The following is a 72089-nucleotide window of genomic DNA, read 5'->3' as shown; positions in this document are numbered from 1 at the left end:
ATAAGAAGCTTAAAATAGAAAATTGAAATATAATTGCTCTCTCTCCCTCCACAGAGTCTCTCTCTCTATGTATATATATATATCTGCACAAAGCTGGTAGCACCACCTCTACTTTAGGTTTCCTAACACTTTTCATTATAAGCCCCTGTTTTCAGTTGTTTATAACTTTGAACGTTTGAGCTGAAATTTCCCATGCTGGGTGTCTGCCTCGGGATGACAGGTTTTTTTGTTTTTTTTTAAAGTTTCAGCAAAAAGGGTCCAGCCATTTCTGAGACCAGAATTAAAGAAAAACACATTATTTTACTCATGTTAAAATTCTTGCAACTATGGTGTTTTGTTGAGAAGTTCTAGTAGCTCTGTGCTCTGGACAAGGGATTTGAAATTTGACATGCAAAATCACCCTGATTCATAGAATATCAGAGTTGGAAGGGACTTCAGGAGGTCATCTAGTCCAGTCCCCTGCTTGGAAGGGACCTCAGGAGGTCATCTAGTCCAACCCCCTACTCAAAGAAGGACCAATCCCCAATTTTGCCCCAGAACCCTAAATGGCCCCCTCAAGGACTGAACTCATAACCCTAGGTTTAGCAGGCCAATGCTCAAACAGGGATGTACCTGATGGAATCCAGGGGATAGGAGCCCCACTGGGTGCTGGATAGGAGCAGAGTGGGAGGACAGGCGGGGCGGGGGCGGAGAGAGGAGTAGGGATGGTGGATAGATAGGAGGAGAAAGGGACAGTGACAGGCTGAGAAACACTGATCTAGATGAATCCCCTGGATTCAGAGTAATGTTGATTATGGGAATTTAGAACATTATAATTAAAACCAGTAATAAAAATATGCTGTAAATATACAGTGTTTTTCTGCTATTAAAACTTGATGCGTTTTTCTTCAGCAGAAAATGCATGCTTTTTTAGCTCTCTCCCTAGTAAACAATTTAACAACCTATTGCTACATTTTAACAAATATCCACATTGCACAAGTGGAAATGACTGCAAACCTCTAATGGGGAAAAGGAGGATGGTCTATCTTTAAAATTAATCTAATAAATAATTAGGTAGCAGTATAAAACACAGTAAATAGAAAGGTTCCTGAGGGTAGAAAAATAACAGAGATATTGGTGAACAAGCAAGTGTAGCTAACAAGAGGAACTCTTATTCCAGCTCTCCTACTTCAAATAGCAAAATACTCAACTCTGTGGTGTTCTCATTTATACAAAGACCCCTTTACTCTATGATGGCAGTGTAAAGGACCCTTACATAGGTATAAATGTAAAATGCACTGTTGTAGCCATGTTGGTCCCAGGATATTAGAGACATAAGGTGGGTGAAGTAAAATCTTTTATTGGACCAACTTCTGTTGTTGAGAGAGAAACAAGCTTTCAAGCCGCATACAGCTCTTCTCAGCGCTGAGTAATTTACCGGACCTGTACGTTACAGGTGATTATACCCAGACTGTTGACTGGGTTTTTATACTTGGCCAGAGGACCAGGCTTAGGAACGTCTCCCCTTTCCCACATCTATCATCGGGGTCTTATTTCCCCAAAAGAAAACTGACAAATGGATAAGGTAACAAACCAAGAACAGGTTTATTGGGCAGACAAGAGTTAACATGGATAAAGGTAACTCAGGTAAGTAACAGGTAGGTAACTATAAGGACTCCCAAACTATAACCAAAAAACAAGGGAATCAAAATAGAAGGGCACTGGTTGTGATAAGGGCTTAACCCCCCTCCCAAGGCTGACCCCAGGTAGGTTAGATGGAGGACAAATGAAATCTCTACCATATCCTGCATCTTTATTCCTGGTGCTGACATAACAGGACTGGCTCCAGACCTGATCCAGATGGTAAGGCAGGTGGAAGGCAGGACCCCAGGCACAGGCTGATGGAGGCTCTGTCTTGTTCTTCTTGCAGCTCTTCTTCCCTGTGTCATTGTGGGTGAATGTCTGAGGCAGGATCAGAACATCAGACAATGGCTTGTTCTCGCATGCAGGTAAGAAACCCTCTCTTCAACCTATGTGTGGTACTAATGCCTATCCTCCATGCCGAGCAGTAGCACACTGCAGCACTTTGCCTCTCAGATGGGCAACTCTCTCTGACAGACGTGCTGACCCCTTTATAACGTACAGTTGCTGGGCAGATTACAGGTCAGGTGACCTACCCAGTTTCCCACCTTACAACATAAAGGGTTCCAAATGTGAAACGGGATGAGGAAGAAGGGTAACCAATATGGATTCCCTGTTGGTGCTAGAGGAATCCAAGATGGCATAAGGGAGATGATAAAAATAAAAATGTTCTCCCTACAAGACCTGAGGAAGAGCTCTGTGTAGCTTGAAAGCTTTCCTCTCTCACCAAGAGAAGATGGTCCAATAAAAGATATTACCTCACCCACCTTGAGTCTCTATAAATGTAAAATATAATTTATACCTACTTTTACATTGAGAATCAGGCCCAAAGAGTCTACAGCAATGGGAGTCCCCACTGCAGTGAAAATGGTCACTTTGAATTTCATAATCAGCAGTTTTGCTACATTTGTTCTGACGTGACATGATCCATTCATTTGGATTTTATCACTAGTGTCATTATATGAAGTGAATCCTCAGTCATCTTTCTTGAAATAAAAGTGGCTTTGGAACCTGCTTAGTGAGACTGGTGGACAGGTTGTGATTTGGGCAGTAAAATGTCATCTGTTGATGGAATATCTCAGAGTTAGTAAACTCAAACAAGACCTTAGCTGGTTCTGCTCATCTTTATTACAATGTAATATATGCATGTACTTCACAATCTAGCAATGCGTACCATGAGACAAATCTAGACAGTCTTTTAAAAAAAGCCATGAAGTTGGCCTGCAGCCATTACACTTCAGGTGATTTACCTTGACAATCTACTGAAATGGCTCCCATCACTTTATGTGAGCACAGTGGATTTGTCAATACAACACTCATCAGGGGCAGGGAAGTATTATTACCCTTAAATTACAGATGATCTCAGCTCAGAGAGAAAGTGATTTGCCCAAGGTCACAGGAAGTTTGTAACAGAACATGGAATGAAACCCATCTCCTTTAGCCCAGTGCAATGACATTTCCACAAGATCATTCTACCTCACTGATTCTGAAGGATAGCTGATTTGCTTAGTACTTGGAAGGGAGAGCTCCAAATTAACCCAGGTGCTTACGTTGCGGTGTTGGTTCAGAAGGTGGTATCCCTCCTTCTGAGTTAACACTATTCTGTGACACCAGTTCAGTACTAAGAGGCACAGAGCTGCTAGAGGATCTTTCTTCTGGATGATAGTGAAGTGATGCTATTTAATATGTACAGAGCGCTCTTAATCTTCAAAGGTTTCAGAGTAGCAGCTGTGTTAGTCTGTATTCACAAAAAGAAAAGGAGTACTTGTGGCACCTTAGAGACTAACCAATTTATTTGAGCATAAGCTTTTGTGAGCTACAGCTCACTTCATCGGATGCATTCAGTGGAAAATACCTATGAAGTGAGCTGTAGCTCACGAAAGCTTATGCTCAAATAAATTTGTTAGTCTTTAAGGTGCCACAAGTCCTCCTTTCCTTTTTGTGAATACAGACTAACACGGCTGCTACTCTGAAAAAGAATTACAGTAAAGCGTACTCGGAAACCTTTACTGCGTATCAGAGACGTCTAACCAATTAACGCACAATACGTTAGTGTTCTTTAGTAATCACACCTCTGGTAGTCAAGGTCTTAGATACAAGAAACCATTCTGAATGTTTTTCTTGTGTGTGTTGGATAAACACATTTCATTTTCTTTTGTACTGGGGGTGTTTTATCAGTGTATCAGTTAAAACTGAAAATCACAAGCTCTGATTATGTTTCTGTAAAGATGTTGCATAATTTACAGAAAAACTAAAACTGACTCATGGGATCTATAGGTGTGGGACTCTTAATTTAGATTAATAGCAACTGGGAAGCATTGTGCTGGATGTCCCTCTGTTCACTTCTCCTTCTGGCTGCTACTGTTCTGTATCGTGGATAGTGAGGTGTCTGTAGCACAACTCCTATAGATACCTGTAGGGTCATTCCCTGGTTTGGAATTCAGATGATACCTGAGCCCAGTTGCTGCTAGTTTCTGTCTCAACAAGCATGTAGTTGTAAAGTGCCACGTGTAAAAATATAAGGGCGCTGCTCTCTTCTGCAATACAAGTAGAACTAATACTGTCAGCAGTATCGGCAATAGAGTTATGGGAGTAACTTATTTTTTGGTCTGCTATCAATTCTGAAAAGTAAAAAAAAAAAAAGTTTTGGGTTGGCCTGAAAATATTTTTTTTTAAATTCTTGATTAATTGAAAAGTTAAAAAAATCATTTAAGGTCAGATTAAATGTTTTATTTGACCCAAAATGAAACATTTCATTTAGATTTTGAGTGTTACATTTTTTTAAACTAAAATTGAAGGACATTTTGAAATGCAGTCATTGAAAAATCAAAATGTTTTGTTCAGAAAATATCAAAACAAAGTATTTGAACTTTTTTGGATTTTTCTTCGTTTTTTTATTTTTATTTTTTTTTTATTAACACAAAAAATTAGATGAAACCAACACAAATAGTGAAACATTTTGGTGTTGCTGAACCGGCATTTTTCATCAAAAAAATGTTTCAGATGAAAAATTTCTCCTAGCTCTAATATCAGTTTTTTCCTCTATTTACTTCCAAGCACAACCTAAAAGTTTCTAACAGTCAAAGGCAGGGCAGGCACTCAAAGAAAGTTATAGAAAGATCTAGCTTCTCTTGGTGTGAGATGAAATAGCAAGTTTCAAGGACAATTTAGTATATAAATTAACTCTTGGTGTTTATACAGGGTTTGTATGATTAGTTTTGTGACCTTTTGATAATATACTTCAAAAATGATCTGTGATTAATCCAGGAGTAAAATAATCTTCAGGTTTCTATCCAAACTTGCACAGACAGATTTTCTTATGGAAGGGATTGTCAGAGAAAGTTTAAAAGAGGCTATTTAATTTGGCCCCAGTAGGATCTACACAGACCCTTGTGCTTATGTACAGCTTCATTGAAATCAGTGGGGCCCTGCATGAATGCAAGTGTCCAGGGTGTGGATCAGACTGCAGTTCAAAGTCTCAGTTTGCCCTTTGCTAAATTTTATTTTTAATTTAATCTGCCGCTTTGAGTATATCTTTAAAATTTTTTTATTCAATTCCAATTTATCAGAGCAGTCTTTTTTTCCATTTATGGCCACAGTGTGTTTAATCATTCTCAATAACCCCAGGAGAAGCTAATGTCCTTCCCATTTTCTAGCTCATACCGACATCTGGTGGCATCCTGCTCTGAAAAAGAACAAAGTACTCCAGTGAAGTTCAGGGAAGAGACCTAGCCATTCTGTCATCCTGACTCTGCTTCTTTCTTTTGCTTCTCATTGGACTTCGTATTTTGCGTCTTAAACAACTTGACAGAAGAAGGTCAGCACACCATGTATGTAATTAACACTCTCTGGGCCAGATTGTGTCTGGCTTTGTTTGAGAGCACAGAGAGGGGCAGAGGGAACACAAAGTTGCTCCTTTTTGTTACCTGTGCAGTGGACACAGGCACTTTGCTGCGCTGACATTGGCAATGCTGCTAACCTCTTGTGACAGGCCAGCTGCCTCCTGCAAACCCCCTCCCGACCACAGGTCACTTTGTGGCATGCTGCCTTTGTCTCCCCCTGTACAGGGCCCCTTAAGAACTGCACACAGGGTTCTCTCTCAGGCTATGTCTACGCTACACACCTATTGCGGCAGAGTGTAGGGTATGTGTAGCTACATGCCGCAGTGAAAAGCAGGTTGCATCCACATTGCAGTGTGTAGCTATACACGCCAATGACAGAATCAGGCAGTCTCTCTGACTTTCGCCTCCCAGTGGTGGGGAGGCAGCAGGACACAATGCTGCTAAAAATAGAAGTGGGGGGCCCCCCGTAGGGTGCATACTCAGAGTTCAGGTGTGTCTTTACTCGTCTCACCCAAGCAGTGCTTCACCGCCTATACTGCCTTTCATACCCGTGCTAGGGGGCTAGCTGTGTCTGTACTCTCCAGGCTGACAGAAGGGGTGTTCAGTATGGCGGTACCCTGGGCTACCACCACCACTGCTTGGGGCTGGTTTAATAACAGAAACGGTTCACAACAATCAGCAGGGTCCTAAAATAAAATCCCTCACCACAACACAAAAGTTCAGTCTTAGCTCTGGCATCTTCTATCACAACCAGAGCTCTTCTTCTTCTACACGGCCAGTCCTCCCAGCTCTTCCTATCTGGCTCTGGCCTCTAGGTCTAAACCCAGTTATGGCTTCCCACAGGTGTCTCCTGCTCACTGGCTTCTGGCCTCCAATGCCAAGGTCTTCCCTGCAGAAGTGTTTCTCACTCCCTGGCATTTTCCCTCTCTCTGTCAGCCAGTTCTGTGCCCTTCCAGCTCTGCTCTCAATGAAACTCCCTCAAACCCTTTATAGCCCAGGTGCAGCCCCGCTCCCTTAACTGGCCTAGCTCTGGCACAGGAGACCTGGACTTACTTTAATCACAGGAGCCAGCCACCCTGTGACACCTCTCAAAAGATGACAGAGGAGTGGGTAGGTGCAGGGGCCATCACCACAGTCCTCTCTCTACCAGCTTGTAGTGCCAACCCACTGCAGACTAGACACACTGCACCCTGTAGATGCTGGTACTACAATGACTGAAGGCAAATGCAGTGTTCAGTACTAGAGCTAGTCAGGGACTTTTCTTCAAACCCTTTTATTCGTCAAAAAATGTCAAGTCATCAAAACCAAAACTGTTCATGAAACAGGGTTGGATTTGACAAATTTCCAGGCTCAAAAATTTAAGAAAAAAAAGTTTTGAAATTGTTGAAACATCCTGTTTGGACATTTTCAGACTGAAAATTTCAGGGTTTTCTAATCAAAACAACTTTTCATTTTGAAAGTTTTGTAAATTTCAACTTTAAAATAGTTAAGAAGCATAAAAGATTATCATCCAGAAGAAACATCTAAAAATTGTCAGAATGAAACATTTTGAATGATCCAAACTGTCATTGTGTGGGGATTTTCATTCTGAGCACAGAACTGGCTCCCAACACTGGACTGGGTAAAATGTTGAGACTAAACATTGACTACAACACTGGGTTATCCCTTACTCTGGGAGTTACTTGCACTGTGTTAATCAGAGCACTGGCACCTGCAGGATCTAGATGGGGAAAAATGGTTCAAGTGCACTGCCTGAGAATAAACAGGCATCTGGAAAGGAGAGCTGCCATCTCGTGTGGAGAAGTGAGACTGCATCAAAGCAGGCTAAACCGGCAGGATTTTTCCTTACACAGTATCCTATCTACAGAAACCCTTTAGTACAGATAAGCTGTATTTTAATAACTGGCTCAGTTCTCTTTCTTTGACTAAATTTTTTTTTTGTTTTTAACTAATGCAAATGTTTACACGAAGGGCTGTTTAATGTTGCAAAAGAACCATTTTAGCCGGGGTTATCTGTGAGATCTGTTTTTTATTGGTGTTGGTTAAAATTGTCACAGAATCATTGAGGTTAGAAATGGCATACTTGCAATACATAGCATGTACATAGTGCTTTGCCCAGAACACTTTTCAAGCCTTAACTAGTGAATGGATAGGCCTGTTAGGTCATCCTCTGCATGCCGCTGCATGCAGGACCTTTTTTTTTAAAATTAGAGCTCTGTTTATTTTCTTCCTTTGTCTGGTTAATTTGTTCTATTTCAGACAGGGGATTGGAATATCTGACTTCTTACATTCTATGGGCTTTAAGTGTTGTAAGGTCGTTATTGTACGTAAAGGATCAAATATATAGTTTGCGTAAAGTTAGTTCAGAATGGCGCACACAGCTGCGCAGATTAAGGCATACAGATATTTATTTCCTTCCAGTAACTCTCATGAGTGGAATGGACCTATTGGCAAACCTGTCCACTGGGAAATGACTGAGAAAGCTACATTCATTTCATATAACTTACCTTACCATAAATTCATCTGATATTAAATGACACCCTAAATCAGTGGTTTTCAACCTTTTTTGCAGACCCCCTACAAAATTTCAAATGGAGGTGAGGACCTCTTCGGAAATCTTAGACACAGTCTGCGGACGGCCAGAGGTCCATGGACCACAGGTTGAAAACCACTGTTCTTTGGTAATGACAATCTTTTGCGGACACCTTAAACGTAGTCTGGGTCCACAGGCCACAGGCTGAAAACCATTGCCCTAAATAAATACATTGTATAGAGGTATTGCAGGATAGGCTCCTGGAGTCTAGAACATAGCAGAAGTAGTAGTGTGTCAGGAACATCCTACTTGTACTCTGATTTGTTGCTCCTGACTCTGTAGAGATTATAGGAGCAGTATCTATAGTCATGGTTTGTCCATTAATTATAGGTCTGATTCTGTACCATTAAAATCAATTGGCATTTCAGCATTGACTTCAATGGTAGCAGAATCAGGAGCATTGTCTTTTTCAGGACCTGTTTTGTTTGTTTGTGTGGTCCTGGTTGCTAAGGTGGTTGGTAATGGGACAGAAGCCCTTCAGTTTCTGTCACTAGTTCAAAGTGAGTCAAGGTCATCTGACAGTTTGGTAAATTGTACAGAACGCGTTTTATGATCACTGTCCAATTCCCTGTGGACATGTCACTTAGCTGTATGTTAATTAAATGAAGTAATCATTGGAATGCCTTGTTCATGATTAGTACTTTGTTGACTGCTAAACTGTGCTGAGAAAAAAGAAAAGGAGGACTTGTGGCACCTTAGAGACTAACAAATTTATTTGAGCATAAGCTTTCGTGAGCTACAGCTCAAATAAATTTGTTGTGGCACCTTAGAGATTAACAAATTTATTTGAGCTGTAGCTCACGAAAGCTCATGCTCAAATAAATTGGTTAGTCTCTAAGGTGCCACAAGTCCTCCTTTTCTTTTTGCAGATATAGACTAACATGGCAGTTACTCTGAAACCTGTGCTGAGAAAGAAGCCCAGCTGGGGGCAGGGCTTGAAAGGTGCCTCCATACCTAACCTGTTTCTCTTAGTGAAGCCTAACTTCCTTCTGTAAATCCCAATCTGACTGGTAATGGTGCTAGTACCCCTTCAGTTATCTTACCGCTGAATGAACAGCTTGGGGTTCTGTGTATGATAAGCCCCTGAAGGAAATGGCCAGGGGGAACAACTGGGACCACTGGTCTTATCTCATTTCCATTGTCGACAGACTTCTACCTTTCTGCCCTTCCTCTCTGCTGCTGCTAATAGTCAATGAACTAGATAGAAAAGAGGGTTCGTGCTTTCGCCCGCTGAATCTGGCTCTCTCCTGAGATCAGTACTGTATGGCCAATAACAGACAGGCACCTTAAATAAACGAGCCATAGCCATCTGAGAAAAATTAGCTTCCTACAATTGCCTCTGCTAGGAAAGCCATGCAGCAAGGCCCTGATGGTGGGATCTTGCATATGGCTCTCAGCAGATCACTTGCTTTCCTAGCAGAGACAATAGTAGACACTAGAACTATAAAGCAGAGCAGAGTGTTAAAATCTGGCCCAGTAACTCACTGTGCAGACACCTGCATGTTGTAAGTGTACCCAACTGCTGGGTCCACAGGCTTCTAAGCCATCTGGGTATGGATAGCGTTAGTCACTCTTCCTAGCTCTGGGACTGTAGGGCATAGTCAGGCTCAGGCTTCTTATCTGACACTTTTCCATAAGACATGGGGTGTCACCACTCAGCCAGCCAAAATCCCTAAATCAACATCTCCTTGTGCCCCCTATCACTTACACACGCACCTTCACAGTTCCACTAAGGCTGTGGATGCTCTGGGCTTCTAGTTTAACCTCTCTGGGGACAACATGGCAGGAAAACAAGGAATGCAGGCTCAGCAAAAGAATTTCTTAACCCCAGGCACTTTACTTGTAAAAGCACTCAAGAGTTACAGATCTTTGAAAAACGATAAAAGTCCTGAAATTCACCCTCCCCCAGCCTGAGCTCATCCCCTCTGTACGTCCCATGGTTGGCAGCTTTTCAGGCTGGGCAGATTCCCTCCCGTCCTCTCTCTTTCCCTTGCATGTCTTGCTTACCAAGTGGCAATGGTCCTTCAAGAAGGTGTTAAACCCCTATCCTGGGCATGGTGGCTGGCTGGAATGCAGTTCAGTAAACTGCTTTGGGCAAATTTAGACATGTATTCAGCACATAATACCAAATGGAGTTCATAATACAAAATGGAGTTCACAATTTGATACAGATATGTTCTACTCCCACTCCCTGAGACTGGAAGAAAATGAGCGTGGTTACCTATTTCCTCCCTCTCGTTCTTTAGCTGCATGTTCCAGATGATACACATTTCTTTAAATATGTGGATAAAAGAATAAAATATAATCTGGCTACTGATGTATTGAAACAAGATAAATAAATGTTTAACTTTGTACAGCTTTTATCTGTTGTGTTTGCAGAACTGAATTTCTTAAAATGCAAAATATCTTTAAGACATAAGCTGCGATAAATTATCTGGCATGTGGTTATAGAGGAGTATTTGGGGCTAGGGCCAAAAAATAGCTACCTTTCCACTAGGCAACTTTCTTTTCAGTGCCCTATCAGACCCAGGTACTTATCACCGCAAACAGCCACCTACCTCTCAAGCAAGCACAATTTGAACTAACTTTCTGCACTCTCCACCTGGCCAATTCATTAATTGTCTGTGCACACTGCAATGGTTCCATGAACACCCTACTGCTGATACTATAAATGTACAAAGTGTTCACATGTAAAAAGTGTGTATATATTCTGTGCACTGGTTGATCCTAGCTTTAGAAACAGTGATGGTATGAGGAGTAGTAAATCTACTTGGTTAGTGACTAACTGTGACAGGGTTTGACTCACCACTGTGGCACCTCCTGCTGTTTGTCCTGGGAATTAGCTTAGTTCACCAGCGTGCCCTTGTCTGGTAACCCCTCGCTGCCATCACGTCCACTCCAGGAAGTGCGTTATCCCAAAGAACACAGCATCCTCTGCAGGACACAGTCCTCCAGCTGTGTCACACTCTGTTTTCCATCCATCTGGGGAAACTATAGTCCACTGTCCAACCACTTCCTCAGTGGTGAATGGGGGCAGAGGAGGATCCAGGCCCACCCACTACTCCAGGTCCTGGCCCAGGGACCCTGTAGATGACAGCCACGTGCTGCAACCCCTCTAGCCCCACAGTCTATTTCCCTGGGCCACTTCCCCATAGCCCCAGCACCTTGCCCGCCCTTGTCTCAGGGCACCGGCATGTCAGCAGTCAGCCAGGAGCTCGCTCTAGCTGCCCTGATCCTGCCCAGCACTGCTCTGTCCAAGGTACTAGCTGTACTCTGCCTTCAAGGCAGCCAGTCCTTGTCCTTGTCCTCCCTCCCCAAGCTCCAGGGAGTGACTGACCTGCTCTGCCCTGTGGCTCTTCTTATATGGACCTGCCTGGCCCTAATTGGCTGCTCCTTGTAGCCCTCTCCAATTGGCTGCCTGTTGCGCAGCCTCCCTAGGGATCTGTTAACCCTTTATGGGCTAGTGTGGGGCAGACGCCCCATCACACTAACCCATAAACTAGTTCTAGTTCAATTTCACTTGCATATATTAGACCAGATAAGCTATCACACGGATGCTTGAGTTTGAAGTGTCCCAATTTAATATTAAGTGATACCGGAATAGCAGAAGACGGGAGAAGCGAGTGATCGTAGCCTCTGGCAATATACGACCAAAACAATCATTAAGAGAAAATCCTTTCACAAACTGATTAAAAAAAGAAAAAAAAAAAAGACCATGCTTGAACTGAAAAAGAAAGTGATACGCTTTCCATTTTCTCCATTCTTCCCTCCTCTGGCCCCCTCTCTATTTCCAACTGGCTATAGTGAAAAGCATGGAGTGGGCGTACTCATTTCCATGCCCCTGCCCCAAGGTTACAGCACGGCCTGTGCTGACAGGGGACACATTGTCTGCCGGTGGATATTGGCAGAACAACTCCATTGGCTTTCATGGAGCTGTGGCAACAGAAAGTTTGGCCCACAGTGTTCAGTTCCATAAAATATTCTTTGTATCAATAACATTCAAGTACTGACATGCTTAGCAACTACTGTAGACCCACCTGTTGGAAAAATGAGCCTGTCACACTTTCTGCAGTTTAATTCCTCTTCCCTTAGGGATCATGGCACTGCACTGGCAATTAAAATACAATGATAATATTGTGCATCTGGCTGCATTTCAATTTAAAAAACCAAGCAACTAATGAAAAGCCTAACAAAGTGATATTAAATAATAATCAAAGGGAGGAGGAGTTGTTTTCTACCCAGGATCCTTAGATCTCAGTTTTCAAACCTGTATTGCCAAAGTTAGGCTTTAAACACATATTTAGGCAGCCAAATAAAATTGGCCTGATTTTCAGAGGTTGAGCACCCTGGACTTCAGTCTGATTTATGGGTGCTCAGTGCTTCTACTGTAACTCCTTACCCATCATGTGTTCTGCCACCAATGGGCTACTGTGGCATAGCTGCATATACAGTAGCTGCACACTCATAATCTGGGCATTCTCGGGTAGACACAGCACAGTGAGATCATGGAATCTAGAGTGAAGTAAATGGGACACAGAGTTGAAGGTTCCTGGTATATTTCCACTCCTGTAAATCTCTGTGAAAGCTGAATCAAACTTCGTTCACAGCAGTTAATGTTACTCCCATTGTTTAATAGGCATTTCCATTGAGCGAGTTAACTTTATCCACTTCATGCCTTCCCACCGCTCCCAACCATGTGTCCAGCCTGGGTTTTAGGCCTGTTTGGCAGTGAATAGTTCTGTTACTAGGCTATCGAGCTGGCTCTTTCTGAACATGGTTTTGAAAACGTAAATGCAGCAAATCACATTTCCCCTAGGGCTGAAATAATGTGCAATCTTAATTTATTGCATTCAGTAACTAAACAAATAAATTCTTCCTTGCATCCTGGAATTGCCATCCATCAGCTCTATAAAGACTGCCTCTGTAGTACCACTCCAGAAAGATGGAGATAAATCTTTCAGTAATTAGTACACACACTGTTATTACTGCCTATACACTGCTGGCTGCAAAAATAAATCTCCATGTTTCTTTGTTATAATTTCTTGTTTTTACTCTGGCAGCTAATGTACTCAGTGGTCTTGAGGAAAATCAGTGTTGTTGCTGTCATACTTCCAGGGTGAACTGCATTTCAGTTCCTTATGTCCGCCCAAGGTCAGGGCTCATGGATCCAGCTGTCACCTCTCTGTGAGCAATAACCTGCATTTCTCTCCTTCTGGACCAGTTTCAGGGCTGCAGTCCCCTGCAATTCATTGTACTTATCCCTGCAGGGTGGACTTTAGGCCAGTGCCTGAAGTTTTGCTCTCTCCCAAGGGCTATAGACAGTGCTTACCAGTTACCAGAAGCTTTCCCAAAGCACAGTACATTTATTTTGGGAAAAAAGCATTCCAGAGAAATCATATAATAAAACAACAACCAGTCTGCTCGCATGCTACATTTATCAGATGTCATCCATCTTCCACATGGAGACCCTAGCAGGTTCCAAAGTCCTTCAAACTCTTCTAGGGGGGTTTGCCCTCTTGGTTAGAATCTCATGTCAGGTTGTGCATCAGCTGAGGGACCCTGAGTCAGTTCAGGCTGACACTTTATACAGTTTGGGGCTTTTGTCCCCAGGCCTCCTGAAAGAGATAAAAACCAAGCAATGCCCCTTTCCCTAGGGGGTGAAGCTTCAAAGAGTAGGTGTCTGCATAACTGGCATTGGGCCTCTGCAGTAATCATCACCACTCCCAGTGATTTCATATTCCACAGGAAACCCACCCAGTGAGCCAGGAACACAAAGATACACATATCACTTATTGACACAAAAGTCTATGAGTGTCCTACGTGCCCACAGCATCTGGCACAGCTCTGTATAGTAGTCCGTAATGTTTTCTATGTATCTGAGGTATCAGATCTCTGGCTTCTCCCCACTGGAACAGGAAGCAGTTAATGTCTTTGCCCCAATACAGTTGTAAGGAGGGAGGGGGAGAACGAGTCACACATTCTTTCATTAAAATAAATGAGAAGTTTCCCAGTTCCCCACAGTTCCCAACGCTGATGCTGACGTACTGCTCACAGCAAAAGGAGATATCTCATCTATGACACATGGCTGAGCTGTTGTGGTGCCATCGAATAGAGTGGGGAGGTACACATGCATACTACCCCGTTCTTTTTTTCTATCTTGAAAGAATGTGGAATAAGTCCAGGGGATAGTGGAAGAGAGTAGTGAATTTGAGAATCAAAGTAAATCTGGAGCGTTTCTTGTAATGAAAAAGATTTTGGTTACATGGCATATTACCTCTTCTTCCTTTCTCTTGTTCTCTGCTCCAAACTCCCGAAAGCTCTTTCCTATGCCCCAGCTCTCTATGATTTTCCAAGTGTCCTTCAATCATTGAATGCTAATAGGATTGGTCAGTTAACTCTCTAATCACAATCAAATTATTCTGACAACTTGTTATATAAAGAGAATGTCCCAGATTCCTAAATTCCAAGGGCAAAAGGGATCATTGTGACCATCTAGTCTGATTTTATGTAGAACACAGGCCATAGACTTTCCCCAAAATAACTCCTAGAGCAGATCTTTTAGAAAAATTGCCAGTGATGGAGTATCCACCATGACTATTGGTAAATGGTTCCAATTAATTACCCTCACCATTAAAATTCTATGCCTTATTTCCAGTCTGAATTTGTCCAGCTTCAATTTCCAGCCATTGGATTGTTTTATAACTTTGTCTGCTAGCGGGAAGAGCGCACTATCAGACATTTGTTCCGCACGCTACCCTGAAAGCAGTTTCTCTACCGTTGCTTCTCATATAAGAGTGAAAAGAAATGTTTCAGAGCTAGAAACAATGACAAGACTCTACCCAAACCCAAATAGCTTGGAAGGACATAACACCCAGTGATTGGGCTCAAGTGCAACATGCTGGTGCCTGCATAAACCAAATCCTGCTCACTTTATTCATAGAGATATTTGCATTGAAATCTCTTGTAAAAGCGTTTTGTAGAGACACAAAAGTAATTTGCCTGGGACCTAGAAGTGAACAAGTTTGCCACTAGCCTACCTTGAGTAGTATGATTCTTTCCAGCCTCCCTCAGGATTTCCACCCACAGCATTTGCACAGTTCCATATTGAGGAGCCATGCTCTGCCACTCTTGCCTTGAGTAATAAATACCGTCATGGCATGAGTAGTCCCACTGGAAGTAACGGAGCTACTTGTGGAGTAAGGTTCTAGCTGATTTGAGCAAAAGTATCTGAATCTAGCCATAAATAAACAGTTTCTCTTGTCTGGACGTTCTGTATTCCTGGCGGAGGAGCAATCACAGGGTGAAGCATGATGTGTTTGAGATCATATTCAGTACAATTGAGCTCTATTCAGTGCAGCTGAATGAAAACCATCTTTCTCTGCTCTCATATGAAAAACACCTGCAACTGTAGAGAAACTTTCAGGCTAGTGGGGGTGAATTGTTTTTCTTAAACTGTAGAGAAAAAACAGATCTATTCCTGATCTGACTTAAAAGTTGTAATGTGATTTTTTTAATGTGAATTTTAAACAAGACTCATATGACTGAGGCCATCAGGATTTGGCCACCCGTGTATGTAAAGCACCTGTGATCTAGGACTGAATAATAGAGCAGAGGAGTAAATTCTAAAAAATGAATATTCTCACTTAAGTGGGAGAGAGGAAATTTCTGAGGAGAGACGGTAGTAAGTATATCACACAAATCATTATTATTATGAAAGAATATGGTTTATTGGCTAAAAATCTAAGATAGCTATTAAATACATTTGATATCTGTATTTATAGTTACTCTTTTTCATTGGCTTAACTCTATGGCATTCAGTTTGAGTAAAACACCCATCAACTTCAACAGAAATCTTACTCAGACAAAGACGTTTGGCCTGAATACAATCACTCTGCAGTTGCAGGTGTTTCTTATATGGGAATGAAGAAAAGTGATTTCCTTACAGCTACACTGGGTGGACTTCACTTGTATAGAATATAATCTCCCTTTCAGCCTGCTTAACCCTTTGATCACTCCTCCACACGGGTTAGTCACAGTATGTCAGGCAAAGAGGCACTTGTTTTTTTTAAACAAAGGACACTGTTCAAGTGTGATAACTAGGAATCCTGATGGAATGGGAGAAGTTGCAAGTCTGGTGAGCAGCCACGAACATGTTCAGGCCTACTTTCTAAAAAGGATCTTTTGAGTGGATAGAAAAAGGCCATACAATTTTAAATGTAAATAGATAAATTTAAACGCAACACATTCCTTCCTTTCCATGTGTTACCTTTGATCCATACCCCGTAACAGAGGTCCAGTGTGGATGTTTGGTTCTACTATGTATGGTTCAATGAAGGGGCTCTACAGTAGATATGTTTGGTCATTTGAAATATAACTTCTGTTACAGCTTATTTATTAATTTTTCTGCATAGTTTTGTGTTACTGTTCAAACTTAAATCATTTTAGGTTAACACTTCTTCTAAGAGATTGTATAACTTCTTGGAGTATATTTATATATAGTCTGGTGACATATATATATATATATATAGTCTGGTGACATAAGGACCATGGTACACTCAGTAAGAGGCCTAAATACTGTTTTATAGGTAGCGTGACAGTATGTCCCATTTTGGCTGAGACAGTCCCCTTTTTAAGCCCTGGCCTTTTTGGCAAAACTGGGTATTTGCCCCATTTGCTCTGGCCAGATGGTGGGGGGCAGGAGGGAAGCTCAAACTGTCAGCCCCAGGCCTGGGCAGTGGGGCTTGGGCAAGCCCTGTGCCGGGGCGGGGGGAGGTGTTGGGTGATCTCCATGCAGGGGAGGTGGCTCGGGCTGTTAGCCGCAGCCCTGGGTGGCAGGGCTCAGGCAAGCCCTGCATGTGGGGGTGGGACTCAGGCCAGCCCCATTGTGGTGTCCTATTTTCCCTTTGGAAATATTGTCACCCTATTTGCAGCTAGAGACTTCCTCAATGAGAACATATATAATCTGTTTGGATACTTCAGTGAGGAATGTGATATCAATGATAAATAGATGTTTGCGCTGTTGTTGTAGCCATGTTGACCTGAAGGAGACCTCTGTGTAAGCTCGAATACTTGTCCCTTTCACCAACGGAAGTTGGTCCAATAAAAGATATTCCCTCTTGTCTTTTTTGATATATAGATATCCAGGCTTTGAAGGAGGATTCCAGGACAAGAGGCTTTTAGGCACAGATGGGCTGTGACTGTGGGAGCTGTACACAGAACAGGAGAAATTCATAAGACGCGAGAAAGCGAAACCACAGGGGTTGTTTGGCTTTTGGGAATTAGGAGCTGAAATTGAGGTGAAGAGATCAGAGCTAGAACACTAGTCTGCTCTTACTTAGGTCTAACTACGGGAGTTGATTATATATGACCTGAAGTCCTCAGGGCTTAGAGAGAGCTCTCTGAAGTGCTTGGCCTGCAATGAGTAAGGCAAGGAAATGGTTAAACTAGAGAGCAGAAGCGGCGTAGATACCAAGGTGAAACAATTTCTGCTTGACTCCATTTACCAGCTTAGAGGCTAGTCAGGAATACACAGTGGAGCTGCACCCACTTACATGAACCTGGTTCAGTTTCTGTGCACATGAAAAACATGTGAACATCACTTAAGGATTAAGATATGACAGGCAGCACATTTTGGGGCTTTTGCTGCACATCTCGGGTAGCTTTTTATAAGGACAAGGCTGAAAGCCAAGTGACCACAACAACCTGAGAAATACAGTAATCCTCTAGAAATATACAGCTTGGAGTTTTAATGCTAATATGATCTGAAAAATACTGTTCGAGATTTGTTCCTAGAACGAGCCCCATTGATGCAGTCCTTACAGGGGTGAAATTCACTGCCTTTCTCACACTCATGATGTTGTGGAAGCTGAGATCAGCTACGGATCTTTAGCAATCAGACCATATATTTAAATGTGCCCAGGCAGGGCATTCTCAGTGGATGGTACTGCACTCTAAAACTGGCTTCCTCGGGCCTGAAAAAGCCTAATCTTTAGTGCACAGTGCACAATCCATATCTTTTCCCAGGCAGTTATCGTAGCACAGGCTTGAATAGGTGGGGATTGTTTCCTTTTCCTTTTGCGTCTTGATTAGGACAAAAATTGTGGCCAAAATTTGACAGAAATAGGAAAAAAAGTTCAGCACCTAACATAAATGGCCTGGCTTTCAGAAATGCTGAGCACTCAGTGGTAGAGAATGGAGAAAGCTGCAAACAAACGACTGAAAGAAAGTTTCTCCATTCTATTCCATGGGGGGCTGCAATACTGCACTTCTGCCAGCTTGTGGAGCTGTGTGAGGCCATAAGTGGGCGCTTCCAGTTCTAGCCCCAGTTGCAGGCTTGTAAGATGGCTTCCTGCAGCAATTAGATCTGGTTTCTCCAGGTCCTTAGATCCAAAGGAGACCTAGACTATTGAGGAATTGTTCCCCTGAGGTATAAGAGTTCCCCACTCTTTATTTTCTGTAAGATAGGTGGCTGGTCAGTGGAGGAAACTGTCTCTCCAGTGTGCATTTAGCAGCAGAAAGGTCTGCTAACCCTCTCTAGGAGACTCCTAATTAACTCCATGGAAAGAATTTTGCATAAATTAGCACAGCCTTCTGGGTTAATCCTTCAGCTGCTCTTCTGTTTTGGGATTGCCTCTTCCAAAGTGGTGGGGTTCTACATCCCATTGACCTGAAGCCAAAGTTGGGTGGGATGTGGATCTGGGGTTTGGTTCAGGCCCATTTCTAATCATGGGTTTTATTTTTAAATTTCCTCTGACTCATTAAATATTAGACATGGTCAGTGACTAAATGCACCATTGGTTCCAGGTGTCTTGGCTCAAGGCTATGTTCTGCCAATGCATGCATTTAATATGAGCGAAAGGCGACACCCTCTGCCCATCGAGCTAGAGGAGTAGTTTCTGGAGTTGAGGGACAAACTGAATAGTTATTTTACTTGCTTCCCACCTGTGCCTGTGGTGTGCAGCACAAAGACTTATTTAGTGCAGTTCAGACGAGTGGCTCCCTTTCCTGCTCCATTCAGATCAGAAGGGGAAACAGAACCCTTTCCTAGAATGGTGGCGCAATGCTTTCCAACACAAATGGGGGCCACCTTTAAACCTACACAGAGCCCATAGGGAAATGCTCCCTCGGGAATAATTGGAAATTACTACATGCATCATACTGCAGATGTATCTAAGGGGGTTGCTTTTCCACCTCCAGCTGCTCAAGCATGCAACAACATTGCTCCATTTCACCTTTTAAATACCTGGCATCTAAACATGCCTTTGAGATCGCTGATGCATATATATAGCACCATCTGACATCTATCAATTGCAATATTTACAGAGGAACACTGGGCGGCCTGCTCCGCTTCACATCAGCCAGTACGCCTCTCTGTTAACCAGACCAGAAGCTTCTATCTGACCTGATTTTAGTCTGTAAAAGTGCATTTACAGCCAAAATCAGACTCCCCTCTCCTTTCCAAGGGGAGGCAGAGCCAGAATTGTGGTGGTGATGTTGCCTGATGTCATGTCTGATGCTTCTCTTATAAGGGAAAGAATGAAAGTAGCAGGGCCAGGGCTGATTTCTGAGAGCAGCCCTGCTCCAACACAATAGGCTGCATCCTTTTTTCTTTGTTTTCAGACTGCCAGGGTTTGCCTGCCATCAGCCCCTCGCAACTGCCTGTTTGTGCAGGTCTATGACACTGCCAGGACATTTTCATATCCCGCTTCCTTGTCTAGTTCAACACTGTGGCCTCCAGGCGATGAGCAATCCCCGTGAAAATTTCAACCTGCTGTGCTCTGATAAAACAAGCAGGAGAAATGAAATAAATGACTGATGATCATTTCGACAATGAAATTGATATACAACAGCCCCCTTTGTTGAGCTCCTCAGTCATAACAAACTCTGCCCTACAGTATTATGCCCTAAAGCCAGTGAAATATATGCATACAGATGGAAGAGAGTTTCTCTTCCAAGTTTTATTTCATAGTGAAAGATGCTGGAAAAAATTCTGCCTTCAAGACCTTGCAGTGTTTAAAATCAGTGGGATCTTTCCGTTTAAATCGGAGTGAGCCACTAGCCTCTGAGCTGCCATATTGTGCCAGGGAATCCAGCTATTTAGAAATAGCTTCATAGGTCTCATATTCGCAGCATTCCTACAACATTCATTGTACGTCTCTTGAAGAATGCTGGCATTTTCCAGATTACCAGCCAAATAAGTACTTTGCCGTCTATAGCTTCATTTATAGATTGAGATCTTTGCCTCTGAAAGAACCCTGTTTTGTCTGTACAAACCTTAGACTGTACTCCCATTAAATTGGTCCCTCTATCCCCTTCTGTTTTGTACAGAGATGAAACTCATTCGGTGCTCAAAAAAGTGAGGAAGTAGCAAAGAAGACATTGTCTCTAGTAAGGACTGCTCGCTTGATCCTAGGTGCATGAGTAGCAACAAAGAAGACTGTTTGGCCACTCTCCCAGCGGAATCTATATAGATGTTGCAGTTATGGCTAGAGTGGAAGCACAAGTGAACGGGAGGTGGGGTTGGAGAAAGTGGCCTAGAAATTTGGGGAGGGCTCTGAGTTACTACAGAGAATTCTTTTCCAGGTTTCTGGCTGGTGGGTCTTTCTCACATGCTCAGGGTTCTATCAGAGCCATATTTGGGGTTGGGAAGGAATTTCCCCCTGGGTCAGATTGGCAGAGACCTTGGGGTTTTTTCACCTTCCTCTGCAGCATGGGTCACTTGCAGGTTTAAACTAGTGTAAATGGTGGATTCTCTGTAACTTGAAGTCTTGAAACCATGATTTGGGGGCTTCAGTAACTCAGCCAGAAGTAAGGGGTGTATTACAGGCTTGGATGGGTGAGGTTCTGTGTCCTCATACAAGATTATCATGAAGGTCTCTTCTGGCCTTAAACTCTATGAGGTGTAAAAGGGAGAGACCATATTCTGACATGGAGAACATTACTATCATAAAGATGATATGCAAGTCACAGGAAACACTACAGCAAGACTCCATGCATTTGATCACATTTTCACTCCATAGAATTCCTTGACTGGATTGTCCTGTTTAACTTAGAATTCCTTTCCAAGAACAATACTGAATGCTAAGGGTATGAAGTGATCTTGTGAAGGGAGAGAATCAAAAGGAGAAAGGCAGATGCCAAGAAAAATAGATATAAACATTTATTTGGGATGGAATACATAAAAAGTTGGCTATACATATGTCTTATGGAACCTTGTAAAACATGCCTTAAATGTGATACACTCCATAGGCTTAAACCTGTATCTTATATAGTATTTCTCTCTATTTACTTCCATGGCCCTTGTCACTGTAGAATCCGAGTGCCTCAGAATCATGAATGGATTTTATCTTTGCAAAACCGTTTTACATATGGGGATCTGAGTCAGAGGAGAGATTAAGTGACTTGCCCATGGTCAGGTAGAGAGTCTGTGGCCCAGGTGGGAACAGGTCTCCTGTGGTCCAGACTGGTACCTTGTTTACGAGGCCATCCTTACTTGCTTAGATGGCTTGGGCTTCTAAAAACATCAAGGATTAATAGTTAGAGCTGTGTGGAGGATGGAGGTTCTGTTTTGCAAAGGATTTCAAAATTTTGCTTTGTTCTGACTTGGAGAGAACTCAACATTTTGAAATTCTCACACAAAGGAAAACTCCCCCCAAAACGTGGGGCCGATCGAAATGTGTCATTTTGATTTCAGGTTTTTTGTATTATAATATAATCGTAATGTAATACAAAATCAATTTCAAAATGGAAAGTCAGTTTGAAACAAAAATAAATGAGATGTGTCATTCTGAAAATGTCAAAATGGGATTTTTGGGATTGTTGGACCTTTCTTCTGGTTTCCTTCTTAAACAAAATTGTGGTGGAATCCACCTGTTTTTGCAAAGCATATTGATATAAACGGAATTGCATATTCAATGGAATATGGGTCCATCAAAATTTCTTTGCCCATCTCTACTAATTATCCTTTTAGCCATTTGTTCTGCACTATCAGATCTACGTAATCCCTCTACTTGCTGACAATGTACCACTGTGCTGTGCTTTGATTTTGGAGGTCAGAGTATCTCTTGCACTCTGCCGTGCAGCCTCCAAATGACCAAAACTGCTCAGACAAAAGAGGCATTAGCTATGCAAAAGCAGTCTGAAATGCATCATATTTTTGTTTTGAAAAATGTGCGTGTGGTTAAAATAGTTAAAAGGAAATGATTTTAATGGAAATAAATAGCTGCATTTAGATAATCTTGCATGAAGAATAGAGTGGGGGTGTAGAGTCTTATTTTTGGAGTGATGACATTGTTTTTCAAGATAGTTCAAGGTCTGATTGTGAGATGGCCTTGATTAGCTCAGTAGTTCATCTTAGTTAACTTTCCGTGGCAGAAATCAGCCTGTAGATGTCCCCCAACACATGTTGTGCTATGCCTAATAGCTCAGTTCTGCTGAAAGCAACTATCCTCTATAAATTACCAGCAGCTCAAGTTAAAGAGAGCAGGGGAGATGAAAGGCTGCCCAGGAATGGCTATTCTGTGGGAGGATAGTGGAGGGTAATGACAGAGTGAAGAGCATCTTAGACCAAGAGAAATATGAGCTAAACAAAAGCTGATAAGAGAAATAGGAGTGAGAGTCTTAAAGGAGAGTAGTTGGCTCAAGATGTCAGAAAAAGGGAGCCAGAAAGTGACATACGTCATGGTGAATTTTAGATATGGAAATGATAGATTCTCCTCTGACTTAGAGTTGCAGAAGTGACCTTAGCACAGTAGTACAGGATGAAAAGAAAGCAGTGCTGCTTTGGTAAAATGACAAGTTTGTGAATATATGGCTTCCATGATAAACCTCAGCAGTTTAGGGGGCAGGATAATATCTCAGCCACTTGAAATCACATTGAGATGACTCTTGGTGACCTTTGCCTGTCTTTATTGGTATAATTAATTGCTGGAGTAACTCCACTGATGTTAAAGGGCTTGCACCGGGGATGAACTTGGTTCTGTGTTTACTAGTGCCATTTGAAAACTGCAAAATGTTCATAAATGTGTTGGAATTCTATATGGATGTTTGGTTCAACCACTTCAATCCCCAATTGTTCTCTGCTAATAAATGTTCTGGTTTTGGTTCACATAAATGTTTGATACATGGCTGCTGTTCATATAAATATCCATATTCCCATGGAAACAAGTGTATTTGTGCATGATTGAGTATTCACTGGTCACTGATACTTATCAGTCTGGTATTTTTCATTTTGTTGTTCAATTTTTAAAAAGTTGCAATCTGGGAGCAGAAACAATATGAGATGATCTGTCACACATCACAGATAAGTAATAGTCAAAGCAAACAGATTGTGAACAATCCCTGGACTGAAATTTCTTATTCAACACTATTATAATAGTACTTAGCTTTTATTGGTTATACTTAGCACTTAGTGCTTTTTATCTACAGGTCTCAGAGCAGTTTGCAAAGGAGGTATTATCCTCATCTTCCAGATGGGGAAATGGAGGGATGGGGGTGAAATGACTTGCCCAAAGTCACCCAGTAAATACAAAGACATAACTAATATGTGAGTAGGAATCAAGATCACACACAAAAACAAACAGGAAAAAAAGATTCAGTTGAACTGTTCATTGAAGAGGAAACATTTCTAGAATACATTAGATGTATTTGCTTCTAAAAGTCAGTTTGTGATGGGTAAACCACAAAAAGTTATATAAATAAAAATGCCATTTTTATCTCTCTGTTTACATACAGGTTATATGTTTAATTTTTAAACTTAGCTTTTCCATGTTGTTTAAGTAATGGACAGATCAACTCTGCTGAGTGAAACGTTTAGCAAAAAGCATAGTGACCTTTCTTATAGTGTCTTTAGCATTCCCATGGTTTTGCTCCAAGATCTGAAGTAAATTGTTCATTCTGTGGATGCAACGAGGTGAAGAAGCTATTTGTAATCCCACTGTCCTGACCTCTCTGAGAAAGTGTAAATGAGCTCTGTTGCTTGTAGAGTGAACCCCAACCTAAAGGAGTGTTAAAATTTATACTGTGGAGCTCGTGAGAAATTGAACCAGTTGCACGCATGGATCTTAATTGTTGAAAAGTAAGGTGCCAGAATATTCATAACAAGATAAACACATGCAACATGGTCTCATGCTGCAATATGATTGATAGAGTTTTTCGTATTGTTGTGTTTTTTGGTTATCTTTTTCTGACACAAGCCTGTAGCTGGTTTGATTAGGAAATGTGGGCACAGGGAAGAAGACTCAAGCAGCTTGAACTGCTGATTGCTTCAGTGAGACTGAGGGAGAAAAGGGCAGCTCATGTGTAGTTTTAAGTGAACTCTGAAAAAGTGTCTAATGATGTGTCTACACTGCAGCAGCAAAAGACCCAAGGTTGAGACTCTCAGAACCTGGGGCAACTGACAGAGGCTCGCGCTACAGGGCTAAGAATAACAGTGGAGACGTTTAGGCTCTGAAACCCAGCAAGGTGGGTGGGTCTCAGAGCCAGGGTTCTGGCCGAAGGCCAAATGCCTACATTGCTGCTTTTTAGCCCTGTATCATGAGCCCAAGTCAGCTGAGCTCTCGTGTTGTTTTTTTTGCGATGTAGACAGAGACTGGAAGGAGTGGGTGAGCAGTACAGTTATTCAGTAAACATTCTGAATGAAATATTTAACTTGTTTTGACTTATTGATATATTGTTACCCCCAAATAATAATTATTTTATAATGAATGTGTGTTTGTGTGTTTGGGGGGGGGGAGGTGTGACAAAGCCTGATCCTAATGATGAATTCATTTTGGTATTGAGGGATTAGGAGAAGCAGGGTGTGGATACCACATCCCTCCCCATTGAATTGGGTGCAGATTGAGGGAAAGTATTCTGCTGTGGAACAATCTACAGGGCTGAGAAATTTTAGCTTTGATAATCTCCTCTGTGTCATTGGTGATGGCTTGATCCCCCTGATCTCACTAGACCTAAAATACAGTTACTTGTGGTCCCTACCACCACCTGGGCCTACAATATCCTTGGTGTAGGGAAAGGTTTGATTTCAGTGGAGCCAGGATTTCATCCTCCAGGTAAGGAGTAGAAGAAGATGTGACTCTTTACCCTTGCACTGAAAGAGCGGCAGAGTGAAGAGGTCATATGTAGTGGTTTTTACGGAGTTGGAGAGAAGAAGGTTATTCCATATCGGTTTAACTCCCCTTCTTCTGACAAAATTTTGGAACAAGAAGACTTTCTGTCCATTTTTCTCCCTTCTGTAGAGAGAATAACAATCTTCCTAATGAAATCAGATTACACTGTATTGATCTGAATATCCTAAATACTTTGTTAGGAGGAATGTCTCTTTGGCTTATGTGCCTGGTGGACCCAAGTTGTCATAGCTTTAGGTCTAGGTGAATACGTTATATTTCAAAGAGAACTTATTTAATATGAAACATCATCCACGTTATTCAGAAACTAGAAAGTGTCTTTATAGAGTAAACTGGCTGAAACACGTCTTCCTAATGGAGCGGTTTAAATTATACATTTAAAAACATAAAATTGTTATGGAAACTTGAGCCCTGTACTTGGGAACTGTAATGTCTCATTGATGACTAAGCCAACTAAGCAGCATTTTTTTAAACAAAGAATAACACATCTGTATTGTTTGGGCCAGATCCTCAGCTGGTATGAACTGGTGTTGCTCCACTGAAGTCAATGGAGCTGCATGTCTGGCCCCTTGTCTGTATCCTGCACCATCTGAGGGATAGTCTTGAGAATTTCAGCCTGGACCTAGACTGTAGGCACTAGGAAATTCAACTCCAGCAATAGGATTTCCTTGTGGGTTTCTCTCAGAAAAATGCATTTTCCTCTCACTGGGATATTGGTGAAACTTGCACTTGGACGCTACCTTGGTAGACTACGGGAGAAAGTTTTTCTAGATCAGAGCTGGCAAAAGCATTTGAAGTGTTTCATGGGGGGAAGCATGCCATCTTCCTGGAGCATTGTTCTTACCATGCTGCATGCAGTAACAGGCCAGACTGTGATTGGCCCTGGGGGGGGGGGGGGGGATGCACAACAGGAGTAGGCCCCAAGGAGTCCCTTGAATCTTGTGCTTTACACAGAGGCCTGCCACCACATGGCTGAGGAATGCAGAGCCTGCTAGTACCTCCATATATGCTACCTGTCCAAAAGGGGGCAAGAAAAGGCAGGGTGAGGGCAGTATAGCACTCACCACTGGACAAGGTGCAACGTAAGGGGACATGTTTCAACCTCTCCATGCTCCACCAGTGTGCGTCAATGTGCTATCCAGGATACCCCTCTTCTTCCCAAATGCCAAATTCTTTATGGGGACTCTGGCTGTAGCATGACCCCATCCCATCCTCTCCAGCCAGTTTGAGGGTTCGAGAGGGCTAAAATAGTTGAGCTTGAGTGGCTAGCCTCAGTACTGAATCATGTAAAATGTAATACACAATTGATGAGGTTTGCAAACGTGTAACTACATTTCTGGTTACTTGATGAAATCACTGTGATTTCTGTTGTATTCTGTGGTATAGAGGGAAAAACTGCACAAGCCTGGATTCCAGATCACAGCCTTTCTCGCCATTTATCACAATATCAATATTACAGAAGGTTGTAATACTTAACTAAAATGCTTATTGTTCACAATCATCACATTGTATTACATGTTGGCCACCCACTATAAACGTTGCACTACAGATTCTGAAGGGAAGCTAGAAAGTAAACTTTGCTTGTTACATAAACACTCATCACAAATCTTGCTATTTTTTCAAAGTCTCCACACCAGTACTTGACTGAGAACCAAAATTATATGGTTTGATGGCTAGGCTGAACATTTTTCAGTACAGATAAACACTATTCTTTAAAGTAAACACTGCTACACAACATATGCAACCTTAGAAATTTACTATTTTAATGATTACGATTGAATACAATATAGTCCCTGATACGCCTCTGTTTACACTGATGTAACTTCATTAATTTAGGTGGAATTACTCCTGATTCCTACTGGTATAAGAAATAAGAGGGAGAAATTGGGGGCCTGATACTCCTTCAACTATATTTGATTTCTGATTTGGCCTATTATGAAGATAGGGGTTCTAATTGCATGTCTAGATCTTAAACAGCCCCCAAATTTGGGAGTGTTTCTATGTGGGGGTTTGATTTGGGGCTCTCTCTCTATTCGCAGGTATTCTATTTCTTCTTGCACGTGTAGCCATGAAACTGTGATGCCTCCAAATAGGCACAGTAGGCCCGTGCCTGGGGCGCCTGCGTTCTAGGGGAGACTAGAAGTTAAAAGTGGGTTAAAATTTCATTTTTTATGGAAAACATGAAGGCCAGCTGTAGGTGGGGGCTGGGGGGACGCGAAAGATGCTGTGCCTAGGGACGTGTAAGGTGTAAATCCAGCCCTGGATTTCTCTAAAGATTTTCTGAGTGCTGTATCTTTAATAAGGACCATGTTGCAAATGCCTTACTCCCTCGAGTTATCCCATAGCAATTTCTGCTCACCAGTATGAAGAAGGAACCCCCAGTCTGGCCCTAAGCACATTTCTTGTGTGCACAATTCAGCAACTGTTTTGTTCTCAGGGTTCAATTAAAACTTTTGAGAGAAAACACACATTATGTTCTGTCTCATGGAGCCTTTGCTCTTGTATTGTTGTTCTCTTACTCTAACGTATGGTTGCTCTGACTGAAAGTATCTGTGTGCTCTTTGTGTCTGGAAGAACACACTGCTCCTCATCAATTTAAACCAGTGTCACTGGAAATTCTGAAATAAATGGTATCAAGTTTGTCTGTATCCTCCAACCCTGCTCTCCTAAAGTGGCTTCTCATGACAAGTGTTGCAAAGCAGAAGCCAGTGTGGAACACACTTCTCAGAAGAATAACAGTTTGAAATGGAAAGTTACAACAAGAAAACAAAGAGTTCATCTTTGTGGAAAAGACAACTGTGTGAAACCCCCTTTAAATGAGAGGAAAGTGCATTGGTGAGGTTAGGTCAGTGTGCACATGTTTCAAATTAGTGGTTTATAAACAAGGAAGTGACAATTATTTGTTATGATTATTTTTCAAATAATCACATCTGTACATAATTACCACATACGCTCCAGTGTGTGTATTTCTCACTAGGAAGAATTCAACGGGAATAGTTTGGGGTGGTAAATTTTGAGTCCTCACTTTATTGGGCTTACACACGTTCAATACAGTGTAGTGTTAAAAGTTATAGATAAAATTCCTTAGAGCTGGAGTTGAGCCCACTCTTTATCTGTAGTGTTTACAAAGAACGGGAATGCATCTGATACACACTCGTTGTGATGTGGGTTTCTTTCATTCCCGAAGATCGTAACTTCTGATTTTCCAATATTGTCTATTTTTTGTTGTTGTTGCAAAACTAGTTGTTTTATGCAGTAAACCAACTGTACATGGGGCTGTACAACTTGCTAGCATGATGGGGAAAAAGGGGGCTGGCCAGGCCAAACCTCAATGGTGCTGCAACCCCTTGTGCCAGATCACGGTGCCCAGAGTGGGGAACTGGGCCCAGCCCCACAGACAGAGTTGTTGGAGCCTCCATTCCAGGGTGAATTTTTTGTTTTATTTCATGTTATCTTGCATTTGTGAAAAACACAGGGCTGTCATCACAGTAGGGAACAGTGGAAGTCAGCGCCTATGGGTCCACTTACCCAATGCTACCAACACCACCCCTGGGGTGGCAGCCTATTCACCCCTCAGTCAGAAAGTTTGTGCATTACTTGTGTCTTGCCCCAGGTAGGACACTGTGGGCCCAGGCTATGTTTGTGGGCTGCCTTAGTTGGGTTAGACTAAAGACTGCTTGTGCTGTGCCCAGCCCAGAGGGCAAGAGCTCCCCTACAGACTGATAAATTCTGTCTGCCCCAGCCAGAAGGCTGTGGGCTAAAGATTGCTTATGCTCTGCCCTGCGTAGAGGGCGAGAGCCCTAGACTCTTGACTAGTGGGAGCCCTAGCCTGGGGACTCTGGGCTAAAGACTGTTTACTGCTCTGCACTGCTCGAGGGGGCTAGATCGCCACACTGTTAATGGTGGTTTGCCTCTGCCAAGAGGCTGTGAGCTATAGACTGCTTGTTCTCTCCTGATTGGGTGGCTCACCAGGAGGGCAGGGATAGACTTCCAAGCAGTTGTTTCTGCATTGTCTTGGGTGTTTGCAGAGCAGTTGTCATCAAGTTGTCCACCCTTCCTGCGTCCCTGCAGCTATCCCCTCCTTGAATTAACCCCTTGTATACATATAGTAAACCGCACAATAACAATCAAACAGAACATATAACATTCATAAATTATTGCAGAGTAACCACACATCCTTCATACCTCCCCTATTTAAACATGAATGTAACTCAGATACCTAGGAGACTTCACATGCACCCTTCTGGGTCCCCATTACTCTCCAGTCAGCTTTGGGGATTGAAGCTGGGACCTGATCTCGTCACTTCTTCCTCCTATTCATCTAGTAGGGTGTGAGATGGGTGGTGAGCTCTCTTTCATTAAGGTGCCTGCTACCCAGGCTACACCTGTGAGTTTTCCTCTCCTTGAGGTTGTATAGGACTCACTGCTTTGATCAGTCCAGATGGACAGAACTGTCCTCGCTCCCTGCAAAGCTGGCCTTAACCAAGCATTAACCCCTGGTTTATTATGACCTAGTGTCAGGTGGGACAGAGATTTGCACCCCACCCCAACTTTGACATGCCCTCCCAGAGTGTGTCTTCTATGCCTGGGCTATGTGTATCTGAGGAAACCATTTCACTCCTCAGAGGTAAATTCTCAAAGCCAGATTCCTCTCTTTGCCCCACCTCCTTTCCTGTGGCAAAGCCCTGGTTTCCATGATACGGGGAGGCTGTGAACTTGCCTTCTGAGTTTGGACTCTGTGTGCTTGCCCTTGAGCTAGTTGCTTCACTCATGCCAGCATGTACGAAACAAGTGTCCCCTCCCCTATCCCCTGACTCATTTGCATTTTTACTCAGCATGGGATGGTGAGATGCTGGGGGAAAATCAGCCCCATTCTTTGCAGCTGCATTGTCTGTATTTTCACAAGCAATATTCAGCTGTGACAAGATATCAGAGTCTGTCTCCATCTTTCTGCTCCCACCTTCCTTAAATGGGTGGCAGAACCAGAATTGTGATACAAGTTTACTACATAATTTCCTAATCTATCCCAAGGATTAGGGCCCTACCAAATTCACACCATGAAAAATGCATCACGGACCGTGAAATCTGGTCTTCTCCTGTGAAATTGGGTCTTTTGTGAGCTTTTACCCTATACTGTACAGATTTCACAGAGGAGACCAGTGTTTCTCAAACTGGGGGTCCTGACCCAAAAGGGAGTTGCAGGGGGGTCACAAGGTTATTTTGCGGGGGGGGTTGCGGTATTGGCATCCTTACTTCTGCACTGCTGCCTGCAGAGCTGGGCAGCTGGAGAGCGGCGGCTGCTGACCGAGGGCCCAGCTCTGCAGGCAGCAGCGCAGAAGTGAGGGTGGCAAAACCAACCCAGGCCATCCTGACTTCTGCGCGGCTGCTGGCGGCGGCTCTGCCTTCAGAGCTGGGCTCCCGGCCAGCAGCCGCCGCTCTCCAGCTGCCCAGCTCTGAAGGCAGCGCCGCCGCCAGCAGCAGCACAGAAGTCAGGGTAGCGGCACTGCAACCCCCCTACAATAACCCTGTGATCCCCCCCCCACACACAATTCCCTTTTGAGTCAGGACCCCTACAATTACCACACCATGAAATTTCAGATTTAAATAGCTGAAATCATGGATTTTCTGACTTTTTAAATCCTGTGACTGTGAAATTGACCAAAATGGACCGTAAATTTGGTGGGGCCCTGCCAAGGATATATCAAAAAGAATATAAACTATCAATAGGAATGTCCTCCAGTATTCCCACCCCCAATTTCTGGGACCCCTTCTGTTTTTATTAGGAATTTGGGCTATAGGCACAGCAAATGGTTTTGCCATTGGAATCTTCGCCCACATCTCTGCCTGCCAGCCCCGATGAGATTTCACCACATAGGGTTTTACCAGAGAGTGAGCAGTTCCATTGTCCCTCTACCTCAGAAACTTCTCCCCATTAACTTCCACTCCCACTGGGGATCAGGTTGTCTGTATCCATGAGTGTTCAGCAAGATACATGTGCAGATGCCTAGAAGGATTGAATTCACCAGTTTGTATGTTGTATGCCACAGATGAGCTGGCTGTGTAACTTTCTCCCTCCGGGGACCAAATAACACGGTTAGCTCCATATAGGTGAGGTGAAGGGTGCCCCTCTGGCTGGGTTGTCAGTAAGTTACCCACTATGACTTGTTGCCAGCCCCCAGCACCTGAGCAGCCTACCTACTTCTGTCCTGTCTCCTGGCAGTTAAAACACCTCAGATCTGTGGAATCTCTCTTTGGGGGTCAGTTTGGGGCAGCTGCTTCTCCTGGTTTTGGGATTACCCACTTCCCTTTTTTGAGGCATACCCACATTCCCCCTCCTAGTGCTCATGTTTCGGTCAGCCTCCTCTTGGACCCAGACCTGCTATCCTCATACTCACCAGCCAACCGGCCTGCACTACTGAGATATTTTGCTTTCTGATATCTTACCCACATTCTAAAATGATGTGAACACACATCACAAAACTGTTCCAACTGGACCATTTCATGCAGCTTGTTTAAAACAGTGAGTCCTGAGCCTTTGCCATATTTGTGGAGGTAATCCCTCAGCTGATTTGTCACTTCCATATAAGTTATCCCCCTGTGCTTTTGAATCCCCTAAAGATCTTTTCCATAAGCTTTGGGAGTCAGTTCAAATGTAAATTTCTCACTTCCAGGAAAGGGGTGAGAAAACAGACAGTCTTCAGGGCAAGGGCAAGTCATCTATTCGATTTAAGTCACAAGCCTTCCCAAAGGTAGTGAAATCCCTCCCTTTCCCCCGTGAAACTGGGTCAACAATTTATCCGCTGCTTCCTGCTGTGTTGGCATTCCATCTTCTATCCCCCATGTACGTGATTACTAGGTCCCTGGTTTCTCTGTTGTGTGAGGTCCCGATCATGTTGTCACTGTGCCACCTCGTGGTGGTGCTGCTTTGCCTATTCCACAGGTTTGCTCCTTCAGATGCAGTCTTTGAAAGAGAAACTGCAGCTTTTCCCTTTCAAACATCAACATGACCTCAGACATCCATGATCTTTTCAGGGATCCTTCCTGTCCCTGGAAGGAATGAAGGGAGATAGAAGGCAGAAGGTTCTGGGAGTGAACTGCTGGCTAGATAAATGGTTTAGGGTGGAGGGTTTGGGCTTAGTGGTACATTGATCTACTTGCTATGGGGAGAGAGGGCTGTATGTCTGGAGGGCATCCATCTCAGTAGAAGGGAACCAATTTTCTTGGGGGCCAGGTGGCTAAACTAGTCAGGAGAGTGTTAAACTAACAACAAACGGGGAGTATGAAAAGGGGAGGAAATGAACACTTGCTTAGCACAAAATTAAGATTGAGAACAAAATTAATGAAGGCGTCAAAGGATGTGAAGAGAGTGTACATTTTTAAGTGCCTATACACCAGTGTTAGGAGCCTGGGTAATAAGAGGAATTGTAATTACTGATTTGCCCTAGCTGGTGTTACTAAAACCTGGTGGGACCGTTACTGTGATTGGAATGTTAAAATCTATTTAGGAAGGGTAAGTGGTCAAAAGGGAAGGAAGAGTGGCAATCTGTCAAAAATTATATTCCTTGTATTTGAGTCACTGACAGGTCGGAAGTAAATGATCTTGAATGCTTAGGGATTAGTTTTCCAAAAGATAAAGCACAAGATGGGGTAATAGTTGATGTCTGCTACAGACCACTAAATCACATTACATAACAGGATGACTGTCTCCCTGGTATTTATCTATAATACATAGGGGGGAAAAAGCTGAGTTATCATGACTTCAGTCTGAGTGACATATGCTGGAGGTCTGACGCTGTCAATACTAAAACACTCTCAGAATTTCTAATTATTATACTTGAGAATTTCCTACCTCAAAAAGTATTGCATGGAGGAATTCTATATTAGATCCCATCCTGACTGATGAAGAGCAATTGATCACAGAATTAAAAATTAGTGGTAGGTTTGGTGCAAATGACTGATTTGATTATTCATTTTGCATATAACAAATGTAAAGTCCAAACTGATAATATATGTACTTAATGCTTTAAAAGGGACAGTGGATCAAACCGAAAAACAGGGCCCAGGGCACAATATGGACTCAAGTTCCTGACAGACTTAAAAGGAGTTCAGGGAGAAGGTGGTTGTTGGTGAAATATGAAAGCAGTTAAGCAAAAAGTTTTTTGATTCTTGATGAAAATCCCACTCTAGAAAAATTCAGAAGCTTTATTGTCTTTAGGCACTAAAAATGGATGCAACTGATTCTTTAGAAGTCATTGTAATCTACGCCAAAATAGCACAGATTTTCTCAATAGTTAATATTAACAACGTTAATTATATTTATACAAATGTCAACAGTAAAATCAAGAGGAATTTTTACAGCTCTCTGGATGTTGTCTTTACATGAGTGGCATACCATACCCCCACATCCTCTTTATAACTGGAGCAACTATTTAATATTAATGCTTCCTGTGGAGGTTGGCACTCCATGTTTTGTCCCCCACTTACTGGATTATTAGGTCCCTGGTTATTATGAGATCCCAAAGCTGAAAACAATTATTAGACAGATCAGCTGGAAGAGAGAATTTAAACAGAAAAAATGTGAATGAAAATTGGGAACTGTTTAACAACGTTTGCCAGATGCCCAAAAAGCCACAGTTGAGATATCTATATAGATAGATATATAGAAATAGTAGTTGTCAATAATAAAACAGAAAAGACAGAAGCATTCAATAAATTTTTCTGTTATGTATTTGGGAAGAAGCCAGATAACCTATTTGTATGATGTGGTAATGAAATATTTTCCATTCCAACAGTAACAGGATATTAAACAGCAGCTAATAAAGTTAGACTTTTAAAAATCATTATGTTCAGATAACTTGCCTCTAAGAGTTTTAAAGAGGTAGCTGAGGAGCTCCGTGGATCGTTAAAGTTGATTCTGCCCCGCCCCCCTTCAATAAATCTTGAAACACTGAGGAAGTTCCAGACGACTGAAAGAAGGCTAATATTGTTGTGCAAATATTTCAAAAGAGTAAATGGAATGACCTGGGTAACTATAAGCTTGTCAGCCTGACTTCAGTCCAAGGCAAAATAATGCAATAGCTGATAAGGAACTTGATTAATCAAGAATTAAAGGAGGGAAATATAATTAATGCCAGTCAACATGGGTTTATGGAAACTAACTTCATATCTTTTCATAATGTGCTTATGGGTTTGGTTGATGAAGGGAATAGTGATGATGTAATATACTTAGACTTCTGTAAGGTATTGAACTTAGTACCATATGACATTTTGATTAAGGAATTAGAAAGATACAAAATGAACATGGCACATGTTAAATGGATTAAAAAGTAACTGAGAGGTCTCAAAATGTAACTGTAAATGGGGAATCACCATTGAGCAGGTATGTTTCTAGTGGGGTGCTGCAGGGATTTGTTCTTGACCCTGTGCTATATAATGGCTTTTTATCAATGACCTGGGAGAAAATATGAAATCATGACTCATCAGATTTGCAGACGACACAGACTGGGGAAGTGGTAAATAATGATGAAGACAAGTCAATGATACAGAGTGATCTGGATCACTTGGTAAGCTGGGCTCAAGCAAACAATATGCATTTCAACAGAGCCAAATGTAAAGTCATATATCAGGGAATCAAGAATGCAGGATATACTTATGCAGGGACTCTGTCCTGGGAAGAAGTGACTCTGAAAAAGCTTTGGTGGTTGTGGTGGATAATCGGCTGAACATAACTCCCAGTGTGGCCAAAAGAGCGAATGGAATCCTTAGATGTATAAACAATATCCGCTAGGAGTATAGAGGTTATGTTATCTCTGTATTTGTCACTGATGTGAGTGACTGTCCAGTTCTGATGTCTACAATTCAAGAAGAATGTTGAAAAATTTGAGAGGGTTCGGAGGAGATCCATGAGAATGACAGAAGGATTGGAAAAGATGGGTGATTTAATCACAGTCTATAAGTACCTAAATGGGGAACTGAAAGTTGATAACAGAGGGCTCTTAAATCTACCAAAAAAAGAAAAGGTATAAAAAGATCTAATGGCTAGAAGCTGAAGCTAGACAAATTCAGATAGGAAATTAAGGCACAAATATTTCACAGTGAAGATAATTAACCATTGGAATAATTTACCAAAGGTTGTGGTGGATTCTCCACCACTGAATCAAGATTGGATGTTTTTCTAAAAGACATGCTCTAATTCAAACAGTAATTAATTCAGGAAAGTCCTATGACCTATGTTATGCAGGAGCTCAGACCAGATAATCACAGAGGCTATTCTGGCTGTAGAATTTATGAATCTATGTAAGCGATGTTGGAACAAGAGCTGCCTCTTGGGAGGGAAATCAAACATCCTGGATGAACCTGGGTGAACCTTCTTGGTGTTCACTAATCTGACTACCAGGCATTATATGGGTAACACACAGCCCCACAATGTAACTAAGGTACCTATTACAGCAAGAGCGAATTCTTTGTATGATTTGCTCTTGAACCATAGTGTGCCCAAAAGAAAAAGACCTGTAATTTGTTAAATCACTATGGCTAGTTGCTTTTTCCTTAAAGAAGGAATCTGAAATTGATTGTGTACTATGCTTTCTTGTTTCTTTCATACATGTCTCTGTCCAGAGACTATAATAGACTAATCATAATTATTCTAATCATAGAGTACATGATGCATCTTGATTTTTTTTCTTTAGCTGCTATAAATTTGCTCTCATATTGTAAATGACTGGGCATTTAGTTTGTAAAAGATCTCTTGAGTTTCTCTTCGGGTTCACATTGGTAAATGGTGCCTAATATATCCTACTCCATGTTTCCAAAGGAAAATAATTTTGTGTATCTGTTGGCAAATGTTGGCTTCCGGTTGGCTCCCAATAGCATTTATTAATGCAATATAATACAATACACTTTTAGGGCCCAAATCTACCCTTGGATGACCTGGTATGTCTCCCATTGCCTTTATGAGCAGAATAAGTGCTTCTAAGCATGCAATTTGGCTAACGCTGGCAAAACCTTTCAAAAATTAAAGTAGTTAATTTACTTTTGGGCGCTACTATTACTTCTGTAGCTGAAGCCATGGTGTATCCTGTGTGTGTTTTGCAGAGCTGTATGGCACCAGCAACCAGTTGTCACTGCCACTTTACCTATGGAGTGCCGAGGCAGACAGAATGCCTTTGTGAGCACCAGGAGAAGCATACTCAGAAGTGGCTCCTTCGTCTTTTTAGAGGTGTAGTCCATGCTTCTGATGGTGTTGGCTTCCAACCACCATGAGTGGTTTCAGAGTAGCAGCCGTGTTAATCTGCATCCGCAAAAAGAAAAGGAGGACTTGTGGCACCTTAGAGACTAACAAATTTATTTGAGCATAAGCTTTCGAGAGCTACAGCTCACTTCATCGGATGCATGCAGTGGAAAATACAGTGGGGAGATTTATATACACAGAGAACATGAAACAATGGGTGTTACCATACACACTGTAACAAGAGTGATCAGGTAACGTGAGCTATTACCAGCAGGAGAGCTGGGGGGGGGAAACTTTTGTAGTGATAATCAAGGTGGGCCATTTCCAGCAGTCGACAAGAACATGTGAGGAACTTTAGATGTTCATAATTGTGCCTTCTGACCTAAATATCTATCTATGAATCTATTAAACTTGGGAGGAGGGGGAGGAATAAACATGGGGAAATAGTTTTACTTTGTGTAATGACACATCCACTCCCAGTCTTTATTCAAACCTAAGTTAATTGTAATCACCATGAGTGTGAGTGTGCATGTGTGTGAGAGAGAGGAGAATAGGAAGGACCTTTTGGGGCAGAGGGAGGACGGACAATTTTCAGTAATATAAACTGGCTTCATTGTTCACCTTCCTTCCCCCATAAAATTATCTTCACAGGATCTCTGCTAATAAACATTTTGGGCTAAAATCATCCCTGGTTATAACTTCGCTGACTTCATATTGTTTTTACAGGTCTTCTCCTTGAATGTGAATATGTTCAAAAAAGAGCTTTCCTCAAGGGTATGAATACATCTAAAGGATATGAAAACCCTCCACTGAAGTTTTCTAGGAAGCTGAAAATCTGTGTTAGATATTCAAATATTCTGCAATAGGGTGTCTTATTACTCAGCATATACACACATGTAAAATCTTAAAAGATTACTATAGTTACTTCTCTCATTTATTTTTATTTTCAGATATTGGGTCCTGAATTGTTCCTAATTATAGCATTTTGCAATACTTCACAGTATGAATCTATGGAATTATTGTGCTCCCCAAAAATAACAAACCTGTGCTGCTGGATGCTATTAAAATTGGAATTTATAATTTTTATGTTTACTCTGACAGTTTCACATTAGGAGTAGGAAAATGTTCTTTTAATTTCACTCATTTTTATCTACCTGTTTGGCTGAACTTTGTTAACTTTCACTTAACCACCAATAATATTGCTGATGTGAGCATCTTTTCTTTATAAATCTTTGCTGGAATCAGTCTATGTGTATATTCAGTGTGACAGGGTGGGGGAGGTAATCTGTTTTATTGGACCAGCTTCTGTTGGTAAGAGAAAATAAAAGATATTACTTCACCCACTTTGTCTCTCTAATATCCTGGGACCCACATGACTACAACACTGCATATATTCAGGTTTCAGAGTAGCAGCCGTGTTAGTCTGTATCTGCCAAAAGAAAAGGAGGACTTGTGGCACCTCAGAGACTAACAAATTTATTTGAGCATAAGCTTTCGTGAGCTACAGCTCACTTCATTGGATGCATGCAGTGGAAAATACAGCAGGGGGATTTTATATACACAGAGAACATGAAACAATGGGTGTTTTATACACACAGAGAACACGAAACCGTAGTGGGATTTTATATACACAGAGAACATGAAACAATGGGTGTTTCATGTTCTCTGTGTATATAAAATTCCCCTGCTGTATTTTACACTGCATGCATCCGATGAAGTGAGCTGTAGCTCACGAAAGCTTATGCTCAAATAAATTTGTTAGTCTCTAAGGTGCCACAAGTCCTCCTTTCTTTTCGCATATATTCAGTGTTTCATTTTAAGTGCCACCTTGTGACTGATCGTGGGTACTGCAACTGTAAATTTACAATATTTTCTACATTCTGTGAGATGATATAAATGAGTAGTAACATGGCAGTGTGCATTAAGCATTAGTACAAAGCTCAGTTCTAACACTTTCACTTCCATATTTCAGTACAACTGCCCTTAAATCTGAACCCAACTGCTCCACTTTTTAATATCCATTTTCTCTTTCTTGACACAGTGTACCTGTACTTGCAGAAGGCCCTGAAGGCATAACGCTCCGTGGCCTAGATGTTGATGGCTCTGTAGAACTCTAGGGAAATTTCTTCTCAGCACAAACTCGTAGATTGATAGAGAAGATGATGGATGATGTAGTAGATTAATAGGGAAGATGATGGGAAAAAAATCACTATATTGGGTCAGACCATTAGCCAAACTGAATAATCTTCCTTGATTTTTCACACGCATTTCATTTCAATTAGAAGTTTCCATACAGTTGTTGCAATTTCATGTATCTTAAGAATTAAAAAGATGGGGAAACTCTGTCCAAAACGTCGCTATGAATATTTCAACTTGTTCTCAGGCGAAACAGAATTTTCTTTTGTTTGTTCTACATTTACCAGCCGTTCACTTAAATCAGCGGCTCCTTATTTTTTATAATGTGGAAAGTATAAAAAAAGGATGCACTGATCAAGGGTTTGTATTTTTAAGGGTACTTCAGTGCCTATAATTAGGATCTGTATGACATTAGTACAAAGATCCTTGTATCGCATCAACGTGTGTTTAAATCAGGGTGCTAACAGAGCTTCAATTAACTAATCACAAACTCCTGAGTTTCTTGGCTCAGTACCAGAAATATTAAAACAGATGATTCTTTCTTCTTAAGTTAGGCCAGTGTCATGCCACCTACCAGTAATGGCTCACACAGTGGCTCTGTGCCCTTCGCTATGTCAGTGATCTGGGATGTCATTCATAGAAGGTGTGATGTCTGAGAACCGATGGCACAGTACCAACCACTCAGTGTTTTGCTTGCTGTAAGAATATCATTCCCGAAGCGGTGCTTTGGTGGTAAGTCTTCTGAGAATAACAACAAAAACAAAGCCGCTCCCTCAATGGGTAAAGAATGGAGCTGAAAAATAAATACTTGGCAATGCACAGAGCTGCTACTAACCTTAGCACTGGATGTGCTCCTTCAAAGCTCCTATCTTCAGTTTGTTAGAGAAACTCCTTCTGACAAGAGCATGTTTTTGGTGTATTTCTATCTTACAGCCCTTGCTTATGGCAGTTTTGATGTAGCTGCTATGTTTAAAATCAAAATCAGCCGTGTTTTACAATCCCAGAATCTGAGCAGTGTAAGCATTCCATTTGCAATGTTATTTCTTTCTCTTGTCACTGTCACACTCAATTTAACTGGATTTTTGCTTTTGTTGTAAAATGGCAGCTGCAAAAGTAAAGAAGAATCTGACTGTCGCTGTAATACTATTACCACAACGATTTGAGAGTCAGTAATAGATATTAATCAACTAATAACCAGGACTCTTGCTTTGCTGATGGTACCCAATGGACTCAGAGCCTGAGGTGGTATGGCTGTAGGCCATGATAATAATTGTCCAACCCAGCAGGTTAGCTGCAGCTCAGTGTGCTGCCTTAGAAGAATGTATATTTTGGTTGGGTTGCAGCTCTCAGGCTGTGAGGGGCTGAGAATATTGAGCAGTTGGGCTGGAAGGAAAGGGCTGTTTTGTTTAGAAGGGGATGGAAGGGAATGGGCAAGCCTCAGAATTAGCCATGTTGATATAATCTGGAAAGAGGGCTGTCTAGCCCTACCAGTTAGAGGGCATTGGACATGGGGCTTTAAAATACAGTTAAAAGATTTTATTTTCTGGTAAAACACACTTTTTAAACTTGAACAGTTAGGTTTAAAACAAATTTTAATGCATCTGTCTGTCTGATGGGTAAACTCTCAAGAGTTCAGCTTTCTGTTAATAGCTCCTCTGAGAAGATTTATCATTTTGTTTCCCTTTAGTAACATATTCTGTTTCCTTACAGCTTACCTTGAGTATCGCTTAGCCCTGAGAAGCTTTTATTGTCACACTCTGCCTTTCAGTTTGCAGCAGGAGGGGTGGACAGAGACCTGCACTGGCATTTGACCAATTAGAAGGCTGATTGAAATTAATGATGGCACAAAATGACTACTACTTTTTAAAGTCTGTCTTTAGCAAGGAAAGCAAAGAAGTCTGTAAAATGAGGAAGTAATAAGGTAGACTTCATAAAAGAGCCAAGCTACTGACTGGCTTCATTTTGACTTTATCAGGTAGTGGCTGCATGACTGGGCCCATGTACTGTACGTCCCTAGCGGTAGGTAAATCTACTCAAGGTATCTATAACAATCCCATTATAGTATCTAAGCACAAAACAAAGATCACTTTTTTCCCCTTTGGCTAGCGTGTCTGCTTTCTCTATCTTTATCTTTTCAAATTGTCTCTCAATATTTCTACCCATGAAATCCAAACTTAGTTCCTTTAACTTTCTGTACTTTTTTTTTAAACCCTCCACGCTATCCTGCCTTTGATACTTATAGTTTTCCTGTCTCTGAAGTGTTGTAAACATGATCATTTTGTGAATGCTTGCTCCAAGTGTCCACCTTACTTCCAAGTTTTCTCTTATTTCCTCCCTGTTTTTCAAATCTATTTCTAAAATTACATTATCCCTGGTTGGTTTCTCTAGTTTCTGGAACAAGAGGTTATTTTCCACACAGTTCAAGAATTTGCGGTCTCATTTTTTTGTTGTGTAGGAACATAGGATTTGCCACATTAGATCAGAGGATTTGTCCATCAAACCTCTGTGTGTGGCCTATTTTTCTTGATGGTTCAGAAGATGAAAACCTGCTACAGAGCAACTAGCTAATTGTTTGGCATTGTGCAGGGGAGTCAGGGAGGGGGGAAAGGTAGAATCCTCCAGCAATCATCTTATGTCCTGAGGTGTGAGATTTGGTTACCCTGATCATAGCAGCACTGACTACAGAGCTCATTGCAGCTCAACGGTGGGCCCAGGTGAATAAGGTAATGCTAAGCTTTTCAGAATGCAGCTTCTGAAGTGATTTTTGGTTGTTATCCAGTTCAGGAAGAGGGCAGACTAATTGTTTCTCTAGTTCATTCAATTGAATAGCTATAGTACTGAACTTCATGTATTGCATTTAGGGCCCAATTCTCCCCTATATAGAATATCCTAGATAGGGTAGATATAACTCCTTGTGTTCTCAATGACAGTGGTTCTCAACCTTTCCAGAGTACTGTAACCCTTGCAGGAGTCTGATTTGTCTTGTGTACCCACAAGTTTCACCTCACTTAAAAACTACTTGCTTACAAAACCAGACATAAAAATACAGAAGAGTCACAGCACATTATTACTGAGAAGTTGCTTATATTCTCATTTTGCTATATAATTATAAAATACATCAATCAGAATATAAATATTGTACTCCCATTTCAGTGTATGGTATATAGAGCAGTATAAACACATCATTGTCTGTATGAAATTTTAGTGCTTTTTATGAAGCGCGTTGTAAAACTAGGACAATATCTAGATGAGTTGATGTACCCCATGAAAGATCTCTGAGTATCCCCAGGGTATACGTACTCCTGGTTGAGAATCACTGTCCTATGGAATACGTGAGGTTGGGATTCCTGTGAAAAGAATTGTTTTTTCCCCCTCTCTTTTAACTTTAGGATCTTAGGGGAATTGCAAGAGGCATGGAACATCCATTCTATCACTTAGACCTTAGAGAATACTGCTCCCACAGGAGCACATTTCTAAGGCTCACCTGAGACCTCACAAAGGGAATTCTCAAGTTGTGATACATAGAGTATGTTCATTCAGCCCCTGGCTTTCCCTGTGGGTTTTGAGTGAGGAGAATTGGAAAAGGGACCAGCAGTTTAACACTTGATGTGGTGGGCAAGGGAGAACCAGGGAAGACATTTGTGGAAAACAGTGGCATGGTCCGATCAATGGATAGCTTTAGCAGCTCTGTTTTGGATTGACAGAGGGAAGTGATCTGGGAATCAGGGAAGGCTAGAGAAGAGGTTACAGTAATTAAGGCAGGAGATGAGACAGGAATGAACAAGCATTCTGGTTGTCAGGACAGAGGAGGAGGAAATGGCAGGACTTGGTAACAGCCTAGATGTGTGGGGACAGGGAGAAGAAGTGTGCAAGGCTGAGTGAATGAAGGAAGGTTGATTGTCTACAGTACTGGATGAAGGAAAGAGGACAGCATTGTGTTATGATCAGGAGACGGCTTGGGAATCAAGAGATCTGGGGTCAGTTCCTGGCCCTGCTGCGGACTTCCTGTGTGACCTGCGTCAAGTCACTAATCTCTTTCTGGGCTTCAGTTCCCTACCTGTAAAATTATCCACTATGTCTCATGTCTTACTATATAATTGTTAAGCCCCTAGCACAATGGGGTCCTCAGTCTTCTTTGTGTTCACCCGGCATGAATGTGATATTGTATCCCCCAAAAAACCTACATTAAAAGAATGGTAAAGTTGCGATATCAAGCACTCAAACAGTAGGAAAAATCAGAATTAACATTGCCTGGACAACCTTAATTTGCCCCCCTCATTTGGATCACCTACCATTTTTACCACAGGACCCTGGCACAGAATGGACTGTGCACTGGGATGAATCAGGGCTGTTCAGTGAAGGAGGCTGTTGTCTTCAGGATCCCTAGGTCATTTGTTGCAGATATGTGGTGACTGGGGAAAATGAAGTATTACCCCCTTTTTCCGGAGAGGGGAATTAGAGGCCTGATCCAAAGCTCATCAAAGTCAGTGGAAACCATTGATGTCAATGACCTTTGGATTATACTGTAAGTGACTTGTCCACAGTTCACAGGAACTAAACAAAGATACTCCAAATCCTATTTCAGGGCCTTAACCACAAGATCATCCTGTGTCTCGAATTAGCCCTCAGTGCAGGGCTGTCTTTTTTATTTGTTCTGTAGAGGTCTTGGCCCCCTTTAGCTTTTGAATTGATAATAAATAATAGAAATACAACACTTCTCTCCCCTGTGGGTTATTACTGCTATTGTATAATGATAGCATTTCACTTTCACAAAATCTATGTTGCTGCTGAATAATCAGCACATAGAGAAACCTCACTCCCAGGTGACCACTGAGAGGTGCATATTTCAGAACCTGCATAAAAAACAAGTTATAGCCAACGAAATTTTTTTTAAGTCTTCTCTTTGTTTAGAATGTGACTAACAGTGCTCAGTGCAGGAATTCCCGACAGATGGTTACCATTTCAGCATCAGATGGCAACAAGCACCATAACCAAGCAATTACAGAGCTTTTTTGATACAGAACCAGCTGAACAGACTGGCAGACTCCAGTAATTTCTCCCAAATTAGACACATCTGGCCCACCAGAAGGTGTTGCAAGTTGCATGGTGGAGGTGTGCAATGAAAATATATTCTTTGTGCCACCAGCCACTTCTTGAGGTCAAGGGCCTCTAATCAAGTGGCAGTATACTTAAAATTACCTTTTGGTTTTACATTCTCAATGTAATGAAATGTTGTAAACTGACCAGTAAAATAATTTAAGAAATGCTTAAATAGGCCAGATTATGTTGTTTTTATCTGTCATTTCCAAAATATTTCACCACCTTTTGAGGAATGCTTGACAGCATGTGCTTTTTCTGCAGCTCTAGCTTGTATCCCTCATCTTAGGAACGACTGCCTTGGTAAGGGATCTGACTTGGATCTGTAATGTATGGGACTGGACTAGTAAAATGTCACTTTGCCGCTATCTCTTTTTTTCCTAATTTATTTACTTGCTGTATAGTAAACTCCAGATGGCTGGAGCCAGTGGGATTTTACAAAGACTGGGACAAAACACCAGGGATGCTGTGGCTCGTTCTGAAAATGGGGACAATTCAGGCTTTTGGGGCCTGATGTTCACTGTAGTTAGGTAGTTAAATAGCCAAAAAGTGCAGTTAGACTAACTTGGTTCCCCACATAAGATAATACAAATTCTTAGGGCTCATAAACCCAGATATGCAAGTTCTGTATTGCGGATGCACAATAAAGTTGGCTGAGGGATATGTCTTGTTTAACTTGGCCATTGAAATGGCTAATTCTTATCTCACGTGGCTGATGTTGTGGTTATCTCATCCTTATAGACAGCATGGCCAAGCCAATATTTTTTCTAGCTTGGCTACTTTCACATGTTTAGGATCAGATTTCAGTTTCAGGAAAATCAAATTCAGAAGAACTCTTTGTGTATAAATGATACAGCCTTAGACAGCTGATATCCATACTTTCTTGTCTCCCTCGTCCAAATTATATTTGACTTACTTATTTTGTTACTATTTACAATAGTCTTTTACACTGAAGACATGGCAGAGAGATGCATGAAACTGAATGCAATAAACATTGCAATGTAATTGTTTGCTTTGGTTTGAGATTTGGGAATTAGCTATATTTAAAGAAACTGCATTTCAAGATATGATTCATGGAGTTGCATGCTTTTGTCTGTTCGTTGGAACAACCTCAATAACACAGTAAATTTCTGCTTAGTTCACTGTAACTGAATTTGCTCATTATTTTCTCAAAAAAATCAAATGTATCTGTATACATGTTTTTACTGCTGGAACAAAATAATGCACGAGGCAGTCAGGCATTTATCTTATCTCAGTTCTAGGAAGACACTTAAACACAAATAGGGAAAACTTAAAGGAAACTAACCAAGCGGTATTATACTGCAACATATTTCCAAACCCATCTTTCATCCCTATTCCAAAGAAACCCAACCAACCAACCAACCAACCAAAAACCCTCTACAAAAGCAATATGCCTCTATTTCTCCTTAATCTTTTAAACTCCACTACAGTGCTTGCTACTTTTGTCTTTCATGCTTTTCTTTCAACCTAGCATTTTCTTTGAGATAAGATAAAGTATTTGATTTCTGTTCTCAGGATTAGACATTCTGAGATTGTGTGATGTCAAGACACAGATGATGTTAGCCATTTTGTGATGTGATTAAGTGCCATGATATTGCAGAGCCAGGGGTTTAACCATGAATGCCTGCACTTCCTGATGCAGAGAAGATAGTGCTGTTGAAAGAAAAGCATTTGGAAATCCTCATTAAGGGAGAAGGAATTAAGAAGTAATTGGAGATTTGTTCTTTGAATGAGGTGCAGTTAATGGTGCATATAAATGGAAAGAATCTGCAATGCTTTAGTTTGCTACTTAAGTCACCAGTTCTCTCATCAAACAGGTTGAATGGGTACGGGGAAAAGACACTGATATTGCCTCCGCAGCAGTCCACATTGATAAAGATAATTGGGAATGGCAGCTTTAGACAGGTGTCAGGCATTGCTGGGATGTCTTGTGCTGAAAGATAGGTGACAAATCCGTCTGGTGAAATTTGACTATGTTATGATTACAGAACTATAGCAAAGAGATAAGTAACAATCATGCAAAGACTAAATTGCTTGCACTTTTTTTTTATACCTGGTAGCAGATGCCGTGTCTGACTGGCAAAAGCAGTTTGTTCTGCTTTCATTTCAAGGATGTTAAATTAGTAATCTAGCAAATTTGCATGATGATTAACTATGGAACTGGACTGTTCTAGCAGCAGAAAGTGAGACATTGTTGGTTTGCATACCTACCAACTGTAATTAGCCAAAAATTATTGTGCCACTTATCTTTTATCAGAGTTACCCTTCTGCTTCATAAATGATGTCAGCTGTATCGCCAAACTTGGTCCACTTCTCCCACAACTATCTCTGCTTGTTTGTGTGGTGCTCCCTCTATGCACAGAATACTTTTCCTGAGCTGTTCTCCAAAGCTGCTACACTCTCCCCATTTAAATCCTTCCTGAAGACCCACTTCCTCTGGGAATCTTACAAGAAACTACTTGCCTAAGTTATCTAGTTTAATACATTAAATATATATTTAATCATGAATGAATTGCTGATACATAGGCTGGGAAGGGTTAGAGGACCACATGGGCACTGAATGTGAAGAAGAGAGTTAGTCTGGTGAAAAGATGACAGCTGAATTGTGACGGGGAGAGGAGAATTTAATATATTTAGTTTATTAAAAGAAAACCATATAATTATGAAAATAAGCCTATCATCATCCAAGATGACCCGGCATGTATGTTATACGCTTGTCCCTCATTCTTTGCCTGTGATTGTTTGGCTAGATTATGTAATCTTCAAGGCAGGGATTATGCTTTCCTTTGTGTTTTGGGTGTCACCATGATATAGGGCCCCAGTTCTGCAAGGGGATAGCATGGGTGCACCAGTAAGCCTGAGTGGAGCTCCATTTAAGTCATAAAGGGCTCTCCATAGATCCTGGGGTTTGCCCACATGGAACAGATTGGAAGATCATGGCCTTAATAATGATGAGAGGTACCAGGTGTTTGGGCTTTAAAGAGGAAAATGTGGTGAGGAGAAAAAGGTATCAGAGATCCCGATGAAGTAAGCCTCTTCCTCTCTTGCGTTCCTATATCCCATCTAGCCTTATTTCCTCTGCTCTTCCCTTGGATTCTCTTCTCCTCTCTTGAACACCACATTTCACCTATCCCTGAACTTGAGGTTCTCTCTTTTGGCTTTGGCTTCTCTACCAAAAATGATTTTTCCCTCTTGTGAGATAACTAAAATGCATTATCTATTCTGCTCTAAAATCCTAGTGGAGACATAGCACTGTAGTTTTTACACTTTGCCTCTGAAGCTAGATGAGGTCAACTCTATAACTCCATCAGTGGTTGATCTTGCTTAGCCTAACTAGTAGTAAAAGCCACAACACCTTACTTCACTAGGATTTTACCAGTGGGATAGCTAATGTGCATTAGTTATCCCGCAGTAAAAAAAAAAAATCTTTTTTTCACTGAAGACATAGCTTCAGTTTTCTCTTCATCTCCATATCTCTTCTATTGAATGTAAAGGTCCTGAAGTTGCTGTTTGTAACCTGCTTGGTCCTTTGCTTTGCTGAAATGGTCCATCTGTGGCAATGCCATTTCTTACAGAACAGAAGTCAGAACACTAGGGCAGAAGGGCATTTGCTATAAGAGAACTTTTAACAGCTTATTCAATACCTAGTCCTAATGAGTACAAGGTTTGGTTCCACATATGAGCAAAGCTTGCTCAAGTCTTCTCAGAAGCACTTCATTCATCCATATGTGAAAATAAATTTGAATATACAGGACCTGATTCTCCTCTGCCTTGCCTCTTGTATGGTCATTCACACCTGTTCAAAGTAAGTGTTAAACATACCAAATTGGAATTTGAAATATGACCCATTAATTCTGCCAACTCCTAAAATTTAAGGCCTATTTAAGAGAGTAATTGGGGCTGTTCTCACATCAAAACTCTTCTCCCCCCTCCCCCCACGTCCTATATAGGGAAGATGGCAGGATTGTCATTATTCATCTTGCATCATGTGTTGCTTGTGACATTCTAGTTTTCTAAAAGCAAACTGAGTAGATTGTATGTCTGTGGCAGAATCTTCTGCCCTTAAAGTCCAAACCAGGGCATGTGTCATATAAAGATCAGGGAAGAACTGCTTACAGCATTATTGGGATTACTTCTGCTTTCAAGTTTAACCTCTACGAAGGAGTAAAGCACAGTTGAATTGGTACTGTCTCTACACGGTTCCTAGTGAAAAGGAATACTTTTTCTTTAGTCCATTAAAACTCACCTGCAGTCAAAATCCAGAGGAAGGCTCACTTCAACTTCTCTAACTCCACTTCCATATGCTACAGATTTTTTATACTTAACATAAAGAATGCTTGATTGTTGTATGACCCTCTGATTTGTGCATTTTTCTTGGAAGCTGTTCAACATGGAGAACAGCCCCTGTGTTATTTATGCTTAAGGGACAATGTCAACTTCTACAGTTACAAAAATGTAAGGAAGCTAAATCTCAAGCGGAATCCCTGGAGAAAGTTTTCTAAAGACTTCAGTGTTTTTAGAAAAATCCAGAATGATTAAAAAGCTCTTAAGGTACATTTAACATTAATGTATTCCAAGCCTCCTTCAGGGAGGCTGCTGCTTCCTTTAAGAAGTTAGAGTGGTACTGGAAGCCTAAAGAGGTTAATGGTGTCTCATAAAATGAGGCAAGTGGTAGGAGACTCAGGTCCTGATCCAGCAAACTACTTAAGCACATGCTTAACCTTACATACATGAGTATTGCCCTTGCCTTCGGTGGGACTAGGGTGGGTAGAAAGCTGGCTAGATTGTCGGGCTCAACGGGTAGTGATCAATGGCTCCATGTCTAGTTGGCAGCCGGTGTCAAGTGGAGTGCCCCAGGGGTCGGTCCTGGGGACGGTTTTGTTCAATATCTTCATAAATGATCTGGAGGATGGTGTGGATTGCACTCTCAGCAAATTTGCGGACGATACTAAACTGGGAGGAGTGGTAGATACGCTGGAGGGGAGGGATAGGATACAGAAGGACCTAGACAAATTGGAGGATTGGGCCAAAAGAAATCTGATGAGGTTCAATAAGGATAAGTGCAGGGTCCTGCACTTAGGACGGAAGAATCCAATGCACCGCTACAGACTAGGGACCGAATGGCTAGGCAGCAGTTCTGCGGAAAAGGACCTAGGGGTGACAGTGGACGAGAAGCTGGATATGAGTCAGCAGTGTGCCCTTGTTGCCAAGAAGGCCAATGGCATTTTGGGATGTATAAGTAGGGGCATAGCGAGCAGATCGAGGGACGTGATCGTCCCCCTCTATTCAACATTGGTGAGGCCTCATCTGGAGTACTGTGTCCAGTTTTGGGCCCCACACTACAAGAAGGATGTGGATAAATTGGAGAGAGTCCAGCGAAGGGCAACAAAAATGATTAGGGGTCTAGAACACATGACTTATGAGGAGAGGCTGAGGGAGCTGGGATTGTTTAGCCTGCAGAAGAGAAGAATGAGGGGGGATTTGATAGCTGCTTTCAACTACCTGAAAGGGGGTTCCAAAGAGGATGGCTCTAGACTGTTCTCAATGGTAGTAGATGACAGAACGAGGAGTAATGGTCTCAAGTTGCAGTGCGGGAGGTTTAGGTTGGATATTAGGAAAAACTTTTTCACTAAGAGGGTGGTGAAACACTGGAATGTGTTGCCTAGGGAGGTGGTGGAATCTCCTTCCTTGGAGGTTTTTAAGGTCAGGCTTGACAAAGCCTTGGCTGGGATGATTTAACTGGGAATTGGTCCTGCTTCGAGCAGGGGGTTGGACTAGATGACCTTCAGGGGTCCCTTCCAACCCTGATATTCTATGATTCTATGACTACCCGTGTGTATGTGGAGCACATGCTTAAGAGCTTTGCTGGATTGGGGCCTTAAAAACAAGGTAAAGTAGTCTGGGCAAAAGTCTAATTAAGGCTTGCAATTAATGGCCAAAGGCTAGAGATAGCTGCAGTTGTAGCGTTCTATTAAGATATCTGCTCTCATAAAGCCCCTGTGTAAATCTGATTATACACATAAACATTTCCTTGTGCAGCAATAAATTCTTCATCCAGCAAAGCAGAAATCAAAGTAACACATAAGAGAAAGAGAAATTAGCAAGTAACTAGTAGTTGAAAGCCCATGCTGTCACAGGTGGCAGTTAGGCCAAGTAATCTACCATCTGTACAGTCTCCTTCATACAACCAATTAAACTGTTACATACAAATAACTTATAGAATAAGGGTGATGATTGGTTGAGTTGCCTCTGACGTCACAAAGGTCTAAGACATTTGGCATGGCATAGATACATGCCTTACTGTAGAGGTACAATGCATGGGTGTAATTCATAAAGTCAAAATGGTGGATAACTTAAAAATTAGACAGTAACAGACCGTGAATTCCAGTGATGATTGAACCTGGTGATATTCTGAACAAAAAGCTCTCAACCATGCTTGTAGCTGTTGCCATCGGTTCACGTGGACTCAGCTTATATTCCAGGCTTCAGAGTGACAATCCTGGAATCTTATTATATAGAGAATATACCTGCTGCTCTAAAAAAAACAAAAAACAAAAAACAGATTCCTCTCTGCAGGAAAAATGGGTGGACTCATTTTCAGTAAGTTAGCAGCGTCCCAACAATACCTTGAAAACCCAGTGGAGGAAAGAATAGCCTTGCTTAATTTTATGAGCAGTGTTACATGCAGTAAATATGAAGAAATACAAGATATAGTAAACACACTAGCTACAGACTTCAAGTTTATTTAATTTTTTTGTCTTGCCTCCCATTCTCCCATGAAAGAACTAAATAAAATTCTGGCACCAAGTATTACAGTTATACTGATAAAAAGTGATTGTTTGAAAATGTGGAACTAATAAGTAGATGCTAAACACCAGCATTCAGTCATCTTGCTTAAATTACATCCATTCCCTGTCTTTATCTGCTTACAATGTAAACTCTTTGTCTACAGGCCTAGACAAGATCATCAGCTACATCGTAAGAAAAGCTGATATGATGCCAACTGACCCTGCCCTTAGAGTATTCCTCAAGCATGGAAGAATCCTACAGTGGCATAGACCCACCACAGTAGCTCCTATGCTGGCTCCTGTGTAGATTGTAGTCTCTGGCCAGCCCCAGGAGCAGATGGCATAAAGCCACATTTACCCCCAGCCACCTCCCAAGCTGAGCTCTGCCTGGCTGAAATGCAACCCCTGACAATAATACCTGGTTCCTATATCGTGCTTTTCATCAGTAGATCTTAAAGCACTTTAGAAAGGAAGTCAGAAACAAATGACTGAAGATAAAAGTTCCTCTGATCAGTATCAAAGCATCTTGGCAAATAACATCCCCTCATGTGATACTGTAGGCAAGGCATGCTGCAGGAATGAAAATCAATAGAGATGGAACCAATCTATCCACTTGGCAAGCTGTGGTGGGAACAGGCTTTAACATCTGCTTTTGACTGTGTTGCTGTAAGGAAGTGATGCACTTTGGATTTGACACCTTGGATCAAGCCCTTACAAAGGACCCTGTAATAGTCACCAAATTCGTTCTTGAACTTCATAGCATGATACAAAGGTGCCAACTTTCTAATGTGCTCAATCCCCTCCACCCCTGGCTCTGCCCCATGGCCAACTCCCACTCCACCCCTTCCCTCAAGCCTCTACCCCGCCCCCACTCCACCTCTGCCCTGCCTCTTCCTGCCCCATTCCACCCACTCCCCAAACCGTGCCCCATCTTCACTCCTTCCTCTCCCCCCACCAGAGACTCCTGCACACCACAGAGCAGCTAATCTGCGGCAGGCAGGAGGTGTTGGGAGGGAGGGGGAGGTGCTGATCAGTAGGGCACACTGATCAGTAGGGTGGGGCGGTGGAGGGGAGCTGGCTGCCGGTGGGTGCTCAGCACCCACGATTTTTTTTCCATGGGTGCTCCAGCCCCGAAGCACCCATGGAGTCAGCACTTATGGCATGATATGATTATTGTGGGACAAGATGACAACAAAGAGGTCAGTATCATTATTCCCATTTTACAGATGGGGAAGCTGAGTCACAAAGAGGCAGGTGACTTCCCCAAAATCATCCAGTAGGCCAATGGCAGAGCTAAGAATAGAAGCCAGGATTCCCAAGTCCCAGCCCAGTGCTCTGTCCACTAGGCCACACTGTCTCCCACTTGCTGAAAGCCAAAGTCAAGTTGTCTCTATTTTTCACCTAATGTACTGATGGTGCTAGTCAGATCCCTTTGGCTAATTTATAACTTTTAACAAATACAAATAATAGTGCAAAAATAGCACACTTCCAAAATATTTGACAGTAAAATGTGTGACGATTCCAATAATGGCTATTCTGTTGCATAATTTTGTTTTTGTTGTTTTAATGTATTGTCCTTTTCTGCCAAATGTAGTATAAAACACATTTTAGAAAACCAGTAATAACAGAATCCTTAGATGCTGCTCAAAAACAACAAAAAAGTCCCTCCTAAAACTTTCCCAATTTATTATCTCTTGTCATATTTTAATCTACTAGGACTTTTTAACAGTGTTATTGTTTCATGTGCAATAATGGAAGTCTGGCAATAGATACGTTTTTATTCTAACCTTTTTTGGCAATAATATTTTCGTATTTGAGGAACTGCACTAAATTCCCTCCCTCTCTCTTGTGGAGATAGGGACGAAGTCACAGCATCATGGGCAGTCTCTTAGGCTACAAATCCATTTGTAAGCTATTATTTATACAGAAATTGCATGCATTTTGTTTTCAGCAGGGAAGGGCAGGTGGAAGGAATTTCCTTCAAGAAAGAAAAAAGAAGTGTAAGGCATCTTTGTTTTAATTAAGCAATAAATAACACAGCTGTGGTGACACAATTTATGTTGTAAATACATGTAAAATAATCATAGTAATTAAAATGCAATAGCTGTAATATGGGACCCAGTTTACTAAAGATTTATTGTAGTGCCTTACTGCCGTCTGGTGTCCACCTGTCCAGATACATGTACCAGATACATGCTGTGAGTTCCTTAAAATTTAATGAAATATTATTAACAGCAGGAATTCTTGACTGATGTCAAATTGATCCCAGCTTTTGCTGCTAAAGCATCTCCTGTAATACAGAGTAAGACTTACAATGCTGCGGGACATGGATTTTACCTAGCTTCATGTGTTGAAGTAGAGCTGTGCAAACTTACCCTTACTTGGGAGCAACAATTTCTTTGGTGTCTCAAACGAGCACCTCTGGTTGTGCACAGCAGCCCAAGAATGATATATGGGGGGAGGGATAGCTCAGTGGTTTGAGCTTTGGCCTGCTAAACCCAGGGTTGTGAGTTCAATCCTTGAGGGGGCCATTTAGGAATATGGGGCAAAAATTGGGGATTGGTCCTGCTTTGAGCAGGGGGTTGGACTAGATGACCTCCTGAGGTCCCTTCCAACCCTGATAATCTATGATTCTATGACTGTAGTTTCCAACTCTGGCCTTAGCCATAAATCTTACCCATACTGAGCTCTGTAAAACTGCAAGATAATTCAAAGAAATCACTGCTATATTCAGGCAAGTGTTTTCTCCCCTGCCCCACATATGTTGAATTTAGTGTTGATGAAAGGTGTGGGATTGACAGCCTGACCTCAGCAACACTCCCCCTGTCAGGCCTCAAGACTTCCTCTTAATTGTTGGAAAGTTTATAGAAAGAACATCAGAAACAATCTTTGTTTCTGAGAGACACAAATTCATTGTATTTAATGCAGGTGCCAAGCTGCTTTTTCAAAACAACTGGTTGGTGTACCTTTCCCCTGCTGATGCTACCAGTCTGCTGATGGGTGTTTGCATCACTTTCGTATAGACCTTCACAGCACATATAGCTGTAACTCGTTGTATAGGACAAAGAGTTGATTCCTTGCAGACTGAGAATTTTGAGTAGAGTTCTCTGCAAGTCCCATGCCTATGTTTCTGTGCCTTTAATAACAGGAGTGTCTCCTCAGTGTCTGCCCATATGACAGAGAGACACCCATTACCCTCCTATCCCATAGAGCAGAACTCACCGGTGTTCCCATATTCAGTATGATGTTTGGACCAAAATACAGCGGACACTGGATGTTTCCTGATGTGTCCTTGTAATTTTATTTGAAACATTATCAGTTTGGGGTAGCAGAATGCTACAGTAGTCTCACCTGGCATACAGTCCTGTCCTAAAACATTTCTTCAGGAGATCCTTCAGCGAGTGTAATAGGCCTCAGGTGACGAACCATCCACAACTCACTCAAGCAGCATCTGCATTTTTGGTATCATGTATGGTTCTTGGGTATGACCAAGAGCCTTCTTGGCTTTCTGATGAGGGTCCAAGAGCAGTGAAGGGACATTTTTGCATTTGGCAGCTAGTGGGTATAGCAGTAGCTGGGTACGATACCCTAATGTGACAGCTGTCTTTTGAAAATTCCCAAGGCTGAAACTAGTTGAGTGTTCAGAGTGCCAAGGAGCTCTGGTGGCTAGAGCATATTCAGAACTTCTGGACCAAATCTGAGCTTTGAGAATTCTCTGAAGTTTAGGTGTTTCCATGTAATGATTGTGATTTATATTACAATGGTGATGTGAGACCCCAGCTGAGATTGGGGCCCAGATATGCTATGCACAGTACAGACACATAGCATGAGATAGTCCCTGCCTTGAAGGCAAGGCAGATAAAGGGTGGTGTTGGGGAATTGAGACAGAGAGAGGTGAAGTGGCAGTGCCAGGAACGGAACCGAGGTCTCCTGACTCCTAGTCCAATGCTGTATTCACTGGGAACACCGGTTCTCCTTCCGCAACCAAGTGCTCCAATTCTATGTTATATGCCCCTTTGAAAATTGCCTTGCATGTGATTTACTCAGGAATCCTGTGGCAGACCTATCAATGGAACTCAAGCCTTCTCATTCCTCTGGTTAAAGCACAAGACCATGCTCCATCCCACTAGCACAAGAGCTTTGTAAAATGAGAGAATGGGAGATACACATGCTTAGATAAAAAAATATAAATGCATGAGGATTAGAGATGTGTAAAACTGACCAGATAATTGACCCACAAATAAGACCTGAACCAAATCAAATTCAAATTGAACCTGACAGATCAAATTTGATGGTTCAAAATACCTTCAGATAATACAAGCGAGTACAGGTGCAATTTTTCATTTCCATGTGGCATCTCCACTTCCTCTCTATAGCTGGGGTCAAAAGTAGCAGTGCCAAACACCGTCTAAATCAGCTTCCATGATATGTTCACCCCAATCAGAAGCAGAAAGTGATGGGATTATTCTGCACAGGTTAAAATGATACCCGAGGTCATTCATACACACAGGAGGCAACACTGGGACCAATATGGGTACGGTTATGGAAACAAGACCTTAATGCCACTATATAACTTCAAAATTGAATGTATCGAAAGATTTATAGTTAAAGCCAGAGATGAAAAATCCTAATCAAAATATTATTATTCTTATGCTGCTGTGGGCACTCATAGGTACTCCTGTGAAAACATCCCCAAAAGGTGTAGCAACATGATTTGTTGTAACCTATATAAATTATAGTACTGACGTATGCTTTTTAATATACTCTTCCCCGCTCTTTATTTCTGTTGTTGAGTACAATGACTGTTTTTTTTCCTATGGAAACTTTGTCAGACAGTACAAATATTAAGTGGAATGTGAAACATAATGAAAATATAATTTAGTTATGCTTGGCACCAGTGGGTTAAGAAATATCAAGCAGTATCAGCAAGAGATTTTCCTTTTTTGATGAAACATGGTATGGTTATACAAGAAGGCATGGTAGGAATAATTTGAAATACACTAGATTGGCTACAGCACTTTAATTACGGATTTGAAAATAGTGTATTTTTAAATTAAGTTTGTCTATTTTTAACAACCCTATATGCCTTTATCTCTGTTTAATGAATCAGAAGATTTGTAGGCATGGGTTATTTACTACAGATGTTTACTGCCGAAACACAGCAGATTCACTGTCAAGTAGCATCCCTAGTTGTTATAAGTGCCAATAAGTAACAGATATGCTTTTTTACTGACTTTTTCTCCACTATTCGGGCCACTGAAAACTTCATAAGGTGAATATAGTTCTCCTCTCCAAGTGAAGATCTCATTAGGCAGAATCCAGATGTTTGCTACTTCAGACCAGCATATCTTAACATTTTCAGTAATATCAAATAGAGCTTTGGTGTGTGACTCTTCACCGTTTTGCACCTTGTGGAGTAATTTATGCTTGACAAACCCATATTTGAATATGCAGATTAACTGCATATGTAAACAAATACTTATCCACTGAACTTTGGTCTCCAATTAACTTTTTGCCTGCACAAAGAGTGTTTTTGCACACAAACATAGGTGCATGTGTGCTCAGATGAGTTGGGTTTTTTTTGCACGTTAGTCTCAGACTTTGGAAGATTTGGCCTTATAAGAATAGCAAATGCATAAACTTAGGCTAGTGCTACACTGAGTTTGAAAAATTAAACATATATGTCAGGAATTTCCAAAGTTGCAGTTCAGGTCTGTAACAGGGTTCACGACCTGTCCCTCTTCCTGGGGCCCACTTGCCCTCCCCAGTAAGGCTCAGAGAGGCCTCAGGGTTGTGCAACACCCGTGTCTTTATTTACTTAACTTTACCTTACTGGGTGGTTCCTCAAACCAAAACTGCTATAGAACGGGAAATCCAGGACATGCTACAGATGAGTGTAATCCATCCCTCTAACAGTGGATGGGCAGTTGTTGGGATGGGCAGTAATCCACCCCTCTAACAGTGGTTCTAGTTCCCAAACCAGATGGGGAAATATGCTTTTGCGTGGACTACCGTAAGCTAAATTCTATGACTCGTCCAGACAACTATCCATTGCCACGCACAGATGAACTATTAGAGAAACTGGGATGGGCCCAGTTCATCTCTACCTTGGACTTAATCAAGGGGTACTGGCAGGTACCACTAGATGAATCTGCCAAGGAAAGGTCAGCCTTCATCACGCATGTAGGGCTGTATGAATTTAATATGCTCCCTTTCGGGCTGCGAAATGCACCAGCCACCTTCCAGAAACTTGTAGATGGTCTCCTAGCAGGACTGGGAGAATCTGCAGTCATCTATCTTGACGATGTGGCCCTATTTTCTGATTCCTGGGCAGAACACCTGGAGCATCTCCGGAAAGTCTTTGGGTGCATAAGGGAGCCACGACTAACTATTAAAGCTAAAAAGTGTCAAATAGGCCTAAACGGAGTGACTTACGTTGGATACCAGGTGGGTCAAGGAACTATCAACCTCCTACAGGCCAAAGTGAATGATATCCAAAAGTGGCCTGTCCCAAAGTCAAAGAAACAGGTCCAATCCTTCTTAGGCTTGGCTGGATATTACAGGCAATTTGTACTACACTACAGCCAAATCGCTGCCCCACTGACAGACCTGACCAAAAAGAAACAGCCAAATGCTGTTCAGTGGACTGAAGAGTGTCAGAAGGCCTTTAACCAGCTTAAAGCGACACTCATGTCTGACCCTATGCTAAGGGCCCCAGACTTTGACAAACCTTTCCTAGTAACCACAGATGCATTCGAGCATGGTGTGGGAGCAGTTTTAATGCAGGAAGGACCAGATCAAGAATTCCAGCCTGTCGTGTATCTCAGCAAAAAACTATCTGAGAGGGAAAGCCGCTGGTCAATCACCGAAAAGGAACTTTACGCTATTGTCTACGCTCTCGAAAAGCTACGTGCATACGCTTGGGGACGGTGTTTCCACCTGCAAACCGACCACGCTGTGCTGAAGTGGCTTCATATTGTCAAGGAAAATAACAAAAAACTTCTTCGGTGGAGTTTAGCTCTCCAAGATTTTGATTTTGAAATACAACACATTTCAGGAGCTTCTAACAAAGTGGCTGATGCACTCTCCTGTGAAAATTTCCCAGAATCAACTGGTTAAAATCGTCCTTGAAATGTAGGAAATATTGTTAGTTTTTATATAATCGGTAGTATATCTAAAGGTGCATGTGTCTTATTAACTCTGTTTTCTCCTAAAGCTCCAGGAAGAAATCACGGCCAGCGTGGAACAGGCTGTCCAGCGCCTTTTGTGATCTGGGGTATGTATCATAAATATAAAGGGAAGGGTAACAACCCTTATGTATGCAGTAACATAAAATCCCTCCTGGCCAGAGGTACAGAATCCCCTTACCTGTAAGGGCTTAATCAGTTCAATTAACCTAGTTGGCACCTGACTAGAAGGATCAGTGGGAAAAGAAGATACTTTCAAATCTGGGGTGGGTGGGTGGGGGAAAGGTTTTGTTTGTGCTCTCTTTGTTAGTTCTCTCTCGGGACAAAGAGAGAGACCAAGCAGGTAAACCAGCTCCTAAAAAGATCCTGAAATGATATATCTAAAATTACAGAAATTGTAAGTAATAGCAAGGAAATGCATTAGATTATCTTTTGTTTTAGCTTGTGAATTTTCCCTATGCTAGGAGGTAATTTTATTCCTGTTTTGTAACTGGGAAGCAGAGTCAGAGGGGAATCCGCTGTGTTTTAAATCTTTTTATTTACCCTGTAAAGTTATCTTCTATCCTGATTTTGCAGGTGTGATTCTTTTACTTTTTTTTAAATAAAATTCTTCTTTTAAGAACCTGATTGATTTTCAGTGTCCTAAAAACCAGGGATTTGGTCCACACCCCAGGAAAGGGGGTGAAGGGGCTTGGCGGGATAGGGCTCCAAGTGGCCCCTCCCTGAATGTTTGTTTAAATCAGTTGGTGGTGGTAGCAATACCATCCAAGGACAAGGAAAGGAAGTTTCAGAAGTTTTTAACCTAAGCTGGTGGAATATAAGTGTAGGGGGGTCTTTCATGCGTGTCCCCACATCTGTATCCCAGAGTTCAGAGTGGGGAGGGAACCTTGACAGTTGCATGCCTGCCATTATATTTAGTATTCCTTCATTTTGAACCTTCAAATTGATATCCACATCACTGCTCAAAATGTCACTGCCACTCGCATATACTTCAGGGGATTGGTAGGGATCTGAGAAGTACTTTGACAGTCAGCAGTTTTCATGACCTCAGGTTGTGGCTTGCACAGAGCACTAGGTGGTTCTTTCCTCTAGGTACACAGGCATGTACACATCTCTGTAACATGCAGTAAATTGAATGCTTTTCACAGGCTTGTTGTCTAATACCACCACAAGTGTGCTTAGAGCTCTTCCCTATAAGTATTCACCTTTTGAAATTAGTTTTTTATTGTTTTTTGTTGCAAGCCTAAAGTCTACAAATAGAATATAATGTAATTATAGCTTCTGGTCTTTCATCTGTGCTGATGGGGATCACAGTGTAGACGGTTTTATTACCAAACTTGTGGTCTTGTTTGGGGAAGATGGTTATCGGCAGTAATGTGACACCAGGGTCAGTAAGTGAACAGCTCCACTGAATGTGGGTCATAGATCCGGTTTCTTCAAACCAAGAATGCCCTTGAAAACATTTTTTGCTAACATTGTGTTCATTGTAAATCACAACCCTGAAGTTTCAAAGTTTAAAAACATGCACATGGGGATTTGCAATAGTCACCAAGCAGGATTTTTCTCTGAATCACTATCATAGTTAATCCGTTCATGCTGGGGAGCTCAGCCTTTTCAGCAGGATGGTCTAACATTTATTCTGGAAAGATCCAAGTTCTGTCCTGCAGGCATTCTGTCCTGCTCTGTTCCCTTTGTTTGCTCTGGCATCCATTCCCACAGCTTCTTTACTTAGGATTTCCCTGGTGTGGGGAAGTCTGCCCAAACTCCTGTAACCTTGGCTGGGTCAGAGAATCAGGAAGCCTCAACTCGTTGTTTGGTCTCAACTTCTCCTCTTTTCCCCTCTCTCCTGGGTTGCGGCATGGGTGAAGGGAGTCATCCTTTTTTAGGCACTTTCCTAGCTTGGGCAGGTTCATATATTCTGCTCTGTCTGGGGATCCTGCAGATCAGCAGGGAAGCAGACAGTGGAGCAACCAGAACTACTATCTTTCCTCCAGAAGGTGGACAGTGGGGAAACTGGTGAGGGAGCAGCTGTAGCAGGGAAGACACCAGTGGCTCTGAGCACTCCCTATTCACACTAGTGCAACCCCTCTTAGGTCTCCAGGGAAGTAGTGGGAGAGCACTGGAGAAGAAAGCCCAGGTTTTTAAAGGTATTTGTGTGTTGTCGCGTTCAGCATTGTGATGCCTAATTGATTTAGGAGCCTAAATCTTATTTTCAAACAGGATTTAGGAACTTTGGAACCTAAATCCCATTGATAGCTGTTAGGATGTAGACTCCTAAGTGCCTAAATTCCTTTTAAAAATGAAATGTAGGCTCCCAAATCAGTTAGGCATTGCACCGCCAAGTACCGTAACACCTAAATACCTTTTACAATCCTGGGCTTAGTGACCCCTGTCTCCTCCATGTAGTGACAGGGAAGATCCAGACTCTGCACAGTCACAGAGTGAGGTGCAAGGGACACATTTTCAGTTCATTCTCAAATCTACATTTTCTTCTTAACAGAGTTTCCCTTAAGGGCCACAAGTTGGACACCACTGATTTATGCAATCAAGTTATTGGCATCTTGATTAGTGTTTCATTGGTTAGCTGGCCAGAAGCCAAGCAGGCATTTTTTTTTAGGAGAAATTTGTAGTTGTGAAAAAAAGTTAAGAAGCTGTAAACATCAGGAATTAAGATAATTGTACTTCACCATAGAATTCAAAATCCAGATCCGTGTTAGTGTTTGTTAGATTTAGAAAATGAACGTTATGAAAAAACAAGTATTATTGTTAATGTTCACAATCACTGGTTAGTATTTTAGAATATTTCATTTGGAATAGAAATGTCTGAATATAGGTAAGTATTTTTCTTTTTCAAGTGTCCTCTGCATATTTCCGCTCTTGGGATATGTGTTGACCAGGGCTGTTGAACTGTGCAATGTTCTACTAGAAGTGGCAAAGAGTCCTGTGGTTACTTATAGACTAACAGATGTATTGGAGCATGAGCTTTCATGGGTGAATACCCACTTCGTTGGATGCACGTAGTGGAAATTTCCAGAGGCAGGTATAAATATGCAAGCAAGAATCAGGCTAGGGATAACGAGGTTAATTCAATCAGGGAGGATGAGGCCCTCTTCTAGCAGTTGAGGTGTGAACAGCAAGGGAGGAGAAACTGCTTTTGTAGCTGGCTAGCCATTCAGTCTTTGTTTAATCCTGAGCTGATGGTGTCAAATTTGCGAATGAACTGAAGTTCAGCAGTTTCTCTTTGAAGTCTGGTCCTGAAGTTTTTTTGCTGCAGGATGGCTACCTTTAAATCTGCTAGTGCGTGTCCAGGGAGGTTGAAGTGTTCTCCTACAGGTTTTTGTATATTGCCATTCCTAATATCTGATTTGTGTCCATTTATCCTTTTACTTAGGGACTGTCCAGTTTGGCCGATGTACGTAGCAGAGGGGCATTGCTGGCACATGATGGTGTATATTACATTGGTGGACGTGCAGATAAATGAACCGGTGATGGTGTGGCTGATCTGGTTAGGTCCTGTGATGGTGTCGGCAGAGTTGGCATCGAGGTTTGTTGTATGGGTTGGTTCCATGTGGGGGAGGGATAGCTTGGTGGTTTGAGCATTGGCCTGCTAAACCCAGGGTTGTGAGTTCAATCCTTGAGGGGGCCATTTAGGGATCTGGGGCAAAAATTGGGGATTGGTCCAGCTTTGAGCAGGGGGTTGGACTAGATGACCTCCTGAGGTCCCTTCCAACCCTGATATTCTATGATTCCTGAGTTAGAGTTACTCTGGTGCGGTGTGTAGTTGCTGGTGAGAATATGCTTCAGGTTGGCAGGTTGTCTGTGGGCGAGGACTGGCCTGCCTCCCAAGACCTGTGAAAGTGAGGGATTGTTGTCCAGGATGGGCTGTAGATCACTGATGATGTTTTGGAAAGGTTTTAGCTGAGGACTGTATGTGATGGCCAGTGGAGTTCTGTTGGTTTCTTTCTTGGGCTTGTCTTGCAGCAGGAGGCTTCTGGGTACACGTCTGGCTCTGTTGATCTGTTTCTTATTTCCTCATGTGGGTATCATAGTTTTGAGAATTCTTGTTGAAGATCTTGTAGGTGTTGGTCTCTGTCTGAGGGGTTGGAGCAAATGCAGTTGTACCTCAGCGCTTGGCTATAGACAATGGATCGTGTGGTGTGTCCAAGGTGGAAGCTGGAGGCATGAAGGTAGGCATAACAGTCAGTGGGTTTCCGGTATACAGTGGTGTTAATGTGACCCTCACTTATTTGCACCGTGGTGTCTAGGAAGTGAACCTCCCATGTAGATTGGTCCAGGCTGAGGTTGATGGTGGGGTGGAAGCTGTTGAAATCATGGTGGAATTCTTCCAGGGTTTCCTTCTCATGGGTCCAGATGATGAAGATGCCATCAATGCAACGTAGGTAGAGAAGGGCTGTGAGTGGACGAGAGCTGAGGAAGCGTTTGTTCCAGGTCAGCCATAAAAATGTTGGCATATTGTGGGGCCATGTGGGTGCCCAGAGCGGTGCCATTGGTCTGGAGGTATGTATTCTCACCAAATTTGAAATAATTGTGTGTGAGGATAAAGTTACAGAGCTCAGCAACCAATTGTGCTGTGGCATCATCAGGGATACTGTTCCTGACAGCTTGTATTCCATCTGTGTGTGGGATGTTTGTGTAGAGAGCCTCTACGTCCATGGTAGCTAGGATGGTGTTTTCTGGAAGATCACCAATGCATTGTAGTTTTCTCAGGAAATCAGTGGTGTCACAGAGATAGCTGGGAGTGCTGGTGGCATAGGGTCTGAGTAGAGAGTCCAAATATCCAGACAGTCCTTCAGTGAGAGTACCAATGCCCAAGATGATAGGGCGTCCAGGGTTTCCGGGTTTGTGGATCTTGGGTAGTAGATAGAATAACCCCTGTTGGAGCTCTAAGGGTATGTTGATTTGTTCCGGTGTTAGTGTAGGGAGTGTCCTGAGTAAATGGTGCAGTTTCTTAGTGTATTCCTCAGTGGGATCTGCGGAAAGTGGCCTGTAGAATTTGGTATTGGAGAGTTGTCTGGCAGCCTCCTTTTGGTAGTCAGACCTGTCATGATGACAACAGCACCTCCTTTATCAGCATCTTTGATTATAATGTCAGGGTTGTTTCTGAGGCTGTGGGTGGCATTGTGTTCTGCACGTCTTAGCTTATGAGGCAAGTGATGTTGTTTTTCCACAATTTCTGCCTGTACACATCAGCGGAAGCATTCTATGTATAGGTCCAGACTGTCATTTCAACCCTCAGGAGGAGTCCATGTGGTGTTCTTCTTGTGCTGTTTGTGGGAGGGTACTTGTGTATCAGTGTGCTGTTCAGTGTTATCCTGAAAGTTATTGAGTCGGAGATGGCGAAAGTAAGCTTCCAGATCACCGCAGAACTGTATCATGTTTGTGGGGGTGGTGGGGCAGAAAGAGAGTCCCCGAGATAGGACAGACTCTTCTGCCGGGCTGAGTGCTAGTAGAAGTGCCTAGTCAATTGCTCACTCACCCCTCTCTAACCCCTTTCTCAGTCACTGAGCACGTTCTGAGGGCATGTTCATGAAAGGGGATGTGTAGCAATTACCACCTCTGGGTCCTTCCAATTGTTGACATGGATGGATATGATTCTTCTATGGATCGAAATTCTTCAGATAGTTATAGTGTCTTATTCGTTGTTTTATAGATAGTGTTAGATATATTTTAATGTTAGTGTTAGTTCTTGTTGTTCTTATGGATGAATCTGAAAAGAGGAAAGCATGGATTTAAGAGATACGCGTTCATCAGTTCATCAGTTTTCCCAGATTCGGACGCCTATGCTCGCTGCCTAAAGTGTTTAGTAGAAGGACATTCTCCTTCCAATTGTTTGATCTGCAGCATTTTCACACCACGAGCCAGAAAAGAGAGGCAGAACAGACTCCGAGCTCTCTTTCTACAATTAAGCCTGATCAAGAAGAACTTCTGGATGCAAGGTTTCTATGGCCCTGGAAGGTAAAAACAAGAAGCCTGGATCAGCTTTGAGCCCTGCTGGTTCCAGGAAGCCTTTTCAACATTAACTGTCTGCCTTGGCACCAACCTCAAGTTCTAAAGAGAATGAGCACTTGGTAACAAAATCATCTGACCCAGTACCGGTGTCAAGGAAAACAGGCCTGGAAGATAAAGGATCAACGCCTGGAACTTCCATAGAACCAGGGCCTCTGGTTCCAAGGAATAAAAAAACTAAGACTGAACACTTGTCTGTGGACTTATCATATTCTTTGGATTGTGAGCTGGTAGATCAGGGACACATGGAGTGGAACTTGAAATCCACCAAGCAATCTCTTCGTGCAGTTCTGGAGAAGTCTATGGATCTGGGTATTTTACCAGTACCAAAGGCATCTAAGCAGAAGAGCATGGACACTATGAGGAACAGTTACACCATCCAGTTTGACACCCTCTCTTCAAACCAACTTTCTCTTCACTTTCATTTGTTTGTGTTAAGAACAGAAAACACTTTTCTGTTAGCAGAGAAATAGAGGATGTTTCCATAAATCTCAGGAATCGAGGGTTCTATTCCCACTATTTCCTAATTCCAAAGAAAGATGGAGGACTTGTCCAATTTTGGAACTGAGGAAGCTAGATAAGTACATTCTAAGGAATTGCTTCTGAATGGTGACGCTAGGTTCCATTATTCCTTCTTTGTCCTATCTAGAGTGGTTTAATACTCTAAGTCACAAAGATGCTTGTTAGGGGGCTTATTCCTTCACCCACTTACTTCCCTGGTCCTTCTCGCATGAACAGAGAGCTAGTGGCGTTCCGTTATTTTCTTTGTTGGGCCTGTTCTCTAGTAGGTGAAAATAACAGAACGCCACTAGCCATCACCTTCAGCCCCCAACTAAAACCTCTCCAATGCATCATCAAGGATCTACAACCTATTCTGAAGGACAACCAATCACTCTCACAGATTTTGGGAGACAGGCCTGTCCTTGCTTACAGACAGCCCCCCAACCTGAAGCAAATACTCACCAGCAACCACACACCACACAACAGAACCACTAACCCAGGAACCTATCCTTGCAACAAAGCCCGTTGCCAACTGTGTCCACATATCTATTCAGGGGACACCATCATAGGGCCTAATCACATCAGCCACACTATCAGAGGCTCGTTCACCTGCACATCTACCAATGTGATATATGCCCTCATGTGCCAGCAATGCCCCTCTGCCATGTACATTGGTCAAACTGGACAGTCTCTACGTAAAAGAATAACTGGACACAAATCAGATGTCAAGAATTATAACATTCAAAAATCAGTCGGAGAACACTTCAATCTCTTTGATCACTCAATTACAGACCTAAAAGTTGCAATTCTTCAACAAAAAAACTTCAAAAACAGACTCCAAGGAGAGACTGCTGAATTGGAATTATTTTGCAAACTAGATACAATTAACTTAGGCTTGAATAAAGACTGGGAGTGGATGGGTCATTACACAAAGTAAAACTATTTCCCCATGTTTATTCCCCCCCCGCCCACTGTTCCTCAGACGTTCTTGTCAACTGTTGGAAATGGCCCACCTTGATTATCACTACAAAAGTTTTTCCCCCCTCCCCGCTCTCCTGCTGGTAATAGCTCACCTTAAGTGATCACTCTTGTTACAGTGTGTATGGTAACACCCATTGTTTCATGTTCTATATGTATATAAATCTCCCCACTGAATTTTCCACTGAATGCATCTGATGAAGTGAGCTGTAGCTCATGAAAGCTTATGCTCAAATAGATTTGTTAGTCTCTAAGGTGCCACAAGTCCTCCTTTTCTTTTTGTAAATATTATCTGTTAGATAGTGCAGTCAGGTCAGATGCAGTTTGGTAGATCAGTGCTTCAGTCTTTGTTTAGTTAGGACTCCTTACCCTTCATCTGAATTAATATGTACACTACTGAGTAAAATATCCCAAGAGTGGTGAATATGCAGAGTACACTCAAAGATATGAAGGTCCTTTTACCTGTAACGGAGATGGACTCTGCATATTCATATTCCTCACCTTCCTTCCCCTCTTTTGAGGAGTTCTATTTCCTAATGGCTTGGCATTAGTGGTGGAAGGAATGGTGGAGGCAGAAACCACTGCTATGCCCCATTTTATAGCCACACCCTCAGGATGTGCTCAGGGGGTGGGGGTGCAGAGGGGTATGTGAAAAATCTTGATTATGGATAAGTGACCTTCACTTCCTGATGAACAAAACATTAGTCTATGCTCATTTTGTTCAGAACTGATTTAGAAATGAATAATTCAATATTAAATCACAGGTAAATAAATATATGGATTTTGTCTGTGTTTATACATATATACACATATATGCACATTATAGTTAGTAAATACATATTATATATATACATATATATATATATATATATATATGAAGTGTAATTTGAGTCTGTTTCAAATCCAGTGCAATAGAAACACCTTCAAAATTTCATCTTTTCACAGTTATTTTGTTTAGATCAGTTTTCAATTGATGGGAATAACTTCTTGTGTTTAAGCCAACACTTTAAAAATATATATCTACATCCAAAGTTGTTTTCATTTTGTATGGTTTTAAATGGACATATTTTCATTTACATTGAAATGGTAGTAAAGATATTTTGAAAAATATTCAAATTGGAAAATATTTTGAAAAATATTCAGAGAATTGGAAAAAAAATCAATGGTTCATTTTATAATTTTATTCCTTATCACCTCTACTCCCCCCTCAAAACTTTACCAGATATCATAATAATGGGGATGGTTTAAGAAGTTTGATGGGTAGATTAGATGTTACTTCAGTGTTTCTGACATTTGTTTTTTTCTGGCTTTCAAATACATTAAATGACAAGAAATAAAATTGTATAAAGTGAAGGATTCGACATTTGAAAATTGTCCCAATGAGCTCCTGTATTCCCAATGAGCTCCCTCATCACTAAACATTGGCATAGGCTCAAAAACAAAGTTTTATTCCATCAAAAATCAATCTCAACTTGTGGATATGAAATTAGACCTTTGGGAAGTGAGGAAATGTTTAACACAAGAACAGTTCCATGAAGGATTTAAAAATGATGTACATTAAGCTATATTCTGAGCTGGGTAAGATTCTCTCCCAGGGGGTATGCCTTTGATCTCCATTGGTGATACTGACGTGGGATGATGCACTCTCTGATCATGGGATGGCATACTCTATGAAAACTGATGCTGAATAGACTTTTGACACATCCTAGATTTGTGTCTGTTCTGAGGATGGTTGCTGTAATGTAAGCCTTATGTTCTCACTTTGAATGTGGCCTAACATTGGCAAGCTCTGATATTTACATGATCTGATGCTGACATGCTCCAGTATTATTAATCTGATTCATCTGTGTTTGCTTTTTATACACACCCAAATGCATCCTGAGGATGAAGGATGTGGTGGGCTTTTTTTTAGAAAAGCCAAATATACTAGCCTGAAGGGTAATCTGTTTTGATGGTCATTCCTCTGTTTCTCATATTAGACAGGAAAATGCTTTAATACATCAACCCAAAAATACTTTACTTTTCCAACTTATACAGTAAAATATTAAGTGAATGCTGTCCCTACTTTTGAGGGCACGGTAAATAAAAGCTTTTGCTTGACAGGTTCTTAGACCATAAAAACTGCCATACTGAGTTAGACTAATGGTCCATTTGGTACAGTATCCTGCCTTCATTCAGTGGCCAGTACCACAGCTTCAGGGGGAGTGTACAGAACAGGGGTTGTTGAAGTGATCCACCCCCATCTTCCCCTCCTGGCTTCGGTAATTAGAGGTTTAGGGTCACCCTGAGCATGGGGTTGCACCCTGACCATCTTGGCTAATAGATGGACCTATCCTCCATGAGCTTATCTACATCTTTTTTGAACCCAGTTATATTTTTTGCCATGACAAGTCTTGACTCTTAATATTATTTTCCTTGGCACAGATTAGTAAAGTATGAAAATAAGTGCCTTAAAATCAGTTCTGGAGTACAACTGTTTGATAGAGGTAATGGGTAAATTTTTCAAAAATATCTAAGTCCCAAATTTACCTGGATTTTTAAACTTGCATTTTGATATGAAGATAATTATTTTTACCTGTGGCTGTTAGGGGTTGTGATCTCTAAAATAACTCAGCTACTCATCTTAGGCTGTGTCTATACTGGCAATTGAATGATAAAACTTTTGTCTTTCCAAAGTGTTAACACCCCTCCACACCTAAAGACAAAAGTTTTGCTGCGACAAGCACCAGTATGAACAGCGCGTTGTCGGCAGGAGCGCTCTCCGACTGACAACACAAACGGTGGAAGTTTTTTGTCAGCGGGAGAGCTGACAAACAGCGGCTACACTGCAGGACTTTTAGCGGCATGGGCATAGCGACACAGACATGTTGCTAAAAGCTGTGTAGTGTAGACGTAGCCTTAGCGTTCACTTCATTTTAGTTCCCTGCCTTGTGTGTACATAATACATAATCATATACTCATTTGTTCTACAAGACTCCTGTCTTATTCAGTGCCCAGAATGGATAGTGAATGAGGCAGAGGGTTGCAAGAAGAGAAAGGATGTTCTTATTCGACGATCTATGTCTTAACCACTAGAATTCATAAGTGCTGGGTTCTATTGTTGACTCTGCCACAGACTTCCTGTGTGGTGTTGGGCGAGACTATTGGTACTTTGCTTCAATCTTCAATAAGGATGATAATGTAGAATGGGGTGGGAGGGGGGGCAAAGGCAGGATGGCTAATGGGAGTGAGTGTATTGAAATAGAAATAAATTCATTTGAGGTGATAGCAAAAATCAAAGCCTTTAATGCTCTCGAGTTGGGGGTACTGGATTATCTCCATCCAGAATATTGAAAGAAGTGGCACATGAATTGCAAGTCCAGTAGGAAGGATTTTTAACAAATATATCAATTTGAGGGGGGTTACCATATGACTGGAGAAGAGCAAATATAACTATATTTAAGAAAGGGGAGGGAAAAGTGATACAGGCAACTACAGACTCGTTAGCCTGATCTCAATAGCATGCAAGGCTTTAGAACAAATTTTGAAGGAAAGAATAATAAATGTCTGGAGGTCAATGAACAATAGGATAAAATGCAAAACATGGGTTTATCAAAGGTAGATCATGCCAGCCTGATGTGATATCTCTCTTAGATAATTGTTAACCCATTCTGACACACAGCAACCATCACCACCACTTCCAAGTCACCAAATTTAAACCCATTTAGCTCTAATTTTAAAACATTTATCTTTGATTCATTCCCCATCATGATCCAGTTAGCCTAAGAGGTAGTGCTATATTAAAATACCTGGGATTCGTCAAAAATATTCTTTTACTTACTGGTTTAGTTTGATCAATCCAAGATGTTTAACAGCTAAAGTTACTATGAATTGTAAATCATTTTTGGCCAAATCCAGGTTCAGCTTCCCATACCTTAAAAGTGGAAGGACTTTAAATAGGGGAGAGTTAGAATCAAAGACATTTAAAAAAAAACTTTTTTCAAGTAGAGATGAGCTGGTCAGATTACATCAGTTTGTATAGTTTTACAGGCAGGGCTGGTAGCTCCGCCTATCATTAAAAATGCTTGACACTTCCCATAAGACTCTGTTTTCCGTTGCTTATAATTTTGTCAAGTTTTAGCTATTTGGACTTAAATTTTCCATGCGGGGTATCCATCTCAGGCTGAATGTTTTGAAAAATTTCAGTCAAAATAGGGACTTGAAATCTGGGAGAGGGTGGGCTTTGTGTCAGGATTGCCATCCCCATTAAAAAACGGCCCAAATCTGGCCAAATTATAAAAGGTTTGAATTAGGATCGCCCAAGATGTCAGCCTGGTTTGGGGTTCACAGTGGGAGCTCTCCTGCCCCCCACCAGCCTCGGGGCTGATAACCCAAGCTGTGAACCTGGCACGGGGCTCACAGTAGGAACCCCAATCCCCAGGGCTGAGAGCTCTAGCTGTGAGCCAGTGCCTGACTCAGTTTCCAAGCAGGGAGCTCATCAGCAGTGAAATTGACATTCTTGTCAGTTTCTTGCTATTCTTTCACATTTGGTCTCTGGTTTCTGCTATCTTCTGGTAGCTTCTGCTGTCTGCCCTGGAGCTGTGGCGCTCCAGCTGTCAGTGTCCCACACTCCGGCTGTCAGTGCCCCCCAATGCCCCACGTCAGTTGGTGCAAGTGATCCTGGTGAGGATGCAAATGACTGGCAGAAGGAGGGTAGTGTGGACACCAACAGCCGATTCAATTACTATGGTGGCTGTAGGTCAACCTAACTTAAGTCGACCTAATTTTGTAGTGTAGACAAGCCCTTAATAAGCTCAAGTAGTTGATGCTCATGCCTTTAATGCTGTCTGCCCTGAGTTTAAACCCTGCTGTTGGCCCAAGCAGGGTCATTATAATACTGGCACCCAAGTTTTACAATTGTACATTTACTTTTACCCCGCTTAGGCTTAGTGAGGAGTTAGGCCTGAGACCTACAAAATTAAAAGCAAGCTATTCTTATGGCTTGAGTTTACAGGATATCTGCTCTAGCTGGCAGCTGTTGAATACATTTATCATCTTATGTGGACTAACAACCAGACGGGATTAAAAACTCCCCTTTATCCCCCACCCTAGTATGACTTACACTGGCCTGAATCCAGATGCATTGTGGGAATCTTTCTCAAATTTTTAGGTACATCTTTGCTCAGAGGGACCTATTTATTTCTTGTCTGCCTTATTGTTTCTGTGGAACTGTGTTTCCAGATCCATCTCCTGGTACTCTGCATCTAGGTACCCCAAATCTATCTCATTACTTTTTCTTTTGCTGCTCCTTGAATCTTTTGCCATAATCTTATTCATTGCTATAGGGAATAAGTAAACTGTCATTCAAGTGTGCATATGTGTGCTCGTGTGTGCACACGTGCCACTCCCTGAAGTTGTATTGAAGAGAGATTTTAACATCATGTTGTTTAGTTTCATTGGAAAATGTCAGTGTTTAAGTATGTCCTGCATCATATATAAAAGCTAAGTTTTATTTTCTAGGATGGACTGGGGGATATACTTAGCATTTGTCCCGAGAGAGGCAAGAAAGTGTCTCATCCCAGGACATAACAGTTCTGTCCCATGTTAAAGGTAAAATCTGTGTTTGCAAAACTTTTTAAAAATTAGCTTATAACAGCGAAGACATCTCACAGTGCTGTTGTTTTTTAAACTACAAGAGTGCATATTGTCAAGACAAATGCAAGAGCAAATGTTATCTACAATCTGATTTGGATAAAAACACTGCAAGGATACATTTCAAATTAGATTAAAAACTTGATCAACATTCCAAGAAATTTAAAACCAATATATTAAAATAAGTGAATCAATCATGGCAACAGAAATAAAATATAAATACCATGAACAAAATTTGTGTTCACTTTCCATTAAAAGGAGACCAACTTTGTTATAATATTAAAAATGGTATTTTAAAAATAGCATTAATGATCTAACCAAAAATGACAAAAGCAAGATAACTCTGAGATAAGGCTGTACTAATCTCACCCTGTTGTTTCAAGTCTCTTGGAGTAGTGAGTGATTTTTGTATAAATTTATGATGTGATGTCCTATGTATAATAGAGTGAGGATAGGCTGGGAATTGCCGACTGATGTTGAATTTCCTTGGTTGCTTATTTTGTTGGACTCTCAAGGCCTAAATTTCACATTGAACTCTAATGTTTGGCATGAAGATTTAACACTTTTCATCATTTGGATAATTGTGCTCCTAACTATATGTGTCTCAACCTTCGAACACCTTAATGTGCAATGTGAGTCAAAACCCAAAATAAAGTAAGGGGTACAAAAATGTCTGTTATACAAGAAACTTAAAATGCAGTAAGATTCATTATTTTAGAGCAAATAAACTTCTATAACCTTAGTTATATGATTCTTTATTATTTCTGTAAATAATTTTCAACAATAAAAGTGAAGGGGCACCACATTTATGTGGAATATAGAGGCCTTTGGCGCTGAAATGAGGTACACTTGAGAAGTATGCCAGCCTAACTACCTAACTGTTAGTAACTGCACTCTTTGATTTGTATGTGCACAATTTGTGCGTGTAGTGTGAGAGACCAGCTTGACCAATCTGGTTCAAAGATTTTGTTTGGTTGTGAAAGCATACAGAGATAGAACACGAAGAAGAGGAAGACTAAGAACATCTTCCCTCCTTAATGTGACTTTTGTTTGTCTAACTTCTGGTTTTGTGCCTCTTTTGCACTGCTCCTGTTGCTTGAAATAACATGCAATTACCCGGGCTGCAAGCGTCCTCCATCTCCATGTTAAATCTCCCATTCAATTTAACCAGCCCTTCTATTGTTCAACAGCGGCAACTATCTGCTCCCACCTTTATGCCTCATCTGTAAAATTACGCACTGGACTGATACTATGAACTTCCACTTTCAGAACTCTGCACAAAAGGGTTCAATTATCTCTCTTACAAGCCTGGTCT

At 41.7% G+C, this 72089-nt stretch overlaps 1 long non-coding RNA gene across 1 annotated transcript; it reads left to right on the top strand.

The window, feature by feature from the left end:
• Positions 1–24389: 24389 nt before the first annotated feature.
• On the top strand, positions 24390–61133 carry LOC144260298 (uncharacterized). The gene is made up of 3 exons (XR_013345009.1): positions 24390–24656; positions 57667–57726; positions 61029–61133. It is a non-coding gene; the product is annotated as an uncharacterized LOC144260298 (long non-coding RNA).
• Positions 61134–72089: the final 10956 nt, after the last annotated feature.

The sequence above is a fragment of the Eretmochelys imbricata genome, chromosome 2, assembly GCF_965152235.1.
Source record: "Eretmochelys imbricata isolate rEreImb1 chromosome 2, rEreImb1.hap1, whole genome shotgun sequence".
Classification (NCBI taxonomy): Eukaryota; Metazoa; Chordata; order Testudines; family Cheloniidae; genus Eretmochelys; species Eretmochelys imbricata.
The sequence above is the reverse complement of the archived record's forward strand: the minus strand, read 5'-3'. Positions and strand labels throughout refer to the sequence as shown.